General features: G+C 38.5%; 6 protein-coding genes across 6 annotated transcripts in view; 1 reads left to right on the forward strand and 5 right to left on the reverse strand.

Annotated features, from left to right (window-relative positions):
- Nucleotides 1–8,869: 8,869 nt before the first annotated feature.
- LOC137708955 (probable disease resistance protein At5g63020) lies at nt 8,870–11,602 on the forward strand. Its single transcript, XM_068448112.1, has one exon. It carries the CDS (start codon nt 8,891–8,893, stop codon nt 11,600–11,602), a length of 2,712 nt encoding a protein of 903 aa, XP_068304213.1. The 5' UTR covers nt 8,870–8,890.
- An 814-nt stretch (nt 11,603–12,416) lies between these two features.
- Nucleotides 12,417–14,464, reverse strand: LOC137749261 (zinc finger CCCH domain-containing protein 39-like). The gene is made up of 2 exons (XM_068489364.1): nt 13,627–14,464; nt 12,417–12,961 (listed from the first exon to the last, which is right to left on the reverse strand). Exons 1-2 carry the CDS (start codon nt 14,174–14,176, stop codon nt 12,699–12,701), a joined length of 813 nt encoding a protein of 270 aa, XP_068345465.1. The 5' UTR covers nt 14,177–14,464; the 3' UTR covers nt 12,417–12,698.
- Nucleotides 14,465–15,278: 814 nt separating this feature from the next.
- Nucleotides 15,279–19,897, reverse strand: LOC137708509 (uncharacterized). Its single transcript, XM_068447605.1, has 9 exons — nt 19,723–19,897; nt 18,970–19,158; nt 18,008–18,087; nt 16,948–17,007; nt 16,525–16,758; nt 16,393–16,455; nt 16,147–16,215; nt 15,994–16,039; nt 15,279–15,900 (listed from the first exon to the last, which is right to left on the reverse strand). Exons 1-9 carry the CDS (start codon nt 19,730–19,732, stop codon nt 15,830–15,832), a joined length of 822 nt encoding a protein of 273 aa, XP_068303706.1. The 5' UTR covers nt 19,733–19,897; the 3' UTR covers nt 15,279–15,829.
- A 4,003-nt stretch (nt 19,898–23,900) lies between these two features.
- Nucleotides 23,901–26,237, reverse strand: LOC137708809 (transcription initiation factor TFIID subunit 15-like). Its single transcript, XM_068447961.1, has 4 exons — nt 26,185–26,237; nt 25,193–25,625; nt 24,289–24,394; nt 23,901–24,190 (listed from the first exon to the last, which is right to left on the reverse strand). Exons 2-3 carry the CDS (start codon nt 25,615–25,617, stop codon nt 24,319–24,321), a joined length of 501 nt encoding a protein of 166 aa, XP_068304062.1. The 5' UTR covers nt 25,618–25,625; nt 26,185–26,237; the 3' UTR covers nt 23,901–24,190; nt 24,289–24,318.
- Nucleotides 26,238–35,639: 9,402 nt separating this feature from the next.
- LOC137708329 (uncharacterized) lies at nt 35,640–43,388 on the reverse strand. The gene is made up of 10 exons (XM_068447385.1): nt 43,155–43,388; nt 41,023–41,149; nt 40,170–40,256; nt 39,173–39,258; nt 38,886–39,101; nt 38,039–38,217; nt 36,784–36,942; nt 36,629–36,709; nt 36,485–36,539; nt 35,640–36,148 (listed from the first exon to the last, which is right to left on the reverse strand). The coding sequence occupies exons 1-10, from the start codon at nt 43,263–43,265 to the stop codon at nt 35,942–35,944; spliced, it is 1,308 nt and encodes a 435-aa protein (XP_068303486.1). The 5' UTR covers nt 43,266–43,388; the 3' UTR covers nt 35,640–35,941.
- A 27,239-nt stretch (nt 43,389–70,627) lies between these two features.
- LOC137749266 (late embryogenesis abundant protein 7-like) overlaps nt 70,628–71,782 on the reverse strand; it is a 1,317-nt gene continuing 162 nt past the window's right edge. The window contains exons 2-3 of the mRNA XM_068489367.1: nt 71,412–71,594; nt 70,628–70,994 (exon numbers count right to left, since the gene is read on the reverse strand). Of these exons, the coding sequence (XP_068345468.1) occupies nt 70,866–70,994; nt 71,412–71,594 (312 nt within the window). The 3' untranslated portion in view covers nt 70,628–70,865. The remainder of the gene's footprint in view (nt 70,995–71,411; nt 71,595–71,782) is intronic.

Consider the following 71,782-nt stretch of genomic DNA (forward strand, 5'->3'; position numbering starts at 1 on the left):
AGTGTTGAGGAAGGAAGGAAAGAGAAAGCCTCAGTCAATTTCTTTCGGTTCTATTTTCTCAGAATCATGTTTATCTTTTGTTTTAATTTAAGGATTGTGTAACTAAATTTTTAGTAGTTAGGGGCTGTTTTGAAGCCCCGAATATGATTGCAAGTTTGGTATGACATTTTGTTTGAATTACTTTTATGAATGGATGAAAGTTGGTTAACTACTTGTCTCATTGATGTGTTTTCTACGGATTAACATGTGAATCAATTTCTAGGATAAGTAAGACAATGCTAGTACTTACGATGCCTTGTGATGACTCAAACTCTCTTCGTTCTTAATGATTTCTACTTGTTAAATCTATGAACACGCCATTCTAGATTGCATGCTAGGGACTAAGTTAAGTTGAAAATGCCATTCTCTTAACATACCACATAAGAAAGAATAATAGGTTGAGTTCTAACATTGAGCCAACTTAAGCATCTTCATCCGGAAATAGAAGGAATTTGAATGAAACATAACATGTTTGCATGATTATTTGGTGGTGGATAGCAATTCCCCTAACTCGTTTTTCTTAATTTGTAAACTACTTAAAATCTTTTTTTGTCCTGTTTTTGTTTGATTGAATTTAAATAGCAAATCAACTCCAAAAATCCCAAAAATTTGTGTGAATGTAGCTCTGTGTGTCTAGTATTTTCATATAAAATTTCGTACACTTTAGATAAGTGTAAGTCGGTCTAACAATTATTTTTCGGTGGCTGGTCAGTAGGGACAACATCCCAGTTTTTGTGACATTTTAAGTAGTTAGATAAAACAATCTTCTGTGGGAAAGACCCTTATTTTCATATGCTACAATTGACAAATCTTAGTGTTAATAAGGAAAATCAATAGGACATTTGTGTGCTACTTTATGGTGTGCTTTTAATCCTATCAGTTGCGTGTAGGCGCGGTGCTGCATCTTTACCAATAGATCAACAGCAAAGGAGATGCCTTGTCTAATACAATGAGTTAAGTACAATGAAGTGCAAAGTTGAAATTAGATATGGAATTTCGGATTCCATAACCTCTTCAAGGGTCTCATTTACGTTTGGACGATCATGGGTATACTCAAAGGTGACACCTTTAGGGTGTAGTTCGACTGTAGACCAAAATACTGTCAGAACAATGCTTCAACTTCAGGTCAAGGCATAAACGAGTTTTCTTAAGATCCTTTATCTCAAATTCCATCTTCAGGTGCGAGGCAGTTTTCTCAACCTTTTCTGGAGTCTTAGTGAGATTCATGTCAACTACATAAACTCTAACTCTAGCAATTCGGAATAAGACTTCATAGTTTAACATGCAAGGGCATAATTCATCCCTGACTGATCAAATAATCACTTAGAATGGTATACCACATCCGTCAGATTGTAAGTGAACGCCTCAAACAAGTTAAGAGGGTGTTTTGTGGTTTGGAACTATTTGAACCAGACCATGTAATTCTTCGAGAACTTACATGTAAAGCTCCGTATCTATATCCCCACAGAGAAAACATTAACCACATTTCATCATGCTGCTATCAATCACAGGACGTTTTGAGAGAAACCTTGCGCTATAAGGGTGCATCATATCGTATTGTTTCATTCCTCTCATAACGCTTCATTTCCCACTTGAAACACAACAGGGTTGCCTTGGACAGTGTAGGAACAACAAGTCCAATACACACTTTGGTAAGGAGGATTGTAATTTCGGTTGTCCAATCAGTTCTACATTGTCACTTAATCAATGGAACACGGTTCAATATCGTCATTTTTTATTTATGTCGGTAACTACCATAAAAGTGAAAACTTCATCAATGGTAATCTCATTTCAATTCCATTTAGCTTGTCCAAACTAGTATACTAGACCAAGAACTTTAAGTCTCGGGAGTAATCCGGATTCATGAGATGGAAATGATTTGAGACAGCGATCAAGTATGGATTCATTGTTGTGCCATGTCTTCTTTTTCTATGGAAGTGAATCCTACGAATCGAGTGATCTGTCGTGCTCCAAGCCAAGAAAAATTGATTGGCTATCCGCCAGTGTACCAAACTGTCCAACAAGGGCGTCCAAACCGTTCAACAAGGGCGGCACACCTTCCAGGGATGTTGACTCGATGTCCGTTAAGTATGTTTATCCTTGCAGACATGTTTGCAGCTGATATATGATCTCGTCACTTTAGCTAGATCAAAGGAATACGTCTGAAGCAACATTCTGAAAGCTATAATTCATCGTACTTGCTTATCACACTTGTGCGGTATGAGGATCGAGATGAGACATAGTGGGCAACGTCCACGCAAATTTATGTTGTTATCCAAGAACGTTGACGTTCTTATCTCTCCCTAACGGCGAAAAAACTGTTTTATTAAATTGACAAGTCGCAAATAAGCGGTAAAGAGATCACGTGCAAGGGCTCGAAGAGAGCTAGTGTGATGGAGAATCATAATCGACAAAGATTCACATCTTTCGTTGTGGACCCATATTGGTACGTTGCAGCGATGCAACTTGGCACATGGAATGCACACCCAAATGCGTAAATACAAAAATTGTCAGATTTGTACCCAGGAACCAACTATAACATCATATAGGTTAGGTGGCAATAGGCCTTAAGACGGACCAACATAACTGCGTACAAGATTGCATAGCCCTAGGCAGAAGCTGAACACTTGGTACATTCACCAAAATCCAGGCAATCATTTAATTTGTGTTTTATGATCGCTAGGCGAGGCTATTTGGGGTGAACATAGGAATTCGATGTTCAATTATAAACCCAAAATACATGAATTACTTTATCGAAAACTGTCGATATAAACTCTCCAGCATTATCCAGTTTCTTGAACCTTAAGGGATAATAGGGTGGTGAACCCTTAATTGGCCAGGAGGTTTAGCAGCAATGTCAGTGGACAAACATGTGACCAGTTTGTTGATTCATCAACCACAACCATAAGTATTTATATGGTCTGCATTTTGGTTGGATTAGTCCACATATATTCCCTTGAATCCACTGTGAAAAAGGGTGATTTCGTATCTTTGCGAGAAATGATATAGAAAATCAATTTCCCTAATGAGCAGGCTTGGCAAAGTATGCTTTTAGGCACAAGATCCTTACTTTGGGTAAGGAGATATGTCGTAGCATCATTGTTCGACCTAAGTATCCCAAATGGTCATGCCAAAGCAAGTAAACTGCTCAATCACCCAGCTTCAGGCCAGTTTCAGGCCAGCTACATGTGGCATGTGCCCCAATTGGGAGATAGCCCATTGGCCCCAAATCAAAGCTTCAGGCTCATTTTTGGAGGTGGTGCAAAGATATTTCACTCTATTTTCTTCAGTGGTTTCATTCATGATCATTGTCATCTCAAATATCCTTTAAAAAACTCAACGACAGGGAGAATTTAAGGTCCCTTAAATGGTGATGCAGTACCATTCATACAACGAGGAGTGTGCCAATGCTCTTAATCAGGTTGGATAAACCTGAAGTCGTTATTAGAGATGTGATTTAGGTGTAAAGTTAATGTGTGTAGTATCGTATTCATCTAGACAACTAACTTTCCCACATTCCTACCTAATCATGTGTTTAATTGAATTTGGTCACATGTAGACAAGAAACATGATTCAATTAACTCGTATTCAAGGACTATATCAATAAGATTATCCGTAAGTACAACAAACACCAAACGTGAATCCAAGAACATGGAAAAATGTTCACAAAGTAAACCAAAGTTACTAGGGTGGATTCGGCCAACAAAGCCATCCATGTCAAAATACTGTTTTTCCAACGATGTTTGGTGGAACAAAATTAGTCCCACATTTTGATTATTAGAATGGTACTCCTTAACATTGGTAGGGGCACGAACATGTGCGTAATCAATGATCTATTCCATCAAGACAAAAGTAGATTCTACAGGGTTAAGGTTCAGGAATATTATCCTTTATTCTTAGAGTTTTAGGTCTTAGGTGCCAAGGATCATGCTTCGGGCATGATGCCACACCTTGGAAGGCCTTGAGTCTACCATATGTTGTAATAAGAAACACAAAACACGACACAGTTGTTTGTCGTATGCTTATTCGAGTTGTGGTACTTACAATACGTTTTGCCCTTCAGCTTTTCGACCTTTGGAATGTTATGTCCTGGCCGAAGTTTGATGATCTTTGCCAGTAACAACTGGTCGAAAATTGCATCGGCCTTGGTGATATTAAAGGTGTAAACTTTTGATGTTTTCATTGTCTCTTCAAAGGCTGAACGGGTTTTGGACTCCTTAGAATTAATTTGAGCCAAAGTCTTGCATACGTATGGTTTATCTATCACTATCTCGACCGCGTCCACACTAGCGTATTGGGAATCCTCGCCTTCGGCTGATGCATAGCTGACCATGGGACTCTTATAAATCGTTTCCGAGGATGGGGACTTCAAGATCTTTTCTTCTTGGAGCAACTAATCCTATTGCTCGACGTGCTGGGCCAGTTCGTACATATCTCAGAAGTTTGCCCCTAAGAATTTCTTTTTATATTCCACATCCATGCCGTTCAAAATGATTCTATCGAATTCAACTTCAGGGAGAGGTACTCGGCACCAATTTTTGGCCAACTTAAACCTCGTTAAGTATTTTATTGGTGACTCGTTAGATGTTTGAGCCATCCTAACCAATGATGAAACTGGCATTTCCATCCCCGGCCGGTAGAATTGTTCATGGAATTTTTCGATCAGTTCCTCCCAACTTTGGATGGAATTGGGTGGGAGGTTGATATACCAAGAAAATGTCGATCCTATTAGCGAGAAGTTGAATAGTTGCAGTTTATGAAAGTCGCTATTAACATCTCCGCATTGTGCAATGAACCGAGCCATTTATTCTAACAAAGACAGGGACAATTTGCTAGCAAAAAGACTGAAGTCTGGGATTTTGAAACTTTTAGGATATTCGAACTTCTCTACATAAGCTGGGTATGGATGGATGAACTTTAGGAACTTCGGCCCCTTTTTCAAGGCCGAATCGATCATTCTTTGGACCTTGATCACATCGACAGATGTTGTTTCTTCTCTCTGATTCGACCTGTAGCGTTAATACCGGATTACCCTTAAGTGGAAGTTGTTGGGAACGATCGGTGGGTCCACCGTCATAAACTTTACTAACCAACAGTTCAAGCATTTTGTTGTGTACCTCACCATTACTGCGTATTACTTCAAGTATATTTCTTACTTCTCGACTGAAAATTTGAGATTGTTTTTCGAGTCTTCTCTAAAGAAAAGATCTAGTCGGCGGATCAGAACCTTCACCACCATCCTCATTGCAATCTTCTATTATTCCTTTGACAAAAATTGCTTTTGTCGCTCTAGAGGTGATCTTCGCATCACGAGCACGTCTGCCGAGACTAACTTCATTTTCTCGGCATGTCATACTCGTGGCTTCAGGTGTGATGGCAGCAGAAGGATTCATGATATGGGTTTTGGACCATAGGTGGAAGGTTAGTCGCTGATTTACCCATCCCTCTTTTCTTTTTTACCGACCATGTCTCAATGGTCATGAACTTCGTAGCTTCAGCAATGGGTCCCACTGGGCATGCCAAAATGTTGATCCTAAAATCTACCAAGTCTACGTGGCGCGCATGCTTAATAATTAATAAGCTAACTACGTCCTTCAGCTGTGAGCGGGGCGTGCCAACTCGTCGGCCGAGCTCAGCCAGGGAGTAAAATATGTTGATGTGGCGTTGGGTGCGCTGTTGACTTCGTGATCTTGCGACTGCGGCTGAGGAAGGAGCACGTCTCGGCCTTCGGGTTCTAGAGCTTGAAGACAAGGCTACTAGTTCTGCGAAGTTCAATATCAAATTCGACTTTCAATGTGCCGAATGTAGTAACCTGTAACACCTCACTTCGCCGATAAGGCTAATGAGATGACCTCTACCAATAAGGATTTGAAAATCCTTCTCGATTGAGACTTGGATAGATAACCAGTCGGCCTCGACACAATGCTGTTTATCCAAACTGAAAATGCTCCGCAATCGGCTAATTCTACGGAAACAGTGCTCTTTATCCAAACTGAAGATGTCCCCGGTTGCCTTCATAGTGCTGTTTATCCAAATTGAAGATGTGTTGGAGAAAAAAGAAAATAAAAATCTCAAGGTTGTTTGAGAGGTTTCGGGTAGAACGAGAGTTTGCGCAGGGCAGTTTGTGTATTGAATTGAAGGGCTTAGAATGATGCACCTCCTTCTTATTTATAGTAGCCAATCTTGTCATGGCCGAACCAGAATTATACTCGAATTAGGATTTTTTATCCTAATCTAAGCAGGTCTCGACCAATCCTACCTCCATTAGAACTTTGAACCACACTCTTTATCTGGCCACATTCACTTCTCAAGTCTGAACATCCTCATTCCATTAAGACTCTTTATTATACTAGGACTCGACTCATTCGCTTCTACCCAGATCAATCCTTCTTGCAATAGGACTCGGCCGACCTGACTGGGCGGCTTATGACCACTGGACGGCCCATAGTATTTTTTGGAAGAGCTTTAGACCGAATATAAACCTAAGCTCGGCCTAATAATATTATTTTGGGCCCAAACAAAAGTTTACAAACCATTTAATTCCAGACAAAATACTAACGGGAGAAGGACCCCAAACATCAGAGTGTCTAAGATCAAAAGGGAATAATCTTTTATTCGTACTAGGAGGAAATGAAGTGCGATGACTCTTCGCGAGAATACATACTTCACAATGTAAGTCTGATTCTTTTATTTCATGAAATAAACTAGCCAAACAAAGCATGTCCTAACTGATGATGCAATAACCTAACTTCTTGCAAATTATTGGTATGTTCGTACCTAAACGGTTTTGGCCTGAAGCTATCACCTATGCCTATATATGATTAGCCGTATGCCATCCCGAGTTGTGGAATTTCATACACCTCTCCAAGTGTTGACAGAATTTGCTCCTATAGTATCAACCAATACTCTTACCCCTCATGTATTTGGGTGTGTAGCCTATGTTCATATTCACAAGATTCATCGTAATAAGTTGGATCCAGGTGCTCACCGGTGTGTTTTTCTGGGATTTGCTCCTTAACATAAAGGGTATAAGTGCTACCACCCTGAAACTCACCATATGTATATGACCATGGATGTTACTTTTTCTGAATCCGAGTTATTTTATGCTTCAATTCCATCACCTTCCGATCACCAAGGGGAGAATACTAGTGGTGATCTTGGATGATTTGAAGTGCACACAAAAAGTGCACTTCAAATCATCCTTGTTTTCCCGAGTGAATGGCCAAGAATTGGCTGATGGTGATGGATTAAAGGGTCGGCTACCTGAAGGTGACCGTGGCACCATAGCCATGGGAGGGGCTCCTTCTTGGTTCCCAACGCCACTACTTCTCATCATGGTTGCATGGTGTTGTGCTTCCCACCTAACAACTGAGAACGCCTCCTCCACAGATGCTAGAGGTTGAATTCTCAAAATATCACTACGCACTTTGTCAAAAATATCATCAACGCCACTACTTCTCATCTGACACCAAATTGAATTTACGGCTTAATTCCCATGTATTCCATATTCTGAATATAAATGTATAATAAAATCCTTATTCCCCAAGGAACAATAAAGGACACAAACAAACCTTTCGTAATAAAGGACTCTAATAATTACACAATATTTACATTCCTTTCTTATTTACATTCCCTTTTTCTACATATTGATTCAGGCCAATAATATTGCTGCGAGCAAAGATTGTACCTACAAACAAGATTAACCAAAGTACAGGTTTCAGACTCAAAAAAGTGGAGACGACACGCATACTTTTTTGTGAGTAAATGTTAAGAGAAATTCATTATAAAGAAACTGAAAGCCACTAATTTTCTTGCACAATTTAGGGGTTGAAAAGTTTGTTGGCCTAGCGCTAGTTAGGAAATTACATGGCAATGCTCACGGAAGCAAATTTCAACAGAGGAGAATTTTATAAGGGCACTTCACCAAGAAACATAGAAGAAACTAAAGAACCAATATTTCCACAAATATGTTGAAAGAAAAGAGGGTTCACGTGTCAAGATAACAGTTAGGAAACAAAAAGTAGAGAGATTTCGTGGAAATATAGGGATATATGATACCATCCAGATCCATAATAATCCGACCCAGAAATACATATTTTAAAGTCTACGAATGAAACTTGTCTTTTCTTCTGATATACGACCATAGCAGGATTTCCCAAAATCAGTGATGAAGATTATATGCATTGCATGCAACTGATGGGTTATTATGCACATTTGTATCATCTAAAAAAGTACCAACAACATGCAACTGTTCGAGAAATCTAACATGCAAAAAAATTGGTTTCGTGCATCATTTGTATTATCTATCTAATAGAGATGTAAATCATATGTTTGGTGGGTATTACTTACAAGTGAAGAGAAATATCATTATACCGTAATATTAAATGGATGAACTTTTTTTTATTTTTGCAAGTGAAGAAAACAATGGGCAATATTAGGTTTATTGAAAATTTCACCAAATTGTGTTGCTCACTTTACAAATACAATTTTCATATATCTTGATGCGAAAAGAAAAAAACGAAAACATCTAATTCCTTTAATTTCAAATAACCTGAAACTTCTCTCGATAAAACATTAAATCTCAAACGAAACCCTATTTGCAAATTTACTTGTTGATACCAGAACTCAATTCACAACATGAATCCCAAAAAGTCTATCTGGAAGTCAAGTGTGAATTGTTGGGTCTTCTGATTAAAGTGACATTAAAGTTTCTGGTCAGCCCGACTAACACAACGTACACGTACAGGCATTGAAATAATTCATTCCACATATCATCTTGTTTATAAAACACTTACCTAATTCCTCTCCCAAACAGAAGTTATCCTTTCATTTTTCAGTATTCCTGCAAGCCATGGGGAACATGTTCTCAGTCTCCATACCTTGCGATCACACGGCTAACTTATGCTGCTGGGGTTTCCTCAGTCAACAAGCAAACTACATCAGCAAGCTCGGAGAAAACCTTGAAGCTCTGGATCAATCTTTGCAAGAACTGACCGCTTTAAAGAATGATCTCGTGAGAAGGGTTGAGGTTTCCGAGCTTCAGACATCCATGATGCGCTTGGACCAGGTACAACTGTGGATTAAAAAGGCGGAAACTATTGAGACACGAGTCAGAGAAGTTAAAAATTGTGCAGATCGAGAAATTCAGAAATCGTGTAGCGGAGTTTACTGCTCCAAGAACTACTTTCCCAGCTACAAGTACGGAAAAAAAGTGTTTAAAATGTTGGTGGAAGTGGATGCCTTGAAAAGCAAGGGAAGCTTTGAAGAGGTGGTAACCGAAAGCTTACCGGTAGTCTATGAAATGCCTACTGAACCAACAGTGGGGATGGAGTCGACGTTTGAACAGGTCTGGAGACATGTTGAAGATGAACAGGTGGGAACAATCGGGTTATATGGAATGGGAGGGGTGGGCAAGACCACCCTCCTTACCAAAATCCATAACGAATTCGCCTTTAGTACTTCTTACCATTTTGATCTTGTGCTTTGGATCGTGGTCTCAAAAGACCACAAACTTGAAATCCTCCAAGATAAGATTGGTGAGAAGCTTGGGATTGTTAATGACAGATGGAAGCACAAAGAGCCGCATGAAAAAGCTCAACACATCTTCAAGTTCTTGAGTGAGAAGAAATTTGTGCTATTGTTGGATGATATATGGGAGCCGATTGAAATGATAAAAGTTCGTATTCCTAATCCAGCGATTCCTGATCCAGCTGACAATAAGAAGTCCAAGATAATATTCACGACTCGCTTGGAGCATATATGTAGTTGTATGGATGCCCAAATAAAGATTAAAGTCAGGTGTCTAATGCCGAACCAAGCATGGACCTTGTTTCAGGAGAAGGTGGGCAAAGAAACTCTTCAAAGTCATCCAGATATCCCCGCACTTGCGCAAATCGTGGCAAATGAGTGTGACGGTTTGCCACTTGCATCGATTACAGTTGGTCAAGCCATGACGTGCAAGAAAACACCCCACGAATGGAATCATGCAATTCGGGTTCTAAAGGAATCTGCCGCAGAGTTTTCCAGTATGGGAGACAAGGTATTTCCACTTTTAAAATTTAGTTACGATAATCTACCCAGTGAGACAATCAAAGCATGCTTCTTATATTGTGCTCTATTTCCGGAAGATTTCCGGATGAGTAAAGATGATTTATTATATTTTTGGATGTGTGAGGAGATGTTTGAAGAGTATGTTAACGTAGATGTAGCGAAAAATGAGACTTACCATATCATAGGAACGCTACTTTCTGCATGTTTGTTGGAAGAAGAAGGAAATTCTGTAAAAATGCATGACGTAATTCGTGACATGGCATTGTGGTTAGCTTGTGGTTGCGGGAAAGAAAACGAGAGTATCCTCATGCATACAGGTCTCCAGGGAACACCACATGTGAAGAAATGGAAGAACGCTAAAAGGGTGTCATTGGTTGGTAGTCATTTTAAAAGGCTAGTTGAAACACCAAAATCTCCAAATCTGTTGACCTTATTTCTTAGAGGTGGAAAGGGTCCTTTGAATATGATTGCTGATGGCTTTTTTGATCATATGCCTACTCTGCGAGTTTTGGATTTGTCTGAAAATCTGAACATAACCAAATTGCCATCTGGCGTTTCCAACCTGATTTCGTTACAACACCTAAATTTGTCAAGAACTGGTGTAAGAGAGTTGCCAATTGAATTAAGGGCTTGTGTGAGGCTAAAATATTTGGATTTGGAGCATACGGATCAGCTTGATTTTGTACCACAAAATATAATGTCAAGTTTTCCAATGCTAAAAGTTTTGAGGATGCTAGCATGTAGTTCGTCAGATATAATTCTTGTTGACGGTGAAGGAGCCCTGATGGAGGAAATGCAGGGTTTGGAATACCTTGAAGTTTTGACTTTGAGCGTACGGAGTAGCTCTTTTTTGCAAAAATTGATCATATACCACAAATTGGTGACCCGCATTCGGACTCTGCAGCTCTCGGATGGCAAGAACGAAGCAAGCTTTCTAGACATATCGTCTTTGGTGGATATGAAACATCTTGATACCCTTTATATTCGGGATACTCCTAATTGGAAACAATTGGAAGTTCATTGGGCAGGACGAGCACCTAACGATCCCTGGGATTTAATGATGATAAAACAAAATTGCTTCCTTTGCCTTCAGTTCATAGAAGTATCACGATGCCCAAATCTCACGGACATAACTTGGCTCCTTTTTGCTCCAAATCTCAGCCATTTACGTGTAGATGCCTGCAATGATATTGAGAAAATAATCGATTTGGAAAGACTGGGTGGAGTTGGAAATGTGGTACAAGAACTGAACCCTTTTGGAAAACTTACCAGTCTGATTTTGAGTATGCTTCCACGGCTGAGTAGCATACAGGATAGTCCCCTACCCTTTCCATACCTGAAAGAAATCAAGGTAGTTGCATGTCCAGTGCTGAGAAAACTTCCACTCAACTCCACAAGTGCTCAGAGTGGGAGCAATATTGTAATCAGAGGACATCAGGCATGGTGGTCTTTCTTAGAGTGGGAGGACGAAGATGCTCGAAATGTCTTTCTTCCCTGCTTCAGACGCGGTTAATTAAGCTCAAAATATTGTGCTGTTGTTTGGATGTTCAAAACCTCGAAATTCCATGTTCTGTGATTCTTTTAGTTCACTTTACGCTCCTATATATTTTGAGCTTTGTGTATATTGTTATTGTAGAACCTCACATTTGGCTCTAAGAAAATCATGTATCCTACTACTTTTATACAATTCACAGCAGACTCTCCGGTCACCATTGTCGGCCAAGTGATGTAGAATGCTTCAGTCCTCTTTAAGTGGCAGCTTCTTCAGCGCTGGACATTCTTCTCCCAAGATTTCGGCATCTTGTACAAACTGAAGGCCAAGGAAGCACGCGTGATTCGTCATCATTGACATCCGAGGATCTTTACGTGCTCGTTCTGCACAATAAATTTCAAATTCGTCCAAATTAGGATATTCCACAATATGAAGGATATGAACATGTTTCATATTCTTCAGAGATGATATATCCACAACATTTGATTGATTCTTTCCGTGCTAGAGGTGGAGAGTTCGAGTGCAGGTAATCAAAAGCATAAAGACAGAAATTCGCCGGGAGCTTTACCAGCGACAGTTCCAAAGAGACGAACATGGAATACCTGTTACAAATAGCATGGCTACTGGCCTACCGATGAATATTCTGATGTTCATCAAATCTAAAAATAAGTCTGTATTTCTTTTACTGTTTCTGCGTGCAAAGATTAAGACCTCTTGTGAGAACCAAGAACACAAATAGCCAAAGGAGAATTTTCTGAGGTTATCTGCACTTGAAAATAAGATTTGACATAGTTCACACTAGCCAAACTAATTTTTGCTAGTTACATTCATGTGAGTGCCATACCGTATCTTGTAAACTGAAAATATGTCTTTACAATAACAATGTGCATAAAATTCGGAAGATAACGGCTAAAATCCCTACACAACAGAGATACGGAAAATCAAGATACTTAAAATCTGGCGTTGTAGGCTGTTGGGTATGAAACATCTCCTCTTTACTAGACTACGGGTCGCAATCGAAGTCAATCCCACACTCATTTAACAAAAGGAAGGTGTTAGAGGAAATTACAAGAAGCTTCTTGTATCTATAGATAACTAATCTATTCCCTTACACATGTCATACTAAACTGGAGTAGCACTCCACTTTGTTTGATGAGCCATGTAGAAGAGGCATATCTTCAATCCAATCAGCATAGATGCGACTCAATTTCTCAAGTTCATTCCACTCTAAGTTGCACTGCGTACTCTGACCTTGTTTGTAAGCAGTCGCAATCCCCATCCTACGATTTGATGCATTGTTGCCCCTCATATAAGTCGTTAAACTGTTAGCCTGCACACTTCCACATTCTGGTGTAGTATAGCCACAAAGCTTCCTTAGTTCTGCAAAATTAACAACAATGCATCTCAAAATTTGTTCTTTTAAAATCATTGCACATCCGTCAATAGTGAGCAATTCTTGAATCATGATCGGTTCTACAGGGTCATCAACTCCTCTCATTTATCCTTGGAGATGGCTACTGAAGATTTGTACCACACTTTGAATCAATCAAATTGGAAAAGGTCTGGACTTTTTTGCTTTCTTTCATACTTGGAGAAGCCTGGCCCCTTTCAAAATAGTAACTGAGGAAATTGCAATCAGTGATTCAGCATTATGCAATCTAAATACCTAGTTCAGTAGATGAACGTCCCGGGTGCCTCTTCTAACGTTCAAGTCCTCCACCAGTCCAACCTATTGGCATGATTCAATACCTTCCTAACAGAAAAAGCTCTAAAGGTCGAGTGTGGTTTCTGAATTTTCTGATACTGAACCAATTGGGTTTTACTTATGACAACTTTTACGAGTCTAGAGCACATGAGAAATCAACCGATACTCTAACAAAGAGTAGACCATCTAAACATTCATACGATCAACACACACGTACACGCAAAAGGAAAAATTAGCAAAGCTATGCAATGCAGGTATCCTATCGAAAATTGTAATCTACATTGAACCCGACAAAATCATCATTTGAACATATTAAACTAAGTATTGTCAAAATCCATACCCATAGACTTCTTGCAGTCAAATTGAGCAGAACCACCAGCAGTTGAAATGCTTTTGAACGAACTATCTCTGATATTTTCAGGACTGACATGACGAAAGCGGCATTTGTCTCCGTAACTGCATGTTCCCCATCTAAAGAACGACCTGCATATTCTCACTCCATTAGAACTTCCATGATCACCATTCCAAGTCCTCCTGACCAAGTTTCCCTTCTCAGTTTCCATTCCTTGCGCATCACGCAAAGTCCTGCGGAGATCACTGGTGCCATGAGCAAAGGAACATCTCTGCCCAGAAAAGCAACAGCCCATTTGGAATTTACGGCACAGTTGGGTCTTGTAATAGCTAGGCAACATTTTGTTCTGTCCTGAGGCCGCATTCGAGTTCGATACAGCTTCCGAAGTTCTGGGTTTCTTGAAAGCTTGGGAGTTGATGTCAGATTGAGCTTTGATTTCTTTCTCCTCAGTAGGAATTTGATGTTTCATCTGACGCCCGCTGTCACCGGATTCAAGATATTGAGCAAAAAATTGGGGAGTAGGTAATGGAGTACTCATGTTGGTATGCAACTTGACCAAGTTGCACTCCAACTGTTTGATGAAACGCCAAAGAACTCAGAAGAAAATTATGATGGGGAAATGGTTGGAGCTGAAATTTACGAAAAACCCAGATGCTGTATCAGAAGAAATTTGTGAGTGTCGGTGAAGAAATGAGACGCATTGTGATTGAACATTGAAAAAAAAATTGCAATGAATGCATCAGAATCCAGACGAACAAGAAAACCCAGATGTAAATTTGAGAATTTAGTGAGATGGGGAGGTGCCAGATTGAATATTTTAAGTAAAATCTCGGATTATGATTCGAGTGAGGAACATTTCGCGCATCAGCTCGGCTAGTTTCTACACTCTGAAGAGTAGGTGGGTGGTTGGTTACAGTTTTTACGTTACTATGGTGACCATTAGAGAGAGATTTTTTAACTCCAAGTGAGTACCATTAATTAAGCCTTCTATAATTTACTTGTTGTAATGAATGAGAATATTTTTAATTCCCACTAATTTCAGTGTTTTATATTTGGTGCTTGAAATGATTAGAATGTTGGAGACGTAAAAATTAGAATAGTGGTTTTATTATTGTTTCGTAAAGAGCTTTAAATAGTTAAAATCGTTAAGTGAATGATATTTTAACCAAATTTAGTAAAATGAGGACTGGCTATAACATTTATATGCATTTAATATAATTATTATTTTGACAGTTTGATCCAATAAGATAATATGATCAGAAATAATTGATAAAATTGTTTAACGACTAAGATTGTTGTGATAACTTAATATTTTTTGTGTTTCATTTCATGACTTAAATGATTTGAAAAATGTGTTTGAGCACGTTCCCATTTTTCGAATTACTAACATAACATACAAGGTGTGCAAATCTCGAGATGGTGGGCACCAGTACGATGCTAGTTAAAGACACTATGACCCTCAAGTTAGTAATATTAAGGAGATAGAGCGATGTATAAGGCTATCATGCGTAGCTTAGGCTTTCTTACTAATCGTTTTTTTTTTTATATATTTGGATAGAGAAATGATCAAGTATCGTTATGTCATCATTATGTTGTCGATATATGATAAATATGTCGTCGTTATTAAAACTTTATTATTTCTAAAACCAAATGTAGATTATTCCAGCTAATTGCCAAAAAAATTTGTTGCAATTTTGCTTCCTTCAAGTGTGCATCGCAAAACTCAACCTAGTAGTCCACCCATACTAAGCCTAGTAGTACTAAGTCGCATATATTACTCTACTAAAAGACTCTAAGCCAAAATCTAGTAGAAGAAAAGAAATGAACTTCACAATAAGTCTTTGATAACGTTACAATTTAGAGAAATATGAACTCAAAACGTTAGAAAAATATCCTCTCGCCTTTGAGAAAATTCTGGCAGAGAGGGCACTTGATCGGTCAAGGTGGAATAAATGGTAGGTAAAGCTGCACCACGTCACCAATACCTAAGCCCTTACTTGGGACCTACGGCACGAATCAGTTGCACGTTAAAAATACTAAGCCGATTGTTTCATGTAGAGCTTGGGTAAATATGTTACGAAAGGCTAACTCTGTAACAACCATTCTCTCAAAGAAAATCAGAATTTTACCAACAAAGAAAAAGAGAACAAATTTACTCTATCTTTCAGTACATTGGTAATCAACCAATCGTCTACTGAAGTTTCTTAATCCCAGGAAACGAGGGGAGAACCGCAACGAGAGCATCACCATATCCAACGGGATCTGTTAAGAAAAAGAGACGATTACATGATAACGTGATACCAGTAGCATCAACAGAACCCGGCATGAAAAGAACTTAAGTGTATACAAACTTACCACCATCTTCTCGTAGTATCCTGATGACCTCCCCAGCTACATCAGACTTCAAAAGAAAAAACAAATAACTCAAAACTATGTTAGGAGATAAAGGACAACAGCTGGGAGGGGAAGAGAAGATCGAACACCCTTCGTCTCTCATCTGACACATACCTCAATTGGGAGCTCCCCGCCAAGCTGTTCTATGTAGCAAATCACTTGTCCCTCCTTCACTATTTGCTTCTGTTGTGTAAAAATGAAAGATAAGTCACTTAAAAGACTACGCATTTTGTCAATGATATGATAAAGTGAGCATATCGGTTGTAGCCAAGTATTGCCATTACTGCCTTTAAGAAAGCAGGAAATCAAAATTCCACCACTATTTCCATCAAAATTAACAAATCATTGTGAAAAGATTACCTCTTTACACGATGGCGGAGCACGCTTGCCCTTTATGGTTCGAGATCTCCTAAACAACCCCACCTGCACCATTGGTTATTTTAGTATCCAGATTTAATAAAATGATAAAGTGCGTGTAGTTTGGCTTCTTACTCGTGGAGAATGAATTAACACCAAGCCATCATCTGCAGCTCTATCTAGCAATGTCTGGATACTCCTTGAAGACGATTCCTGTCTAGTGATAGCTACAGATTGTGTAGGAACAGCACCATTCCAATCAAGTGCTTTAGCATTTTCACTCGCACTAACAGGAGCAGGACTTGGGGGAGGTGGTGTCCTAATTTTTTCAGTCAACTTCCTCACCACATTTAACCGAAATCCACCGATCTGATTATGTGGTTAGAATGTGTGAATTAATAATAAACTGGATGGAAGATCAACAGCAACATCCCATACTAATAGGAAGCATAAAGAAAAAGGAGAGTGGTTCGGAATGGAAAACTTATTCTTAAGTTGCAAGATTATCTCCAATTCATATAAATTATGAAGTTGGAATAGAGAAAAGGTCTTGCTTACTTTTAATTTGACCTCTGCAACTGTAGTTGTATCACATATTGCTGTGAGCAAAGATTGTACCTACAAACAAGATTAACCAAAGTACAGGTTTAAAACGCAAAAAAGTGGTGACGACGTGCATGCTTTTTTGTGAGTAAATGTTAAGAGAAAATTCTGTAATTTCATTATAAAGAAAATGAAAGCCACAAATTTTCTTCCATGATTTAGGAGATGAAAAGTTTGTTGGCCTAGTGATAGTTAGAAAATTGTATGGTGGCTCACGAAAGTAAAATTTCAACAGAAGAGAGTTTTATGACGAAACTTCACAAGAAACATAGTAGAAACTAGAGAATCAATATTTCCACAAATATGAAGTTGAAAGAAAAGAGGGTTCACGTGTTAAGATAGTCGTTAGGAACCAAAAAGTAGAGAGGTTTCGTGAAAATATAGGAACGACGTACTTTTAAAGTCTACGAATGAAACTTGTCTTTTCTTTCTCATATTTAAGTACTAGAAAGCATTATTTTCCGATATACCAATAACCTATTTTCTCCCCTTTTTCCCAAAATCAGTGATGAAGATTAAATGCATGCAACTGGTGGGTTATAGTACCAATAACCTATTTTCTCCCCTTTTTTCAACACAAACTAAAAAAGTAAACTTGTCCATCAAAATGCAACTGTTGGAGAAATCTAACATGCAAAAAACCTTCAGAGGCTGTATGAGATACAAAGTAAATTTGAAGTGTAGGGATGTGATCTTCACATAGGTGATTATAATAATTTCAGGACAACCTAGAAACAGAGAACTCGGAGGTTAACGCGGTGGATCAAAAGGTTCAAGTTTAAAACCGAGATGATACCCAGAGAAGAAGGATTTTACATTTTCTCTTCCTGTTTGTCTTACCATTTGAGACATGGAAAGAATAACAATGAAATAATAGTTCTTGGATCATTATTCCTCCCAAGATAAAAATCTAAGAAACAACCATGCCTACATTCAAAACTGCACTATCTATAAAGATCTGTCGGTGGGAGATATGGGGCATAGAATAAGTGTCGCAAATTATTTGTGAACTGACCTCATCAAAATTTTGAATGAGCTGGTTTGTCGGACCAGAATCTCCTCTCTCTTCAGAAACCTCTTCTAAACTTTTAGCAGCTATTACACCATCAACAAATGCATGGTGTTATGAATAGATTGTACGTCACAGGAACAGATATTATCATGTCGATACAATAGAGTGTAAATTTTCTTTGAGTTTCTACAGGCTCATACTTCAAAAATGTCATATTCAGTTAGATATTCATTCCATAAACTTATCTGTACTAAGAAAATGGCATACTCAGTTACTATGCTAATGGACAGAATCTAAAGTTTCACAGCTCAAGATCAGAGGGAAAAAATAAAGAATGATAGGGAAATTATGACGGAGCAAAAAATAGAAAGAAAAGATTAAAAAGTCTAACATTTACAAATCAGTCAAACTTACAATATTTGTCGAATGATACACAATACTAAACAAAAACTGCATAAGTTTTGGCCGTGCAAATCCCAAGATAATGTCTACCCAAAGTTTTGGTCATAGATTACTGGATATATAAAAATGACCAATATGACTTAATCACATCAACATTGAATTGAAGAACGTAATAGGAATACAAGATCGTAAAATCCCATACCGTACCTATACAACGTAACTTAAGAACAATGGATTATATATCTTTAAAAACTGTTTGGTAAAGTGGATAGAATTGCACTTGTAAATCTATCCAGACTCTCAAATACTCAATTTCCATGTCATTTTCACTTCAGTATGAGCTACCAACACAAATTTTATTAAGCTTAAAAGAAACAGGGATTCTCATGTAATGGCATGTATATATTTATGCACATGCATCGGTTATTGAGAAGTAATTTGTGATTGAATAAACATCAAATAAACTTGATGTTTCAAGTACTGCTGCTAAGCAAATTCCAGATTTGAAGTATAATTACTGGGGGACGAAAAGAAAACAATTTACATCAACAAAATGAACTTACACAGGATTTCTAACGATGGAACGCTGCGCGCATGTAATACTTTCTCTGACTGTCTTGATATCGATAAACATGAGTATAATTGTGGTTTTCTCCCTGTCCAAGTTATTATGCCATATGACTGTAAGACCCCAACTCGTGCCCTACTGAAGTTCAAGTTTGTAATTTTAGCATTCAATGTCCCTAGGCTACCTGCCACACAAATGATATCACAATTTACTAAAACTATACCCCAACAAGAAGAAAATCCTTCACCTTTATTTCATTTTCATTCGGAATGTAAACAAATCATGCAAGGAACACACAAGCTTGATATGAGGAATGACAAAATCCACCACAAATGAAGTATCCAATAAAGACCCTCAAATTAAATTTGAAACAGAATCTGTTCATACACTACACTTGAAACATATATGACTCAAGTAAGCAGCTCTTCACCTTTTCTATCGTCCTATATCATTTACCAATCACCACAAGAAACCAGACCCAATTGAATTCGGAATTAGATTCACAGGAAAAGTGATTACAATGCATCAAACGAGCACTAATCACTGTTGCATTAACATGGTTAACCATTTCCATGGATATAACCAGAAAAATCCCAATCCCCCCAATTTCTAACAGCATCCATAGATTATATCACCAAAACCCCACATCCCCAAAAGCAAAAACAACCAATATAAACATTGAAATCATAAATTTTTCAAGGGTTCTGTGTGTGTGGAAGAGAGAGAAAGGGAAGAGACAGAGACTCACTGGAAGCCATGAAGATGGAGGAGCCTGAAGAGGGGGCGGTGCAGAAAATGGTTGGCAGGTTTCAGAAACTTCACAGAAAAAAAAACCCAAATGAAATGTCGGTGAAAACTCAGCAGAAATCAGAGAGAAGGATGCAGAAAGAGAGAGTTCAGACTTTGAGATGAGAGCGAGACACAGTGACACACGGCCGTTAAGTTCCAAGAAATGACAAATGAATAGGAGGGACCAGTTGAGCCACTACCAAACATACAGCTGGAAACTTGGACTAGTAGTAGCTGGGTCCAACCGGCCCAAGCCCAAACCTTGTTTTTCCTCAACACATTTTGCCTTTCTATTTCTTAATTTTTATCTCTAGTTTTCAAATATGGATGTGTTTTTCAACAAAAAATAATAATAATAATGTATGGATATGTTTGGTGTGCCAACAAAATGATTTTTTTTTAGTGTTGGTGATTTTTAGTTTAAATTGGACTCTTTATTCTTCTTTAATTTTATTTTGATGGACCTGTTTACGAGATGTGATTTGTGTAAGAATTTAAGGTTTAATTGTTAGAGATAATTTTCTGACATTTTGATTTATGTTTCTTGATAATCATTTGATTGATTCAATCAAAACGTCCGAATTAAATGGAGTGTGCATAAATTGATTTATCATATGTTTTTTTATTTTCAAATATGTTACAAGTTTTGGAAGCCTTAACAAACTTTCAACTACTTCTAATTGGAAAGGTCTTTTACCAATCCAAGGGGCATGACTACTCTCTCTTTAATTTGCTTAGTTCTTTTTAAGATATAAAGAAATAAAAAAAATATTTTATGGACTAGATCAAATAATTTTGTTCAATATTAATAGGTATGGATTCCTCTTCATTTGTCATTTGTAAGTGGCTCAAATTTAACTCACATGAATGTCAAGTTCAATAGCTAATTATTATGATTGGGTCATTGTATGGATTAAATGATATCCAACCCCGCTTCTCTTTAAATTAGAATATCGTTCTATATGAAATACAAAACTTTAAAAGAAATGTAGTGTGAAATTTTTACAAAGTGTCTTTTTTACTAAAGACTTCTAAACATAGTGAGGATTTGAGATCAGAGTTGGGTACTGTAAATCATTGATCATCCAATGTGGGCCACTAAATTTACAACACCTGTCAAATGAAACTTTCATCCCAAACTCCTATGATTTTGCTAACCAAACACACCAATTCTTTTCTTTACTAGTATCCAAAGATCCATTTTCTCTCTCATTAAGAACACATATGTCATACTTTACCTGCAGTCCTTCTCCTTCCTTTCGAAGTCATGGTAGCTCCATCATTTCCCCATCATCCCCAAATCCATGACAATTCTATAACCTCCCCTTACTCCCCAAAGCCATCACAACTTCACTGCCTCCAAATGCAAAAAAGACCAAAGTGCATTTGGCGGGAAAAATAGTTGAGTAATACTTGGGTATTAATTTATGCTACTCAATTTGTTGGCCATCCTAAGTCGCCCACTAAGTTGATAACACTTGTCAAATGAAACTCTCATCCCAAACTCATGTGATGTTGCTAACTAAACACACAAATTCTTCTCTTTACTATTATCCAAACATCCATCTTCTCTCAAATGCAGAAGAGAGTAATTAAACCATTATATAATCTCTTTTATAGTTTTATTCCTTTTGAAGTCTATGCGAATACTTCTTCTTTTTAATTTAGTTTGCTTCAAACCCTCCCAGATTGACGCCTCAGGAAGAAAGGGATGAAGGTTGTTGGTGAAAGTTACCAATGTCTCATGTCTATTTGTGTTCTTGGTGAGTAAAAAGGTGCATGTTTGGATGTTGATTGAACATCAGAATTGGTGGGTTTGGTTAACAAGATACTAGGAGCTTAGGTGAGAGTTTCATATGACATGCATTATAAATTTAGCGGGCTACATATACAGGATGGCTAGTGTTGGGGGACTTTTAGGTCGAGGTGGACTTGGGCTCTGAGAACGTCCTTTTGTTTCCCTTGATGCGGATTCGTACCAAGTCCCGGAACATCTCGAAAAAGTTAGCTTGTCTTAGTAAATACCCCAGTAACATCAATGGCTCGAAGATAGAATGATTGGTCAAGATAATGACTTGCTCAAGTGAAATTTCGTGTGCAAGCTAGAAGATTATCAGTTTAACATGAGAGAGAAGAGATTTGCACGGTTGCATGGCAATCTTGGCTGGATAAGCTGGGCTTTCCTAGGGTGATAGTAAGACTTCTAATGGCTGAGATGATTAATGAAAGGCTGTGGGAATTACTAAGGTTGCATGGATGGTGATGCTTGAGGCTTGAAGTATGCTTCTGGACTAAATGGAACTCCCTGGGCTTATTTCCTGGGTGGTTCTCTCTCCCTCTATTCTCTTTATTTCTCTCTATGTTACCTCCAATCCTTTGTTCCCCCTTCTCTAATGGCTTCTCCCTCCTTATGTAAGTGAATGGCTCTTCTTCAGGCTTTAAATGAATCTCCCTTTATGGTTTGGTCTTCCTCTTCCTTTCTCCCTAGTCCTCCTATTATTCCCTTTTTGGTGTAAGGTAGCTGCACTGTTAAGACCTACAGTCTGCTTTTTCCCGAGGCGCGGCTTTCCCAAGGCGGCATTTTGCAAGCGCTACTTCTGGTAGCGTGCCTCATGGTTTTCACGCATTGGTTGTCTATGCAAGCTGGGATGAGAAAGTCAGCCTTAAAAGCTTGACTTGCTGGGCTTAGCATGCATTTAATGCATGAATCTAGTTTAGTACTAACTAATAGGGTTGGCTTGCTAGGGAAATGGGTAAATTGGGCTAATTCTCTATCAATGTTGCCTGCATGAAATGCAAATGGTATGGGTTGGGATCCCTGGGCCCCCAAGCAGCCCAAAGTCTTCCATGACCCCGATTCCACGTAGGCCCAATAACCTTCCATAAACATCCACACCATAATCCACCTGACAAGCCCTGAATATGTGACTTAGGCTTAGCATGAATAGTGACTAGCATGAGGAAGCATGGCGTGATGAATAGGCATGAGCATGGCATGAATATCTGGCTTAATCACCGTGACATGCCATGTTTGTAAATATATTCCTCATCAATCCTATGCCTTGGCATGTGTTTGGGCTTGAATGTAGACTTTGTATGACAATTGGACCTTGAGACTTGGTTGGATTGGTGTGTGACATTTTTTGTGCCCCAACCACCAACAAACTAAGTACTCAACAATCAAGTAATACAACGATTTGGGCCGCCAAATGCTCTTAGGTCTCTTCTACATTTGAAGAGATTATAGAATGCTTTAGCTACTCTCTACTGCATGCAATTAACTACAAGTTAGTAAACAGTCAGCAACAAATTAAAACTTAGCTAGATTGAGACTTGACTAGCTAAAGTAGTAAACAATTTGAAGTAACATAAAGCTCAACCTAAAGGGAAGACAAGAATCTTGCTGCTTTAAGCATTGATAGTGTCCGGAGCATGAATGTATATATTAATCCACTTTTGAATCCACCATATACATATACTTTTAAAAGATACACATGCATCAGGTCAATGATGGGAATCCAATGTGACCATTTAAGCAAAAGAGTAAGCAGAAATTAAATTAAATAGTTATTCACATTATCCAAACTTTAAATTCGTATGCAGTTTATCTACGACCCCCTTGCTAATTGTTACTCTAATCATGGTTTTCATTCATTAATATTTGCTCTAAGTTACGCACAACCTACATTTTGTTAAAACTCTTGAATTCAAATCTCATGAATTACAATTTCGTACTTAATAAAACATTTACATCCCGTTTTAACTTCCTAATAAGAATATGCACAGTTAACAAATACTAAAATAATATATTATTTTTGGCTTCAGTGTATGTAACTTGACATTGCACCTTTTAGTTTCAGTTCAAGGCAATATCCGTTCCTTCTATCGTACTTATCAGTTATCAATACATGGTTACTTTAATTCTTTGGGATATCATGAACGTTTAGTGGAATTCATCACTGTTGCCTCAAGTTCCTTAATTTTGTATATATGTGACCATTTTTTCTTTTTGCTTCGTTATCTAATTTGAAAATCAAGAGTTCCTAAAGTACTTCATGAAAGGCTGAAAGCAGCCTTATTGATATATCGCAGTATTGATTGGAGAGAAAGCATCCTAAATGAAGTTTGTGCGCATCGTTTCTAGTTAAGAAAAAGAACAAGGAATCATATCATTCATCCATTCATTCATTCATTTCAAAAACAAGGAACAGTACAGTAGTTAAAATAAACATTTAAAACAAATGACAGCACTAGATAAATCAAAGAGAAGCACCAAAATTACATTGATATAATTTTTGTGGGAAACCCTAGATAACAGAATGCTAGGCATATATGTAAAACCCTAGAACTAGCTAGAACCTCAGAAACAATGACAGAAAAACTTGTGACAATCATATATCATCTCCCTTGCTCATTAGAAACTATGCCTGCAAAAACACATAATTAACATCATGAATTAATTAAGTTATAAATGATAATTACTGTTAATTGTGAAGTATCAATGAGAGCGTAAATTAAACCTTACCCAAAATTGCATAAGACGTGTGTAGCTAGGCTAGTACGAGTCTCTTGGGGCATTGCATCTAAAGCATTCCATTCTGCTAGCAAAGTTGTGCTCGTTGCACCCCAACCTGTGTCCAAATAAATAAATAAATAAAATCAGCAGTTAATTAAATATTTAAATTTTAGTAAACCCCAAATACATATACTGATTAATAACTACATGTGGATCGCGAAAATTGAACTCATTTCTTAATTTACTATTGTCCAATTTCAGTTTTGAACTACCGCGGACTTATTTTATAATTTTTAATTGAGCAACAGACCCATCGCATTAGAAAACAATATTACAATTTTATGTTGTATTAAAAAAAAGACGAGGGTTTGAAATTAAGAGAGAACGTATCCACTTACAACAAAACTTAAACTCTTAACTTCGGGTGTGTGTGAAGCCTTAATGAACGCTTAGTTGTTAAATTAGGCAAGGAGGGAGAGATTCCTAATGTATTTAACTTTAAAAAGCAGTCAAGGAAAGAGGAATATTTTCACCAAGTGCTTTTCTGGTCAGATTTGCAGAATTAGGTAGGGACAATGCTTGTGTTATTCGAGAGAGAAATTTACTAATCTTTATTTACATATTTTTATCGTCCCACCATCATCTAAAGATCATTCATGTAAAAAAGTCATTTAATTTGAAAATCATTTAGTTATCTATACGTATCAAGACAGTAAACCATTTTGACAACAAATAATTTTACTTTGTTTTATGGATATGATCACCTAAACTACCTGAATATTTATATATATCTTGACAATGAACCGTGCCCAAAACAAAAGAAAAAAATCGACCTAACAAGGACCCATTTTTGTTATTGAATATAACAAATAAACGAACGGAATTATATTATACTATTAACCAATTGTATCACCTGGTACAAATCCAATCTCCAGATTTCCATCCAGGTCGACCACCACCTGCTCCGCCTACTCCGCCTCCTCCGCCTCCTCCACCACCACCGCCAAGTCCTAACCCGAAACCCCGGGAGCGTGGCAGGTCAGAGTCAAAGCCACCGCCGCCGCTAATGCCAGAATCATCCTTGAAAGCCCCACATTTGAAGCAGCTGGAACGGCTTGCAAAATTGTGGGCTCCACAGTTGCCCGCAGCGCAGTACCAGTCACCAGGCCGAACATCTGAGCCGGTAGTCATGAACCCAAACGAGGATCCTCCTCCTCTTTCCCCGAAGCCCCCGAAGTCTACGCCGGACTTGGCATCTCCACAACGTTGGCATGAGTCACGCCTCTGGAAGTTGAGGTGCTGGCATGACCTGCAGTTCCAGTCTCCTGGTCGGCTCATCTTTTGGTCTGCATTAATTTAAACAAAATGTGTTAGTGCGTGGATGACCTGCAGTTCCGACATATTTATAAAATATGATCTAAAAAATGTTCTCCCTAGGTTATATGAAACTAATTTCAGACAAGCCATTAGGTTAGCCCAATGATAAGAGTGGATAGGGTGAAAGAGTATCAAAAGTAAACTAGTCATACTAAACTGCATGCTCTAAACTTCCCGTAATTATTGAAAATGTATAAATTAAGGAAAATGATTTATGCATTCTTTTTTTTGTCTTTCTGCACATTCCTGTTTGTTTTTATATTTTGATTCAATTCAAATATCAGAAATAAACAAGAGCGTGCATGAAAAGGATAATGTGGAAATCACTTCCTAAATGAAAACTGAAAAATCGAAAGCCAAGAAAAATGATTCAGAAGTTATAGAGAGCTTGTGTTGGGGTTTTGTACCCTAAGCTAGATAGGTGAAAAGGAACTAGAAAGCTAGCATTCATATGAAGGTGCCATGAAGGGAAATGCATACGTAAAAGATAAAGAAGAAAGAGAGGAGAAAAACTAGAAGAGAAGTAACCTCAAGAAAAATACAATGTTATTCACTATCGGATATTTTGGAGGCAAAGTATGGAATGGTGAAGTAATGAGCCATGCAGGGAGTGTGCTTATATACAAGTTTAGGCCACAGAAAAAGGGAATAAATAGAGGGCCGTGTACCACTTTTTCGTATTTTTCAATTAGCAACCTTGATAAATGGAATCAGAGAAATATCTAAAGGAAGGAAAAGAGAATGAAAACTCGATATTCCATGATTCCAAAGAGAGGATATTTTGAATTTTGAATACTTTGGTTACTGGCTTTCCTTTTAGGGTTTTTTAACGTGAGAAATAATGCATGTATGTACACACTATCAAGTATCAATTATCAAACGGAAATACTTTTCGTGAGAAATTCTGTCAAAGTAAGCTTGTGACATGCACAACGCGGGCGGATGCATATTGGGACTTAGGTGGTCTCACGATCATTTGGAGTCTAAAAATATACATGTAAAGGTCTTACAATGACCTTTAGAATGTTTTGTGCCCACAAAGTTTTTGTCAAAATGCCTCTCGCATGTTGCATTGACAACACTCTTCAATTTCTTTCAATAGCACTCATCAGATTGCTTCGGCATATTGTCAATTTGTGTTGACATGTGAGCAGCTTGGTTCTGTTGATGACAACAAACTTTTTAAGTGTTAAATGATGCCTCAGGGAATAAACTGATTTTTTTTTTTTTTTTTTTTTTTTTGCGCGCTTGATGTTTCGTTTCTATTTAAAAACTTTGATTTTAATCTTATAATTCACCACGGGACATGCATGTATGTAAAAGAAGCACTTGCGCAGTTCTCTAATTTACCCTTAAGCTCACGTGCTTAAATTCAGTGAAAATTCTCACGAAGTTTGTTTGAAAGACCAATGCTCCACAATCAGTCAAATTCAGGCACCAATGTTAATGGAGTTTTAACAATAAAGATGTAGAAAAAGGTATGTAGGCTAAAAAATATATTTGTTATTGATACGTGAATGTGGAAAAATGGAAAAGAATGCAAATGGAAGAGAATGCTTATGGAAGAGAATGCTTAATTTTTTCATTATTTCTCTACAAGATTACAAGGATATATATACATGATACAAATGTGTAGGTAGGACAAGGTAGCCGTCCTAGTGTGTAGGTAGGACAAGGTAGGACGGCTGTAGAGGACAAGGTAGCCGTCCTAGTGTGTAGGTAGGACAAGGTAGGACGGCTGTAGGACGGCTTGACAGTTGTAGGACGGCTTGACGGCTGTAGGACGGCTAGTGTGTAGGTAGGACAAGGTAGGACGGCTGTAGGACGGCTTATTCTTCCAATAATAATATTATATACAATTACACAAGGACTCCAACCATATTCCTTATTTGTCTAACACTCCCCCTCAAGTTGGAGAGTGGATGTCAAGAACTCCCAACTTGCGTAACATACCCGAAAACTTTTCTTTCCCAAGAGGTTTGGTAAACAAGTCTGCCAACTGTTGTGCCGTACCCATATGCTTGGTCTCTATTGTGCCATCTACAATCTTATCTTGTATAAAGTGACAATCCATCTCAATGTGACGAGTTCGTTCATGAAAAACAGGATTGGCAGCTATATGTAACGCTGCTTGATTATCACAAAATAAAATGGAAGGACCATCCAAAGGAATGTTCAAATCCTTCAACAAAAAACGAAGCCAAACTATCTCGCAACAAGCACCTCCCATGGCCCTATATTCCGCCTCTGCTGAAGAGAGCGAAACGGTTTTCTGTCGTTTCGTCCGCCAAGAAATCAAAGAACCGCCCAAGAATACACAATACCCAGTAGTCGAACAGCGAGTGATAGGGCAACCTGCCCAATCAGAATCACAAAACGCAGTTAACTTGGTCTGGTTGTCAGAACGAAATAATAAACCTTGACCTGGAGTAGCCTTCAAATAACGAACAATACGAAGCGCAACATCCATATGAGATATCCTTGGCTCGTGCATAAAACGGCTTAGAACATGCATAGAATAGGTGATATCCGGCCGAGTGATAGTGAGATATATTAACCGACCTACTCATCGTCGATACTTTTCAGGATCCTTGAGAAGTTCTCCTTTATCAGATAATTTTGTGTCATCCATAGGAAAAGCAATGGGTCGTGCTCCCAAAAAACCATAGTCCTTGAGAATCTCTAATGCATACTTGCGTTGAGAAATATAAATCCCTTGTTTGGAACGAGAAACCCCAATACCCAAAAAATATTTTAAATCACCAAGGTCTTTTATCCGAAAATGATCACGGAGAAAAGACTTCAGAGAATTAATGGCACTAGCATCATTGCATGTAATCACAATATCATCCACATAAATGAGCAAAGCTGTGAAAGAAATACCAGACTTTTTAGTGAACAATGAATAGTCAGCTTTGGATTGTTGAAAACCGGCAGAAATGATGGCACTAGTGAATTTGGCAAACCATTGGCGAGAAGCCTGCTTAAGACCATAAAGTGACTTGTGAAGGCGACACACAAGATTCTCCCCCTGTCACCGAAGACCAGGAGGAGGAGACATATAGATTTCTTCATGTAAGTCACCATGTAAGAAAGCATTATTAACATCAAGCTGATGAAGAGACCAAGACTGACTAGCAGAAAGAGCAAGAAGACAACGCACCGTAATCATTTTAGCAGTAGGAGAAAAAGTGTCATGATAATCAATACCTTCAGCCTGAGTGAAGCCTTTAGCAACCAAACGAGCTTTGTAGCGGTCAATAGAGCCGTCGGAATTGTGCTTGAGTTTGTACACCCACTTACAACCAATGGGAATTTTGCCAGGGGGCAAGGAAGTTAAAGTCCAAGTACCATTAGCATGTAAAGCTTGAAGCTCCTCGGTCATAGCACGTTGCCAATTGGGGTCAGTGGCAGCCTCGGCAAAGGAGGAAGGCTCCACAGTCCGACTGACAGAGTTAATGTAAGAAAAATGCCTAGGAGAGTAACGGTGATAAGAGAGAAAATTACAAAGTGGATATCGCGTACCTTGTGTAGAACCGGGTTGCGAAGTCGAAGATGGGTGGGATGGCAGAATCACCTGCGAGCAAACATAGTCTTTTAAATAGGATGGAGGTTTATGGGCACGGGAAGAGGTGCGGGGAAGGGGAGGATTGGTAGGTAGTGGGGGGGGGGGGGTAGGGATGTCCGTGGGTAAAAGGGTGAAAGGTAAGGAAGTAGCGCGGGGGGGGGGAATGAGGGGATGCCGAGAGGGCAGGGGCATGGGGAGGAATGGGTAATGGGGCAGCAAGGGAATTTGTGGGAGGCGTGGAAGGGGAGGAAGGTGGAGGAGGGTGAGGCGTCGGGGCAGGAAGGGGTGGGTTATATGTAAAGTCCAGAGAGGGTGGGATGGGTAGGGTAGGCGAAGAGGATGGGATAGGAGGGTGAGAAACGGCATAAGGGAAAGTAGTTTCGTGAAAGATGATGTCTCGACTAGTGAAAATGCGATGATTGTCGAGATCGTAAAGGGTATAGGCCTTTTGTCCATGAGGATAACTGAGAAAAATGCAACGATGAGCCCGAGGGGAAAATTTGGTGGTGGGAGTGACAGAGGTGGCATATGCCAGACAACCAAAGACGCGGAAGTGGTCATAAGATGGGGTTTTTGAAAAGAGAACCTCAAATGGGGATTTTTGATGGAGAAGACGGGTAGGGAGACGATTGATGAGATAAGTAGTGGTAAGAACACATTCCCCCCAAAACTTGATAGGAAGATGGGATTGAAAACGAAGGGCGCGAGCGGTTTCAAGAAGATGACGATGTTTTCTTTCAACAACGCCATTTTGTTGGGGGGTATAAACACAAGAAGTTTGTAAAAGCACCCCATGATCAGAGAAAAAACTACGAAGAGATAAAAATTCACCACCATTGTCAGTACGAATGCATTGGATGGTAGTGCAGAATTGGGTAGTGACATAAGCAAAAAAATCCTTAATTAATTGTTGAGTGTCGGATTTATGTTTCATGAGGAAGACCCACGTAAAGCGAGAAAAATCATCCACAATACTTAAGAAATAATGAGCACCAGAAAGAGAAGATTGACGATTCGGACCCCAAATATCACAATGAATTAAAGCAAAAGGGAAAGTTGATGAAATTGAACTCAAAAGAAAAGGTTGACGAGTTTGTTTTGCCAACGGACAAACATCACAAATATGACTAGAATCAAAAGTACAATTAAGAGAGCTAGATGATAAAGCTTGCAAACGAGTGGAGGAAGGGTGACCTAGACGCCTATGCCAGAGGGAGGAGGGGATGGTAATGATGTTGCAGAGAGGTTGACGGGTGGGGAGAGAAGAGGTAAGGGCCACAAGGTAATACAGATCGCCACGTCCCTTACCCACACCAATCATCGCCTTCGAAACCAAGTCCTGCAAAACACACCAAGAAGGAAAGAAGGTTATGGAGCACGATAATCCATTTGTAAGTTTACCAACCGATAAAAGGTCTACGCGGAAATTAGGGACACATAAAACATCATTCAAAGTAACTGAGGAATTTAAAGGAAGAGTGCCGGTAAAAGTAATGGGAGCGGAAGCACCACTAGGCAAAGAAACAGGCGGCAAATGTGAAGGAGAACGATTAACCAAACATGAAGTGGAAGAAGTAATATGATCCGTAGCACCACTGTCAAGAATCCATTGACCATGACGAGAGGTGACAGGTAACAAACCTTGGGCAAAATCAGTAGTGAGCACGGCATTGGCCTGAGGAGGGGTGGTGGTGTCACGTAGAGTAGCTAGAACACGGGAGTGCTGCTCGGCAGAGAGGTCAGGCATGGCAAGCTGCAAGTCATGCAAAGTGGGCTGGGTCCCGTGCACTTAGTGGGTCGCTGGAGTAGAAGAGGAGGCGGGGGCCTGGGTGCCTTGCACGTGATGGGCCTGGGTGAAATTATGGGGCCGGGAAGCAGAAAACCGTGGCTGCCGGGGAGGACTAGAAGGTGCATGGCTGCGGGAAGAACTGGAAGCAGTGGCACGGCGCGGTGGTCGCCACGGTTGGCCATGGAGGGGATGGCCAACGGGATAGCCATGAAGTTTATGGCAGGTGTCTCGGGTATGATAATCAAAATTGCAGTAGGTGCAGTGGAGGGGAGGACGAGCAGAGGAGGGACGGGACGGGCCACGAACAGCCATGGGAACGGCAGAGAAAGCTGCCGAAAAATAAATTAGGGCTAGGGTTATAAACCTGCTCTGTATACCATGTAGAAAAAGGTATGTAGGCTAAAAAATATATTTGTTATTGATACGTGAATGTGGAAAAATGGAAGAGAATGCAAATGGAAGAGAATGCTTATGGAAGATAATGCAAATGGAAGAGAATGCTTATGGAAGAGAATGCTTAATTTTTTTATTATTTCTCTACAAGATTACAAGGATATATATACATGATACAAATGTGTAGGTAGGACAAGGTAGCCGTCCTAGTGTGTAGGTAGGACAAGGTAGGACGGCTTGACGGGTGTAGTACGGCTAGTGTGTAGGTAGGACAAGGTAGGACGGCTGTAGGACGGCTTGACGGCTGTAGGACGGCTTATTCTTCCAATAATAATATTATATACAATTACACAAGGACTCCAACCATATTCCTTATTTGTCTAACAAAAGATAGGTAGTATAAAAATGATATGAACTTGCTATACGAGTTTATTTTAACTCGTTATAAAGACTTGGTAAAGTGATATCTATATATGAAAATTAGGATTAATAATATAACTGAAAGGTTGGTGGTAATTCAATTGGAAGTTATGAGAACATGCAATGTCATGAGCTGCTCCAAATCTATGTGTGAATTTGAATACTTATTGTGAAAGAATCTTAGGGCTCATCATTTGAAAGTACCTTTAAAATTATTGAAACGCTTTTGGTAAAAAATGTTTTTGAGTTTCAAAAACACTTGAAGTGCATTTAGGAAAAACACCAGTTACGTGCTTCTTGCAGGAAGCACTTCAATTGCTTTTTCATGATTCACTTGTATTTTATTAAAGATTGATTCTAAAAAAACTTTCATCAAAAGCATTTTCAGTCACTTTAAAATACACTTCCAAATACACCCTTAATTGTTACTTCCAGTTTACTAAGATACGACATATATATCAACACATGCAATGATCATCTCCTCACATAGGTATACCAGCTTGAAAAACAAGCGTATGTTAATGAAAAATGAAGCCAGCAAATTAAAAGTCACAAGTTTTCACACAACCGATGATAGTTAGCTAGGTAGCCCGCCATCTAAAACATGTGTTGAACTAATTAGGTTGACTGAAGGGGACAATTTGACTCAGGCTTATAGGCATGGCATGTTAGCTCCAACAATTCAAGATCCACAAAAAGAAAACACAGATTCTGTAGTCAATTTAGCACAACAAATCAACCAATCAAGCAACCAATGAACCTAGAAAATCCCTTTGACCATGGCATTAATTGGGACCCTTTAGTTCATTAACATGGGAGCTCCAATTGAATGTCATAACAAGTTTCGTTTTTTTTTTTTTTTTGTTTTAAAAATTTATGATTATCAACATTTGCATTTGATATCAGACGTGGAGAATAAAGAGACATGTTTTTTATGTTTACTCAATCTTTAATATCAAATTTAAAAGTGAGTGATCAAGTTATTTAGCGAACAAGAGAACATTTCCGTACATATGAGCAGCTAAAAAAAAAGTTGACAGTCACAGATGGCTGAATGTAAATGGATATTGTGGGATCGTAATTAGCATCTCCTACCCTGGTGTAGATATTCCCTAAACATAAAGGTCTTAGCAGGGCCACTTCTTATCTTTACTGTGTCCAACAAGGCCCAAGGGGTCTAGTCTCTTTCAATTTTACTTTAAGAATCAGCAGATTGACAGTCAATTTACTGGAAAAATTGCTCTTGCTTTACAAATTTGAATATTCCTTTATTCCTATATTAAGTTTCATAATTACTCACAGACAAATCAAGTGGAGTTAAACAATGCATAACTTTCTTTCGACCCAAAAAAAAAAAAAATACGAATACCTAACTTTCCAAATGTGGCAAGAAATCAACACCCATTGTAACATCAAAAAGAGCAAACAAACTACTGATGTATGTAAGGCATGTTTACTTAGTAGAAGTGGGATAAAAAAAAGTCAAAAAACTTAGAATTAGGTGAAGAAAAAAAAGGAATCAGAATTAGTTGATATGATTCATGATTTTTAGATATTTGATAAAAGATTTCAAGGGGAAACTTCAATTTTTTTTTTTTCGATTTCATATATGTTAGTAAACGCATGAAAAAGTTAAAAGGTAAGGTGATTCTCGCATGCATATTTTAGACAAGGCATGGAACTTAGAGTCAAGAGTTTTGTATATCTTATGAGTAAACATGCTTTAATTGGAAATTTTACGACAATAGAAGTTCTCGTATATGGCATGAATCCTCCTAGTGAATCCTAAGTAGTCGTCCATGTATGCATATATATATATATATATATATCAATATAATTATAAACTGTTAATGAATATGATTAATTCTCGAGGTAGTTTCATACACATATCAATAACAATTTCACCTTGGCCTCTAATACATATATTTTTTTCCCTTGATTATATGGATGGGAATAGTATCTTGAAGAGTGAAACTGAAAAGGGGAAAAATGATAAAACCAAAAACAGAAAAAGAAGCAAATGGTGAGTTTCAATAAAGGAAGTTGAAGCTGATGATGGAATAACAAGTCTTCGAGGTGTTCATTAATTTTGACCATCTTTTTTTTTTTCTTTTTCTTTTTTCTTTGCTGCGGCTGCTAATCCAATATGCATGCCTCTCGCTCTCTCTCTCTCTCTCTCTAAAAAGAACATGCACATAGGGAGAGATCTGGCCTCCATTCTCTTGGAGAAGGGTAAAGGGGAAGGGAGGCAAACTGTAAAGAAGAGCAAAGAGAAGTGGGCAGCTGATGCTCGATTCGATTCTCTCCTCGGGAATCGCTTCCATGCATGAATGACTACGACTAACTTATTCATATTATTCCTCAGCCTCAGAGTGTATTTGTTGAATTCTTCCTCAAAAAATCCTAAAAGGAGATGTTAATAACTCCTACCTTACTTTTTCTTTTTGCTGCAATTCTTACTTAGCACTAACTTTTTTTTAAATTATATAGCAAATGTTCAAGATATGTTTACCAAAAGAAAATGCTCAACGAACAACCAAACCTTCTTTAAAATCCTTTGTATTAACATTGAAAATTGAATAGTCAGTCAAATGTATCGGGCTAATCCAAGGTTTTGAGAACAGCTAAAGTTGTTATTTGTTAGACCTAAAATGAAATTAAGCCTTAAAATCCAATACCTATTAATCACATGAGAAAAGCTATAGAAACTTGTCTAAAAGTATGACTCTTCATGAACTCTCCACTGCCACATGTTTTTGGCACAATTCTCGTGCCAATATATAAAATATTGTGTCAAAAGTATGAGGTAGCGGAAAGTTTATAGAGAGTCCATGGATAGTCTCACTTTAATAGCCTCCTTAGCATTTCTCTAATTGCATATTCAACTTAGATGTAAGCTAAAAAATACAAAGAGAAGAGGAAATTACAACACCCCAATGAAACAAATACAAAGCTAACCAAATCGTACATCATCATCGTTTTCACTATTCAGTTGAGGGAATAATATTTACTACAGCATTGGCATAAGAAATCTGGAAATCCCACTTCTTTTGCAATTTTAAGTAGGAACGCCAATATCCCCATAGACATGAAAAAGTGTGGGAATCCGCACCTTTTAAATCTGATGGATCAGATATAGTAATTGCATCTCCCGCCTTATAACTAGCTAATAACTCCATCTGAGGACAACATAAACCTGAATAAGAAATTTTATTGCTAATTTACATAAAATTGTCATTTTTAGGTGTTTCTACGCCTTATTTAATTATAAATTATAGTTTTGAAGTCATTATTATCTTATACTAATATATAAAACAATACAAACAAGTATTCGAAAGGAAATTCACAATTTAGAAAAAGGAAAACAAGGACCTTATAAAGCAAAACCCAAGTCCTACGCTAGGACAAAATTCTTCAGTCCGAACACACACATATTGGGCACCAGACACAAAGGGGTATGACCGGTAGGGGATGAGACTAAATTAATGGGAAGTAGGGCATTTTATGTGCGCGATCGGACAAGTATATATACGAACACCAGACACAAGGGGTGGAACCGAGGAAAGGGGGTAGGTGAAACCAAACACACGAGTGGATGGTTTTGTATGCCATCAGATGGGCATGTGATTAAATCATCCGCATACAAGAATTTCTCCTACTCCAGGTTTCCCTTTTGAGGGAGGCTCTTATTGTTTTACTTTGTTGTGATAAAAGGATGAAATAGAAAAAGAAACTTCGTGCCATGGAGGAATTGGAAAAGGAGTGATAAGAATGTAACTCTAATCGCCATGCAATACAATCACTCTAAACAAATTTGTTTAAATCCCAAAAACCCAAAAAAGACAATTGATTTCCATTGAAAATTTTCATTACATCTGCATACATACATGTAGAATTTGCACGATAATTGTCCCCTATTTACTCAAAAGTGCAACATTTGTTTCAAAAAAAAATTGTTTGCGCCTACACCAGCAGCAATTTCCAACACATTTCATTGCATACAAGGCGCAATCTGTTTTAGCATAACTATATTTTGCAAAACCACACTCTGCATATCAAGCTAATCCAAACGCTACACGGTATGCATTCGGCAGAAGATTTTCTCTGAGATTGCATTATGAACCTTTTCGGCTCCGACTGCCAGAACCAGCCAGACTCCTTGCACTGACAGATTCAGTTGGATTAAACAAGTCCCTGTGCCCCAACGGAGCACTTCCACGGAGTACAGGCGATGAAACTGTACGAGGAGATCCTGAGTTTGACTCACTTGTTCTATGCATCTCGGTTTCCAAATTCTTCACTTCATCGGTGAGCACTGCTAACTGTTTCAGCAAAGGCGATTCATTTATAAATATAGTTTACACGAGAAAGACAACTGTCATAATGTCACAAACTACAGACCAAAAAAGTTGAAATTTGAGCATGGCCAAGGACCATAGAGATGGCACCATTAGGTAAGTCATCATGTATGTCCAGTGTTAAAGGAAATGCACTTTGAGTCGTAAATGAGTTTGTAACACGAAATAGAAGTTTCAGGTTTAAATTAAGCTCAAGATGGAATTTCAAATCAATCAAACTCCGTTGAAACTCCATCAAACTTGAATACTTTTGAGATTAACAAAACATCCTTACTATCTACAAATTGCATGGTATTATACCCGAGTTTCATTCTCTCTTAACCGACATTGCAGTGCACTTATGGCAGGACTCAAACTGCATAGGATTAAAAAAAAAGTAAGTACAAAAAAAGATAAAAGACCAGGCATAAACAGCTAATACAGAGATGAGAGTATAATTCTGACCAATATTCGATTAATTTGCACATGGAAGACTGGTACATTGATGTATGGTGTATGAAAGTAAGTGGATGCACTTTCCCATCCCTATGCAAAACCAAAGCCCATTAGAATCAACAATGGGTTGATTAATATAAAGTGAAGGAATATCAATCTATCACCTCATATTTTGCAAGATTGCTTGGTTATAAGCCGCTTGCTCCTCTTCATACAGTACTCGTTGCAATTCTGTGAATGACATTAAAGGTGAATCGAGCTTAACAAGAGACGAGGTCGGTAAAACATGAAGAGGAACTTCTTTCCTGACATACTCGGCACCACTGCAAGCAAAAACATGAAGAAGGAAAAAAGAAAATAAGGATTAGAAATTCAAAATTCTCTTTTATAACAGCATAATGGAATTAGACATTGTTCGTTAATTGGCTAAGTGTCGGCGTAACCAGGAGCATGTTGAGGTTCATATATAATTGTGGATGGTCTTGTTCTTTCTTTTCTTTGACATCAGGGGCTCAGAAATATGGATCTTAAAATCAAAGAATATAGCCAACTAAATGACTCCTCCAAGATACACCAATATCAATTAATCAAACTATTCACATTTAGGATAACAACAAGCCCATCGGCTCCCAATAAACATGAAGAAGATTATGGTGCTTTAATGAATCACGATCTATGCATTTTATAAAAGCAACATAAATACACCCAAAATTTGTACACCATCATTTATCATATCCAAACTGAAATCTCAACTTCAAATTGATGCAAGAAAACTAGTCATTCATTCTTCATGCGTGAGTGAAGAGAGATGTAAGCTGAATACATAGAAAACAATTCATCAAGTAAACAATCGGAAGAGATAGGGAAGAATCAGGATAAAGAGGAACAACACTATTCTTGCAGGGACACAAAATAAATTAAAACACTGGACCATCCTCCAGTCAATTGGTTTTTAATAAGACAATGGATTTATAGCAAGAAGTCAGAGACTTGAGAACCGCTAAATTCTGGAAATTTACTCGGTTCTTTTCAACGAATTTTAGGCAGCTATAGTAATGCTGCTAAGTCTGCTGCCAGACAAAATATCTACTCTTGGAACCTATTCTACAATTAGCAAAGCTAAATACTCTTGTTAAAACATTGATAACATGCTAGGGAATTATACTAAAATTATGAATCTTTATATTGTGTAATGAGGACAGACTTAATCTTACTCCATTTGAATTTGTTTGGGAAGTTTTATGGCAAAAGATCTGAATTTCTGTCACGGTATAACATTTAAGGGAGCGAATGCATGAGTAGAAATTTGCCCACAGGTTGAACCAAAGGCAAATCACAAGCACTCCCAGCACCAATCACACAGTTTTACGCAATGACAATAATAAGGATAACAGGTATCAAGTAGAAACCCTTGCATACCTCATATCCAAGTTAGAACGGTGCATTGCTTCTTGCATACTCTCTGACATATCCATGGGATCTATATCGCCAATGATGTTGCTTGATGTGTCAGTCTGGTAGTTTCCTCCAACTCTTCCTGGATGACTTGCATCTGCATTAGCAAAGAGAAGCCCTAGGTCTGAGGACCTTCCCCCACCCTAAAAAAATCAAATAATTTAGGGATAGTACAAAATGGACCGGCATGAAAACGGGATCTCTAGACAAGCAAGTATGCAACAAGAACTATCACAAGTAGAATAGAGGAGGCTCATTTGAATGGAGCTCCTATCACATTCTCTGACTTAAGGCACCAACAAAAGCAATCAGGGAAAAAAGCTAAACTCAATACTTATTTTCTTTCTTCATGGCCCTATAATACACTGGGTCACATGCCTTCCACAATTCATATATGAGATGGCCACTGAGTTTGTTGGAAAGAATAGCTGGAAATATGAATTAATTTAACTGTTACAGGCCAAAATGCACTCCTTCTATTAACAATAACCTATTAATCAAATTGAACGGAATTTTGACACTTAGTCTCATTGTTCATATTTCTAGTGCCACGGTAATATGAATAATGACCACAAAGATGCACAGGCTATCAGGTATCTGCAAAAAACCTAAGTTTTAAATTTAATGTGAAAGGACAGAAACTAGTTTCATCATTCATGACACTTCAAGACATCAATACAGTACATACTTAAAGAACTATAACCATGCATTTATTCAGTGAAACAAGTGGTGAGACTGCAGCTATCATCCATCATCAACTAATATGTTTTTTTCCTTCCTTTTCTCATTTTTAATAAAATAGATATAACACCTTTATAGTTCCAGAAGTTCTTGAATCAGCTGTGTCTTGTTCAGGACTCCCTGCTCTAGTTAAGGTGGATCTCGCTGGTACATTTTCTGAGGTACTTAAAGACGATTCAACTTCTATAACCGGACTTTTATGTATAGGAGATAAAGATATGGGTCTTGACATGTGATGCTGCTTCCCATCTGAGGACTGAAAAGCAATGACTTGGATTCGCCCAACCTGAAAATACCGAGTATGACTAAAGAATCTAGAAGTTGATACCATTTACAAATACCATTTATAATGCGAACCTTGTTTATATCTTCACTAAAACAGGAAAATATGAGCCCAATAAACCCAGAATCTAGAAGTTGATACATTGCCTGCGTCCGCACGTCTGCAAAAAGTTGAACACAGCTGTAATATCGGTCTCCAGCAATTGACTATGATAGCATGTCTAACAAATAATCACATCTGATCCAAATGTCAGAAAGAGTGCAACACTATTCAAGAGATTAATGTTGAGTAACAGCATGACATATACAGACACACACACATATATATATGGGTGTCACGTCATGAGCCACAGATTAAACCATATTTTGACATATCTAATGGTGGCCATATGGCAAAAAGAAGGACGCAATCCTTTATTGATTTATTAGAAAAATTAGCTTGCTGCATTATGGACAAGGTTAGCCTTTTAATCTCTCTACTTATCTGTAAAGTTTCCTCTATCAACTCATATCTCTCCCTTGGACCATTATCATTCTCTCTGCATCTTCTTCCACCTTGAAACACAACAGAAAAGCAACTGCACTGATGGTAGACTATAACCATCCCAGCAATCACAATATCACATCAAGGCCTAAAAAAATTACAAAGAATAATTTCAAACTGTTGGTTTACAGTTATTCAAAAAGTAAACTCTGATGCGACACTGTGATCCAATATCACAGTATGGCTTCTAACTTCATGTTCCATCTATCTGTGCCAGTATTCTTGGTTAAAACAGGCAAAATTTCCCTGATCCAAAACCAACCCATGATTTCCAGCCACCTCAAAGTATTGAATAGAACCTACATATCTGGCAGAGGTTGTGTAGATTCATCATATTTCATACCACTCCCAGAAAGGTGATTGGTTATCCACGAACATAGTGAGGTTTCTACTATTCAGTAGCTTTTGATACTTTCCCGAGTTGTCTTATAAGTTATAACTAAGCTCTACTATTGTTAGCCCAACCTCATGAACGAATATTGTAATGAAAACACTGACACAAAGCATGAGTATTTAGATAACACTCACCAACATGAGATGGGAGAACTGTAATATGAGGATGTGAATGGTACCACCCAATCACTCTAGTTGTTCTTCCAGTTGACAGTGTCATTCTGTGGTATAGAGTTAAGTACACAAAATCATGAATAACCCTTAAAAGTAAAGATAATAAAAAGAAGTAATAAAAAGAAGTGCTACATGCAAATACCATGAACACTACAAGCATGAGTAGCCATAATGCTAAAGGATGTAAATGTTGAACCAACTGCACATATCTCTAAGAGCTCATGCATCTTACAGTTTTTTCTAATTGCCTGATTTAGATTGTTGAGCCCCCATTTTTTTGTGGATAAAAAATTATATCACCATTTAAAGAAAAACAGTGAAAACTACGATACAAAAAACCCTAATACATGAAATAAGTACAGCACAAATCTAACGCGACAGTTTATGGTGACTGACCACACCATGTAGTTTAAGGAAGCTAGGGTTACTTGTCAAGGAGTCCTAGTAATAAATGTTAAGCATGTCTTTGAATATCTTCCTTCTTCAGCTTATCATTAATTTAGGGGACTGGACTGAAGTTCATTGAGGATAAGTTCACCAAACAAGAAAATTATGCTCATTGTAAAACGACTATAGTGCTCCCCTTAAACCAGAGCACTTTTATACTTGGAGATCACCAACTGTAATGTTTAATCATGAGGGAAACGGCAGCTGTTTTTTCTCTTTGTGGTCGTAATGATAACTAATTTAGAGATCTGAAGGATCTTTTTGTTGTTTTCATGCGGTAAGTATGCAAATATCAAAAGGTATGAAAACAACAAAAGATACGAATATAAAAAAACAAGGAAAAAACACTTTAAACACATAAAGGATATTTCGGCCTGGGCTGATGCAGCAGCCAACTGCTCAGGATTAGTCTCCACACGATCCTTCCTCCGATCAGATCGTGTCTGAGGCGATGCTCCCCAAATTAGTGCTGTCACGCTGCCATTTACAGAGTTCTGAAATTTCCACCATCATGGGGAGAGAAACGTTATAACCATAAGACAATAGATAAAGCTATGATATAAAGGGAAAACAAGACAAAGAGGACAAATACATACATGAAATTTGTTCTATATATCACAACTACATTGACGTGTCCATCTATGTATCACCTTCAGAATTGGATTCACCAGAAAAAAAAATGATAAGAACTTCTCATTTGGAGTAGACTATAAAACATGCAATTACTTTTCAGGGTATTCGAGACAGAGTAAAATAAATTTCAAGTCACACAGATCATTAGGCCAAATACTGGGAGCATTCCACTTAAATTGGCACACCTGAAGGACCCAAAAAACCAACATAACAGATGAAACCAGAAACTGCCTAAGCTTCATATCTAGAATCCAAGTTTGGAACATAAGATACAAGCCTTGAGTCTGACCAGAGTGAAAGGCATTGCAAAAGAATTTCAATGGAAGGGATCTTCGAGCGCACAGCATCAAAGATCTTGTGGACTGCAGAAACATATTGACAGAACCATTGAATCAGAACTCTATGTCAATCAAATATTAGCAATCGGCAACCAGATACAGTGGTGGCGGTGAAATCTGTACTGGATGACTGACTCAACTAACCTAAACAAAAGAGGCTTACTAGTTGAAATGCCCCCTGAAACTGCCATTGAGTCTCAGTTTACCCCCTGAAATTGGTTTTGTCTCACTTTACCCTCTGAAATTGACATTTTCAACTCCTTTGTCTCACTTTACCCACTTCTGTTAATGGACTTAAATTTAAGGGTATTTTAGACATTTCAGTTTTTACACATTTATTTACCTCTAGCCTACACACTAAACAAGTCTCAATTTTATTTTTGACAACTCTAATTCAAACACATAAATTTTGGGCATTTTTAAAAATAAATTATTCAATCAATAGAAAAATTCCGAGCAACAAAAAATCATTGTATCAACCAAAATAAGGGTTACATTTGTTCATAGTGTCATTTCAGTTGCAAGACATCCATGTATTGGCTCGAAACTTTACAATTGAAAAATATTCATTACAACAAAATCATTATACCATTAAGCTATCCTATCCAAAATACTTCCCAAACCAAAAAAATCATTTAAAGCAAATGTGCACAGTTTGAACAAGCTCATGCCTAGTGGAATCAGTGCTCAACAATGTGAATTTTTTTTTTTTTTCAAACTATGCACATTTGCTTTAAATGATTTTTTTGGTTTGGGAAGTATTTTGGACAGAAATAGATGAGTTAACCTGCTGATTTGGTAGAAAATCAGACTGAAGCTTCCTTTATTTTCTCTATGAATGTTCTAATGTTAGTCCTATGGCCTGAAGAAGCTTTCCCATTTAATTTTATAATGCATCTAAGATTTCAAAATTTATCTGGACTTAGCAAGCTGGTAGCTGAAAGGGAATAAACGAACAACCAAATGAATAGCAGTCACTCAAAGCAAACATAACAACTCCGAGAAACCATAGTAGTTTAAAACCCATATGAAGTAACTATCTCAAACAAATTGCATTCAGCACAAATTCTGTACTCAGTTCCCAATAAACTCATTGAATTACAATCGACTGGGTGAAATCCCCGAAAACTCATCTAGTTAAAAGAAACAGAAAGCAATGAGTACTATGATTTGATATAACCCAAATCAGCAATCGAAATGGACCCAGAATTCCATAAACTCAAAAGAACTAATCTTTCTAAACAACATTGTAACCAATTCCTAGTACCCCAATTTCACACTCCAAAAAAAATCAATAAATTACTAATATTTGAAGAAACCCCATTTCAGAAAATAACCCAAAACCCACAAATTTGCAAACAATTCCAGCTCTAAATTCATTCCAAGCGGCAAACCCATGAAGCAATTTCAACTTTCAACACCCAAAGAAATGAAAAATTCAGCAAACAATAAGAAAACCTAACATACGGATAACAGAAATGGAAGAAGCTGAATAAATTGGAAGATGGCAAATGGCAGAGAGTGTAACCTCAATGTCACCAAGCAGGAGGCCCATGATCTCCTCCGTCTCGGTGGACAATGCGTGAGTGAGGCACGTCAGCCACACGTCCTCCGACATTTTCACAGACGCCAAAGACATTCTCTCTCTCACTAAAAGTTCTACTTGCAGGCTCGGAAGAGGAAGAAGAAGAAGAGCGAGAAGGCTGCAAAAAGGCAAAGGGAATTGGCGACTTGTACCCTTTTGTCTGCTCTCCTCCCTCCTTTTAAAGGGCTTTCTTACTAAAACAGTAGAAGATCTCTGGCTTTTTCTTAGGCGCTGGTCATGTACGATAAGTTGTAGACGGTTTATCATGGTACTCATTCAATCATTTGAGGGAAATATTTTTGAGAAATTTTATTTAAATTCATATAACTTATTTATACATTCAACTTACCTTCTACACTTATATTATTTTTAATTAAACTATTTATATTTCTTTAAACCTAAATTTACTACTTAAACATTCCTCGCAAACCCAATTTAATATGCAAATTTATCTTCACACCCATTATTTTTACATTAGAAGCTACCTGGATCAGTCTCATGAAGATCTATGTTAATTAAATCTATTAATATAATTAAACACAGTGCCATGAGACTATGAGAGTCAAACTAAATTAACTAAATCCTAGCTAGTTTAACAAATGCACGCATATTTTGCACATTGGCTTGTAGTACTAGGAATAATACTGAATTATCAGACCAACATGCTTGATTCCCCTTGAGCCACCCTTTTGTCAGAGAAACCCCACTCTTACAATAAGTAGGGTTTTGATCTCATATATAAGAGGTAGCAGTACTAGTGAAAGCATATGCCAACTCTCTTCTCATTCTCCTCCACCTTTTCTTGTTGTTGACCTTGATAAGTTCTTGCTTGTTGTTTTGGCAGCAGTAGTAGTAGAAGTAGGTTTTCTACAGGTGACGAGTACTCTTGGAGATATGGTAGTGGTGGGGTTAGTAGGTGGTGGTGGTAGTCATGATGACAATAAAAAAAGTTGGAGGATCCAAAACTTTAAAATCATCATTCATACGTAAAAGAAAATAATTTTTATTTCTATGAATGCGTCTTAGGATTTTTGCCACAATAGAACATCAAAGAAAGATTAGTGATGGTTAGTGTTTGATCATTGGGGATGGGTTTATTGATAAATTTTATTTTTATAATTAATTTCATCTTGTACATGATCGTAATTATGCAATAGGATAATAAAGACATTTCATATTTAAAATTTAAGTTGGGTGTAAAGAGAGGTTAAATGGGTTCAAATAAAATTTCTCAATATTTTTTCATTGGATGTTGATGTTTACTACTTATTTATTATTATTAGATAAATTTAAATTTTGAAATTTGTGTACTGGATAAAATAAATTTTAAAATTTAAATTCATCTAATTTTAATAAATAAAGTGGTGAATATTACCACCACTTAAGGGTGGAGAGCAAAAATGCACTATTCCTCCGAATCAAAGATTATGGGGTCAGCTGCCCTTAACTTTGGTATTCCTTCGTCACGCACCTATAGGTTGTCATGTGTCATTTCATTTTTTTTCTTCTTCTGAACAAACGATATTATCTATACTAAGGGGAGGAGGTGTGCCTAACCTCACAATGGGCTAGCAATAATGTGGTTAATGTGGTTCAAATTCACCTAGCCTCACAATGTTGCTGATATGTTCTGGATGTTTCCTGATAGTACTTTTACCACCTACAAAAGTAGGGATAAAAACACATGAAATACTTGTAAGAATACAAGGATGTTGTAGTATAGATGCTCATATAAGGTTGTTCTCCTCAAGGACTATTTTAATAATTCATGTAGAAACAATTCCTAATTAAATACTTAAAATTAAAAATTGAGAAAAGAGATTTTGAAATTGGGTCATATTAAAAACGAATTTTAATTAAAAAATAATATGACAAAAGAAGAGTTTTAAATATCAACTTATAAAAGACTAGGGTTCCACCATCACCTAGCAATCCTATAAATTTGTACCAATTACTAATGATCTACACATGCCACTTTGAAGGTTAGATTTTCCTAATTTATATTCTACTTGGAACCTCCAACATAGAACGTATATCTAACATACAACCCGTCCGGATGTTTAGATCAAATCTAAACATGAGAGACTCATTATGCTTTATAAAAACCCTTTGAAAAACCATGCAATCCTTAAGACGTGACGTTCATCTTAAATGAAATTACAATTATTAATCACAAGAAGCCAGCATCAATTTCAGGGAAACTTCCGACCAAAATTGCATCAAATTACTTCTCTAAAGGTCCTAATTGACACACCCCGTCCCGAAGGAGGGCATGCTGGCCGTCACGTGAGAGTGACGTAACCATTTGCACAGTTCGGAAGCTTTAAAATATACAACTTCTAAAATGAAACACCAGAAGGTGAGTCCTTATTTGGTCCATTCTGTCAGAACACCGTTGAATTTCCTCGTAGTCACCACACCTTTGCAATTCTTGAACCTGGAGGGGCGCAAAACAAAATTGAGTGGGTCAGCAAAACGAACGTATTCAAAACCTTCTTTTCTCTTTTGAATATACTAACCCCTCGCCGTAAAACAAGTATAGTTTCCCAGAAGTAAAGTATATAATCGTATGCGTAATATATCGCAAATTATGCTAGACAATATGAATGTATGTCATGCCAAGTATCATAACAGAATGCTCATCATCTCTATGTGAATATGATGGAATAAAATATAATCAATTCAACATTCGGCTATAAACATAGCTTATACTTTTTCATTCTAATCAACTCAGCCCTCGGCTGCATATATAACTCATAATTAACTCATCATAATCAACTCAGTCATCGACTGCATATATAGCCCATAATCAACTCATCATAATCAACTCAGTCATCGACTGCATATATAGCTCATAATCATTTCATCACAATCAACTCAGTCATCGACTGCATATATAGCTCATAATCAACTCATCACATCATGTATATCTTGCACACATTCAGTACCACCTTGCGTGGTCTGCAACTCATCACTGTATATAACATAATATGCTCTAGTGCTACAATCACGTGAAGCTGTGCGATAAATCGCGGGTCACCTACAAGTCGAACCCACATAAGTGGTCTATACGACAGGCTGTGCACCTAACTTGGATCCAAGGCGAGCATGCGGTGCGGGAGGTGAACATACACGTGAAGGCTATGCCTCTATCTCTAGGCGGGAGCACTAATATACGTGTGCAAGTAAATGAGCTTTCAATCACATCTCTATCATATCATTCTTCATATCTCATGATCGTTATCAGCATAATATCTCAATCGTATCTCAATTATATCTCAATCATATCACAAACATATCTCGATCATGTCACAATCGCATCTCAATTATATCTCAATCATATTTCAATCATATTTCATTTGTATTTCCGTAGTATTTCAATCGTATTTCATTCGTATATCAAATGTATTTCGTACGTATATCAAATGTATATCAAATGTATTTCATACGTATATCAAATGTATTTCGTACGTATATCAAATGTATTTCAAAGGTATTTCATACGTATATCAAATGTATTTCAAATGTATTTCATACGTATATCAAAGGTATTTCATACGTATATCAAATGTATTTCAAATGTATATCAAATGTATTTCAAAGGTATTTCATACGTATATCAAAGGTAGCTTACCTGGGCCTCCTCAGCACCATGCAACAGTATGCATAATTATGGTAATGCACATATTAAAATATGATGCATATATGATAAGTTACTTAAATCGTATTTCTTTTAAAATACGTTTTCTGGGAAAATACGTCAAGTATACGTATATATATACTGAAAAATAACTGCCCACTCACTGATCACATCGACGTCTCATAGGTCCCTGAACCTCCCCTAGCTTGGTTACATTCTTCCTCTGTATAATTTTCACCTATACAAAAAGTAACCAAATTGACGTTATTTAACGCACATACACCAAACATTCATCCATAACTTTCTCATACGTTGCTCAATTTGGGTGTATGAATATACCACGGTGATCTACACGACGTCACGAACGCGTGACAATTTTCAGAACTCAATTTGGAGCTCTCACGCGCCCCCACGCGCCCTGTTCACGCGCTGCCCACGCGCGCGTCTTCTTCCTCGCGTCGCCGGACTGGTTTCGCCGGAGATGGTGTTTTGCCGGAATTTCTGGGTAAATTTCAAAGTGTCATAACTTCTTCATTTCTTAACCATTTTCGACGTACTATATATCAAAATGAAGGTATTGACGAGACGAACACATCCATACCTTCCTCGACCCCTAACTCGCCGTGGATTCGCCGAAAAACCCCTCGAAAGCTCCGGCCAACTTTGACCACGATGATCCCGACGTCCAAACTTCTCCAACGAAGTACTCCGAGGCTCCTTGGGACCTCACTAACACATCTACAAGCTTCAAAAGTCCAAAAACTAACTAGATTAATCTTGCATGAACAGTACTCGAATCGGCCAAAGTCGAAACGACGTGAAAACGAATGATTTCTTACCTGAAAATGGTATGGTTGCACTCGTACGAGCTTCACGAGTTCGATGGTGTCCTTAGTTCCTTCGATCCATCAAGGTTTGGGTGATTTGGGTGTCGTCCGTACGTTTTCAGAAGGAAGAAGAAGAAAAGGGAGCTCGGGAGAGAAAGAGAGAGAAGTGACAGAAAAGAGACAGAGAGAGAGGAAAAGAGGGAGGGAATCCCGGGAGAGAAAGAGAGTGTATGAGTGTGTGTGGTCCTACAACACCACACAACACAAAACTACACGTAAAGTAACGAACTAGGGGTAAAATTGTAATTTCAAATGTACGTTTCGATATTTTCGGGACGGGATGTCACACTAATGGTGATTAGGCATTAAGACAATTAAACAGTTTTAATCACGGTGATCAATAATTCAAAGTATGCATGCAATCAATCATAAGCAATTAAATAAAAATTACATATTCATGGTAAGGCTCAAGGCTTCATCATAGCAAAAGGAATTAGTTACTGTTGACCCTAAAAATTACAAAGCCTACGTGGCTTCAGTTGATACAGGGTGTGCCAACTCGTCGGCCGAACTTGGTCGAGGAGTACAATTTGTTGATGTTACGTTAAGCGTGTTGCTGACTTCTTGATCTTGTGATTACAGCCGAGGAATGAACAAGTCTTGGCCTTCGGGTTCTCAAGCCTGAAGACAAGGTTGATAATTCTGCGAAGTTCACGAATTGTCAGCGCCGGATTTGGTCACAGTGATTATATTTGTAAGAGTATAAGCACGTCAAATCGACACCAAACTATATGAACATAAGTACTCAAATGGGATGTCTGTTTTGATGGTAAATGTGGTTCGGCCGTCAGAATGCCAAACTCTGAAACTCACTTGTGAGTATCTAATCATAAAATCACTCGGCATTCAGTGTGCCAAATGTTGTAACTTGTAACACCTTATTTCGCCTAGAAGGCTAATAAGATGACATCTGCCAATAAGGATTCGGAAACCCTTCTCGACCGAGACTTGGATAGGTAACCAGTCGGCCTCAACGCAGTGCTGTTTATCCAAACTAAAGGTGCTCCTCGGTCGGCTGATTCTACGACAGCAGTGCTGTTTATTCAAACTGAAGGTGTTCGCCAATTGCCTTCACAGTGTTGTTTATCCAAACTGAAAGTGTGTTGGCGAAAAAAGAAAATAAAAAAATCTCAAGATGTTTGAGAGGTTTACGTAGGGCAGCTGTGTATTGAATTGGAGAGAGCCTGAATAATGCACTTTGCTCTTTATTTATAGCAACAAATCCTCCTTAAGATCGAGTTGAAACCATATTCAAACTAGGACTTCTTATTTTGATCCAACCTTATCTCGACCAATCCTACTCCTATTAGGACTTTGAGCTAACCCCCTTTTTCAGGCCGTATTCATTTTCGGTCAAGAATCCTCATTGTATTAGGACCCCTTATTGTACTAGGACTTTGACCCATCCACTTCTATCCAAATCACTCTGTCTTGCAATAAGACTTCGACCACCCGAACTGAGTGGCTTAAGACCACCAAACAGCCCATAGTATATTTGAAAAAGCTTTGGGCCGAACACAAACTTACGCTTGGCCCAATAATATTATTTTAGGCCTAAACATTACCCCATCGCTTCTGAAGTCTTCGGCCTAGAATTCCTTGGCCGATTTTTGGCCTTGAAGAAGTGAAATTAAACCCTACAAGATAACTACATGATAATGAAAAGCCTCTCACATCACATCCATCTAGCGCATTTATGAAGCACAATCGCACGATCCGAATCCCCCTGTACGCCTTGTCGTGTGTCAATCATTTGGCTAACCTAGTAGCCTTTAATCATGACCCTCGAGAACACGTGCCAACTGAAACGTCTCTTCTGTATTAATGCATTAAATCCGCTGCAACACTCAATCGTGCATCCTCAAACCACGAAAACCTTAATCTTATCCCGTAGATTCCCTAGATATCATAATGATTAATGATTTCCCGATTGATTTCGTCCTAAAATTTGAAAATCAAACGCTTTTGAAAACCAAACATTTGACCTTCCTCTCGAAATACTTATAAATACCTGAATCCATTCCATTTGCATTTTACACCTTCAGAAACCTTGAAAATCTTCTCACCATTTTTGCCTTCAAAATCCCAGAAAATCTTAGGCTTTTAAACCAGTAATTCTTCCTTCAAACCCAAACACTTCCAATCTTCATCAATAACATCTTTCATCTCACAACTTTCTAACGAGTGCAACAAATGCAAAGACTTCATAAACTGAAGTGCCATCAAAACTCTACGCTTCGAGAGTAATCTAAGCACCACTCATCAAATCCTGGGGCCACTCTTCAAGGATGCAATACCATCGTCTATCACCACGTTCGTCAAGGCTTACTGTCTGACACCTTTGTTACAAGGATTTGATTGGTCAAAATTGGACCCAACAAAGCCCCAAGAAGCCTGGCCTACGACCAACGCCAACTGGGCAGCCTGGGTCGTCCAGATGGAAAACTTCTTCGGTCAAGAATGGAAGGCTCTTGGTATCTATGATGTCATTAGACTCTTGACCATGGAGCTAGCCATGGACAAGGAACTTCTTATAGCAACACTAAGTCTTTAGTGCTCGGCCACCAATACTAGGGGTGGTTCGGTATGGGATACCATACCGAAACTAGTATCCCGAATCCCAAACCAAAATTTTTTAGGACGGGAATTTGAAGACCAATCCCAAACCAAATTTTCGGGAATCCCAAATTTCGGGAATCCCGAAATATTTTCGGGATTTTGGGACAAATCGGGAATCCCAAATTGAAATATGAAATTATGAATTGTTCTTCAAATATATAATTCAAGAACACATTCATGAACTAGGAATTTCATTTCATTCACACTACCATTTAATTGAACACTGGCATGCCTGATTGTTTTTATCATAGTCAAAATTCAAATTAATTAAACTCTTTTTGCAATCTGTTGAGAGACAAAAGAATCAAGTCTTCTGAAATCATCAGCCATGGCAGCAGCAATAATAAAATCCACATGAATATCAAACAGAACATGAAAAATATGCAAGGTGTAGGGCATTCCAAGTTGCAGAGCATGAATTAGAAACTACTAGCATCAATTATAAAAGAATAATATATATATATATATGTATAAATATATATATATATAATAATTAACATTATATATTTTCGGTTCGGTATGGGATTCCCGAAATATTGAGAAGCCAATCCCGAATCCCATACCGAAATTTTGGGATTGGTTCGGGATAGCATCCCGAAAATTTCGGGAATTTCGGTTTGGGAAATTTTTGGTTTGGGATCGGGATTTTTTCGGTTCGGTTCGGGATTTTTGGGAATTTTTTCCACCCCTAACCAATACCATGATCCTACCCTTTGGCCCTCTCGGCTCCACCATCCTTGACGTCTCAGCTATTCTTGGGACTTCTCCTTCTGGCATCCCAATAGATGCCGCCCTTTTGGGATGCCTGTCGAATCTCGACCTCAAGGCGCTTTTCGACGAACGAGTCATCGAGACACTAAGTCAAGATGGTCAAAGCCTTCGAAATAAGAGGTTCAAAAGTTACACAATAACTTCTTTAACTACAACACCCTCATCTTCCATTTCGCTGGCCAAGGGGAGGCGAGTCTACGGAAGATGGAGCACGAAGCCTCCTATTTTACTGGTACAACAAATTTATTTGTTGTACCAAGTCAAACAAATGCCTGGTCGAAAATATGTCGGTGGCTGAAGCCCTAGCTAGTGGTCATACCCTGATTCTCATCTCAGCCATTCTCGCCAATCTTCTTCGCTGCCTGGTCGAGGCGACCATTAACAAAATTAACCTAAACCAGAACAGTCATCTCTAGGTCTTCCAACTATGGCTACAAGTCTATTTCACCACACTTCGGCCAGAGATCCCCAACTTCCAATCCATTACATCGCTCGGCCTTCAGTTGGCATCCCCGCTAGCGCTTCTTCACCAGGCCGAAGAAGTCTTCAAATATTTCTTCGACCTAGATGTCCTCTCTGATGATGAATTTTTAGTGTGTCATCGCCAAGAGTACCCCTTTTCCATCAGGCTTCCAACATCAGCATGGAGTGAAAGTGAAGATGTTGATCTTCGTCAAAATTGGGGGTCGATCGTGTTAACACGCGACCTTCCCCTCGATTGCGACTCTCGCCGAGCCAGTTGGGAAGTCTACCACCCCCACTTTACTGCCCGACAGCTTAGCTACCTCCAAGGTTGTCCGGTGCCTCTACTTATTTCATGCTCCCTCATAAGCCGAGGATGTCTTTTTGGCTCTTCAAAGAGGCAATGTAAAGATACTAAAAAAGAGTTTCAGGAACGATGTAAAACATTTCGTCTCCGACCAACTATTCCCGAATTTCTCAGCAATGACACATTCGGTGACTGATGAGAAGAGTATTCTCAAGCCTTTTTTGGGGCTTCAGTCGAAGACGTAGTCAACAAAATTTTCAGCGATCGACCCAAAAAAACTTATGCCCCTCACCACAGGATCAAAACATTGGCGTTCCTCCTCAAGAAGTCACTTTGGCTTTTGTAAGGCTCAATCCCTTTCTGTCGTTAGTTTCACTATAACAAATCTGAACCAAGAAAATATTATATGTCAGGTGCCTGACTATTCATTTCACCGACAATTCTACGCACCAAAGGGTGTTATCTATATCTCCTAGCCACCTCAGTGGCCGTCAAACATGGATAACTTCCATCAGCTGTGTGAATTGAGGAGTGGTCTTAAACACTGGGCTCAGCCATTGAGCTCTCTGGGTTCGAGCAATGAACTAGGGGACATGGCTGAGGTCTCATCTCGGCAAGTTTAAAACAAATTCCCTCTGCTATGTTTCTTATAATTTTCCTTCTGCTTAAAATCTTTTCCTGTGCAGCCTTCGTGGGAGGTCGAGCTTGATGCTTTTCTTCTAAGCACCTTTGGAGCAGCTGGTTCTTCTGCCGCATCGGTCGAGCCTGCGGAGACCATGGCCGAATCCCGTGCTTTTGCCAAGCTGCAAGAAATTCTATCCCTCTCTGCCTCTCAGGTCCTCCAGTGTAAAGGCCTCGAATCTGTAGGGGAATGCCTGAACGACCTTGTAGACGGCGGCTTCTTAAGCACTGAAAATGTTGTCTATTTGTCTGATCTTCTAAAGCAGACCCGGCATCATTTTACCATTTTTGAATAAGCTCTCCCAGCCAAGGACGACCTAAAGATGGCAAAGATTGCTCATGAGGCCAACCGATCAGAGGTTAGGCTATAAAAGCAAAGAAGGTGCAATTGACTGGTTTTAACCGCCAAATTTCTGAGCTTCAACGTCAAATTGTCGAGCTTCAACAACAAAGGTCGGTTATTGCTTTAGACATCAAGAGGGATTTCGAGAAGAATAAGGCTCGACTGACAAATTTCGCGGCTGGCATAAAGCAGATCCAGCAGCTTCAACTTAACAAGAAACAAGGCAGGCCGATATCATACTGAGCGAAGTAAGGTGGCTGGAGTTGAAAGCCACTCTTGAAACCTTTCTCCCCTTGACCCCCTAGAATTTTAGGAACCCTTTATAAATGTACTTGTACGTCCTTTTATAAATTTAATGAAATTGTCTTTATTCTCGCATCTCCCAATTGACTGGGCAGTATTTCTTTAAAAATTTCCCGTTGATTGGCAACTTGTGAACTAATCCAGTCCGATCCTTGAGATGGTATGCCCTTTGCAGAAAATTTTGTGAATGACGAACGGTCCTTCCCAATTCGATGGCCATTTTCCGAATCTAGGATCTTTAATTCCAACTGGTAGCACGGTTTGCCATACTAACTCTTCTTCGCTGAACGTTTTTTGTCTGACACGCCAATTATAAGCTCGCTCGGTAATCTTTTTCTGTGCCATTAATAAGTTATAAGCGTCAAGCTGAATTTCTTCTAAGTCTTCCAACTCTTGTCGCATAGCTTGACTGTATTCAACACTGAACAAACTACTTTGTTCAATCACTCGCAATGAATTTATACTCAGCTCGACCGGTAACATAGCGTTGTGTCCATAGGTTAAAGCGTATGGAGTTGTTCCGGTGGTTAATCAGGGTGAAGTTTGATAGGCACATAATGTTTCATTTAGCTTCAAATGCCACATACCAGGTCTCTTTCTTACCATTTTTTCAAGAATGCCGATCAAAACCTTATTACTTGCTTCGGCCTGCCCATTCGCCTGTGGATAATATGACGTAGATTGCTCGAGTAGAATATTTAGATTTGCCGTATACTCTTTAAACCTATCGGCTGTAAAAATTATACCATTGTAAGTTATGATTGTTTCTAGCACGCCGAATCTAGTTAAATGTTTTCCTCTACAAAATTGCAAACTTCTTTGGTCGTCAACTCGGCATATAATTTTGCTTCAACCCATTTAGTGAAGTAGTCGGTTACCATTAGTATCCACGCATGTTTTGCTACTCCGGAAGACAGCATGATTTTGCCAATTACATCCATTGCCCATCCTCTGAACGGCCATGGTTTGGTAATATAGTGGAGTAATTCGGCTGGGATAGGTTCGTGAATTTGACATTGTATGAATCCTCATGCGTATTCAATAAAATCCTTCAATATACTCAGCCAGAAGTAGCCGTGTTGGCGAAGCAACCAATGCATTTTATGTCCGGATTGGTGAGCTCCACAAATCCCTTCGTGTACCTCAGCAATTGCTTGGGCAGCCTCCTGTAGGCCGAGGCATAATAACAACATCCTCACCCTTTCGATATAACTCATTCTGGTATGACACGTAGTTTGTGGCATTGACTCTTGTCCTGCGATCGTATTTGTCGCTGGGGTTATCAAGATATCGTATAATCGTCTTTCTCTAATCATCTAGCAATGTCTCGACAACATATACTTCTACGGGATCTCCTCGTTCTAGCAATGATGGTAAAGACATCACTCGTGTGCGTATTATGTGATTGCGCTGGATAACTTGCTGATTAACCAAGGCTGGGTAAGATCTTCATCCTATCGATGTTGCCCGGCCTAACTCGCCCTCCAGGAGTTGTGCTCCAAAGGCTATTTGAGCGAGTTTGTCCGCGTCAGTGTTTCGAAAATGTGAAATGTGCTCAAATGTAATTCCTTTAAAGAACTCAGCCAAATAGGTGGCAACCATGTGATAGGGCGCCAAAGTACAACTCATGCAACGAAAAATGTCGTTTAGTTGGTTAATCACCAGTTCAGAATCACCAAGGACGAGGGCACGGGCTGCTCTTAAGTCGTAAAAGACGTGAAGGCCGATGATAAGAGCTTTATATTCAACCTAATTATTCGTACAGTTGAAGTCTAACTTGAGAGAGACATGCCAACGGTAATGGTCGGGAGATTGAATGACGATGCCAACACCAGCCAAGGCTGAGGTGCTAGAACCATCAAAGTGCATCATCCAATAGTTGTCTCGTGTTTCGACTAATCCGATGTCGACTTCGCTACCCCCAAAACCATAAAGAGAAGGGTGTTAGGCCAAAAAATCGGCTAAAGTTTAACTTTTAACGGTTTTTTGGGGCATGTATTGCAAACTGAACTCTAACAATGCCATTGTCCATTTCCTAATTCGGCCTTTATCTATAGGCTGAGTAAGCATGTAACGAATAACATCCGTCTGGGTAATGACATGTGTAGATGATGGGAGCATGTAATGTCGGAGTTTTGACACGGCGAAAAACAAAGCCAAGCAAAGTTTCTCGACGGGTGAATAATTGATCTCAGGCGAATTCAAATTTTGGTTGAAATAAAAGATAACTTATTCACACCTAGCTTCGTTATCTTGCGCGATGAGGCAATCAATGGACTCGTCGACTGCCAAAATGTACAGTTTGAGAGGCATCCCGTATCGAGGTGGTACGAGTACTGGTGGCGTTGTAAAAGAGACCTTAAGTTGCATGAAAACCGCCTGATGTTCTTTTTGCCACTCAAATCTATCTGAGTCCTTAAGTTTTAAAAGTGTAGAGAACGCTTTCATTTTACCTGCCAAATTAGCTATGAAACGGCGGGGAAAATTTATCTTCCCGAGTAACGACTGGAGTTGCCTCTTGGTCGTCAGGGATGGGGCGTTAATGATTGCGCAAGGTTTATTTTCGTCTACTTCGATGCAATAATGGTGCATAAGAAAACTCAAGAAGTTACCGACCGATACACCGAATATGTACTTGGCCGGGTTCATTTTGAGATTATGCTGGCACATATGAATGGACATTTGCTGAAGATCATACAAATGCGTTCGGCAACTCTTTGATTTCACTATCACATCGTCGATATATACTTCTATAACTGTACTGATTAAATCATGAAAAATGGTATTCATAGTTTGTTGGTATATGGCACCGGCATTCTTGAGGCCGAATGGCATGACGACCTATTCGTATGTGCCGAGTGCCCTCAAGCAACAGAAAGCGGTTTTGTGAACATCAACTTCGGTTATAAAGATCTGGTTGTAGCCAGCCTGGCTGTCCATATAGGACAATATTTCATGATTGGCTGCAACATCAATTAACAAATCTGAGATCGGCGTCGGGTATTCATCCTTATAAGTGGCCAGATTCAAATTACGGAAATCGATACAGATAGGTAGGGCGCCATTTTTCTTTAGCACCGAGATGATATTGGTGAGCCCCTCGATGTATCGAGCAATTCGAATAAACCCGGCTTTTAAAAGTCAAACTAGCTCGTCTTTTATGCCGAGTTGTACTTCGGTCAAGAATCTGCGAGGAGGCTGTCGGAAATCCTTACAACCAGCTTTGATGCGTAATTCGTGTTTAACGAGATTTCGATCGAGGCCAGGCATTTCATGATAACTCCAAGCAAAACAATCTTTAAACTCGTTTAGCAATTTAGAAAGTTCAATCTTCATGGAGTGAGGTAACAACATACTAATAAATAGCGGTCGAGGGTCCTCGATTGTTCCAACATTTATTTCTTCTAACGGATCCTTGACTTGGGGTCGATTGTCTTCGAGGTCGGCCAGCGCGGCCTGAACTTTGTCTAACGATAATACTGGGCCGTTATCTCCCTCGACCAAAAATTCGATTAGGTTTATGCCGGAATGTGGATGCTTGGAAATAACATACCAATGAGCCAACAGACGTTCCATGGTGGATAAAACCGCTGTCCGACATCTTTCTTGTCGGGCGTTAGTCATCGGCGTTAGTAAATAAGTCTGCCAAGCCAAGTCTCGCCGAATCCTGGTGTACAGTCTAGGCGCCTATCTAATAGCTTTCTGGACTAAGATCCGAGTTAGTCGTTCATCCTTATTAAAACCCTGCAGGGTAATATAACCAACGTGATCGTCATAATAGCGGGTCTGGATCATGTTGGTTTCGAACGGCTAATTATCGGCTGGGTAAACCACAACCGATTTGCCGTCCCAAAAGATAAAAACCTGGTAGAGCGACGAAGGAATACAGCTCGTTTAATGGATCCAGTCACGGCCAAGCAATGCGTTATATTCAGTCTTTGGTCAATTATAAAGAATGCAGTCATGTGGTTGCAACCTACAACGCTTACTTCTAACGGGAGCACCCCTTTGGTTTGGGACTTGTCACCGAAAAAACAGCTCATTGTTATTCCTGACGGTATGAGTTCGTCATTGGAGCGGCGTAATGCCTTCATAATGGATATAGGCATGATGTTGATTGTGGCTCTACAATCGACAAACACCTTAGAAATTGGGTATCCTTCAATATGCGCCGTAACATACAACAACTTTAGATGTTTGAGATTAACAGAAGATGAGCGAGGAAACAATTCGGCCAGGGCTGCTTTAAGTTTGTCATCTTTACTCGCTTGCCCATCTTCCTTGGTGGCGATGAAATCAACTTGTGTTGCTTCCTCGGCAACCATGTCCCCATCCAAGAAATTTGGCTGGTGTGTGGTTGGTCAGAATTCAATGGGCAAATCATGGACCATGCTAATTTCCATGTTTTCAAGGACTGAGGGACCCATCAGGTCCTGGTCATCTTCCTCCAGGTGATCGAGGACAATATCATGTTTTTTAGCATTCTTGTCATGGCTATCTTCTGCCTCATCAAATGCTTGCTATTGTGGAATGGTACCTAGACTTGGTTCATTATGGCCGTCGTCTTCAAGTTGTTCGATGCTAAGGTTTGATTTTGTCCTTGTAATGTTTTACGGGCTCGTTCTTCATAGGTGATTCTAGCGTTCCTTGTGTTTAGATATGCATCTAAATGCGCCACAAGATCCTTCTCATCGGCCGTAAGGTCGAAGAGAGATACGACCGAGAAAACTTCGAAATGATATCGCAAATGCTGAAGATCTTTAAGGGAGAAAGGAAGTTCGGCGATATCTATATCTGTGTATGGGTCGACCTCAAAGCTGAGGACTATAGCCTCACGTATATGCTGGAACCTAGTTTTTATTACCAGGTCAGTAGTTTTCTGGATAATCTGTTCAGCATCGGGACAAGTTAGTGCCAGGTCAAGGGCTTCTTGACATGTCTTGGGCAGGCCGTACAAGTCATTGGTAGAATGTTTCTTGTGAAATTCTCGCATGTACTCCAAGTATTCACCGAGGAATAAAGGGTGTAGATTCTGCCAAACTTTTATTAATGGCTCTTGCGGGGGTAAGGGGGGAAGCTTGTTTTTGGCTTTTTGCCTGAAATGCTTGAGATGAGCTTTCATCTCCTCAAGCTGAAGAATGAGTTTGATGCGTTTTTCAAACTCTTCAATGATGGTTTCAAAGTGGCGAGCAATTGACTTTTTCTCTTGAAGTAATTCGGCCATGATGGTCAGGGTTGGTCAGTTATCGCCGATTCCTATTGTCTCTTTTTGGCTGTCATCTAGTAGTCAAATTGGCTTGTGCTTCCTGTTGCCGGGCCATGCGGTCTATCCGCTGGCGGTGACGTTTTTGAGATTTGGATAATGCCGTCAGTAGGAGAATTGTAACTATACCAACGTTGTTCGCGTGACTTAGGTAGCTTGAAAGTTTTTCGACTCACCGATGAACTTGAACTACTGGAGTTACATGAGTAGTAATCGTCATTATAAAATGGTGCGTCAAAGTCACGACGTCGTCTGATTGAGGTTAGACCATTTGGTCGTACCTGATGACCGAGTCTCTCGAACACTTTCTGGCGTTGGTCGGTGTCAAGTTCATTTAGAGGTGTCATTACGGCCGTGGACAGTTGCCGTGAAGTTAGAGCCTGAAGTGTTTTCTCTTTAGGTTCGGTTAGGACAACGCGTGTTTTACAATGGCCGCATAAAACCATTGGTCCATTAGCTTTTTTGGAACTAGAGCCCGACATAGATTCAATTATGGCCGGTCCCGAAAACTCCGTGGGTGGTTCATTTGAAAATAAATCAATCTTGAGTCGCGGCTGAGAGTTCTGCTTAAAGACATGTTGTGCTGGGATAAACTCGGCCTTCCCTTTCCTCTTGTTTTTAGGCATATGAGCATCCACCATGCCAATTGTTGTCAAAGGAAAGGGATTAACGTCGAAAGCCATCTGTTCTCAAGAAATTTTAGCTTGCCTTTATCAATCTAGCTTTGAATGGCATCACGGAACACGACGAAATTGTTGGTGGTATGCTTGTTCGAGTTATGATACTTGCAATATGTTTTGCCTTTCAACTTTTCGGCCTTAGGAATGTTATGTCCTGGCCGAAGTTTTATGATCTTTGCTAACAACAACTGGTCGAAGATTGCATCAGCTTTGGTGATATCGAAAATGTAGACTTTCAATGTTTTAATCGTTTCTTCCTTCAGAGGCCGAACATGTTTTGGCATCCTTGGAATTAGTTTGAACCAATGCCTTGCAAACGTATAATTTGTCTATTACTATCTCAGCCGCGTCCACACTGGCATATTGGGAATCCTTGCTTTCGGCCAATGCTTAACTAACCGTGGGATTCTTGTATATCGTTCCCCAGGATGGGGACTTTGAGATCTTTTCTTCTCAAAGCAAATAATCATACTGCACAACGAGCTGGCCCAGTTCGTACATATCTCGAATATTTGCCCCCATGAATTTCTTTTTGTATTCCACGTCTAGGCTGTTTAGAGCGATTTTAACGAATTCAACTTCAGGGAGAGATACTCAGCACCAATTTCTGGCCAACTTGAACCTTGTTAAGTATTCCATTGACGACTCGTCTGATGCTTGAGCCATCATAGCCAATGATGAAATTAACATTTCCATCCCAGGTCGGTAGAATTGTTCATGAAATTTTTTGACCAGTTCCTCCCAACTCTGGACAAAGTTAGGTGAGAGGTTGATGTAACAAGAAAATGCCGATCCTGTTAGTGAAAAGTTAAATAGTCATAGTTTATGGAAGTTACTATTAACGTATCCACACTACACAGTGAACCGAGCTACATGTTCTAACGAAGATAAGGACGATTCTCCCGTGAAAAGGCTGAAATCTGGGATCTTGAAGCCTTTAGGATATTCAAACTTCTCCACATGAGTCAGGTATGGATGGATGAAATTTGGGAACTTCGACCCCTTTTTAAGGCCGAATCGATCATCCTTTGGACCTCGGTCATATTGATGAGTATTGTTTCCACTCCCTGGTTAGGTCCGTCTGATCTACTACTTGATCTTTCTCTTTTTCCAAGTCAATTGGTTAGAGCTGAGAGGATCCTGTCTCTGCTTAAAGTGGAACATTCTTAAATGGAAGTTGTCAAGGTTGGCCAACGTGGCCATCTTCGAAGGCTTTACTGACTAATAGTTCAAGCAATCTAGTATATGTATCATCATTACTTTGTTTTAGTTCAAGAAAATTGTTCATTTTCTGGCCAATCGACTGTTCGACTTGTCGAGATTGCTCATCAAATCGTCTTCGAAGAAACGACCTAGTCGGGGGGTCAGAACCTTCCTCACCACCTTCATCGCAGTCTTCCACTATTCTTTCGATGAAAATGCCTTGTTGGGAATTTCTGCATTGCGAGGCTGGCTACCGAGATAAACTTCCTTTTCTCGATGTGCCGCACTTGTAGCCTCAGGTGGCACAGTAATGAAGGGATTTTGTACCTACGACAAATCTTGTCCAGGGCCTTGAACTGGCAGGTCGGTCATTGACTTTCCCATGACTGTTTTCTATTTTATTGACCGTGTCTCAATGGTCATGAACTCTGAAGGTTTAGCATTGGGTCCCACCGAGAGTGGGAAAATGTTGACCCTAAAAATTACAAAGCCTATGTGGCGCACAGGCCGAGTTATTAATGAGCTAACTACGTTCTTCAGTTGATGCAGAGCAGGTCAACTCGTTGACCGAGCTTGGCTGAGGAGTACAATTTGTGGATGTTACATTGAGCGCATTGCTGACTTATTGATCTTATGATTGCGACCGAGGAAGGAACAATTCTCGGCCTTCGGGTTCTTGAGCTTAAAGACAAGGCTGCTAATTCTGCGAAGTTCACGAATCGTCATCATCGGATTTGGTCACAGTGATTATATTTGTAAGAGTATAAGCATGTCGAATCAACACCAGACTATATGGACACAAGTACTTAAAGGAGATGAATGTCTTGATGGTAAATGTGGTTCGGCCGTCAGAATGCCGAACTCTGAAACTCACTTGTGAGTATTCAATCATAAAATCACTCGGCGTTCAATGTGACTAATGTCGTAACTTGTAACACCTTATTTCGTCGATAAGGCTAATAAAATGACCTCTGCCAATAAAGATTTGGAAACCCTTCTCGACCGAGACTTAGTTAGGTACCAGTAGGCCTTGACGCAGTGCTGTTTATCCAAACTGAAGGTGTTCACCGGTTGCCTTCACAGTGTTGTTTATCCAAATTGAAGATGTGTTGGCGGAAAAAGAAAATAAAAAATCTCAAGATGTTTGATAGGCTTGCGCAGGGCAATTGTGTGTTAAATTGGAGAGGGCCTGAATGATGCACTCTGCTCTCTATTTATAGCAATGAATCCTCCTTAAGATCGAGTTGAAACCATATTCGGATTAGGACTTCTTATTCTGATTCAACCTTATCTCGACCAATCCTACTCCTATTAGGACTTTGAACTCACCCCCCCTTTTCAGGTTGTATTCATTTCCGATCGAGAATCCTCATTGTATTAGGACCCCTTATTGTACTAGGACTTCGACCCATCCGCTCTTATCCAAATCACTTCGTCTTGCAATAGGACTTCGACCACCCTAACTGAGCAGCTTAAGACCACCAGACAGCCCAAAGTGCATTTGAAAAAGCTTTGGGCAGAACACAAACCTATGCTCAGCCCAATAATATTATTTTGGGCCTAAACAGTTATGCATATTCATAATTGAAATCATAAAAAATATTATTAATAATAAAAGGAATGAAAACACCTTAAAGTAGAAAATCTCCAAGAACCCTAGCAATCACTCTCTGTTTCCAAAGTTGCATAAAAGAAAGCATCCCTAAAAACTAAGAACGGCAAAGCAATATAACCTACTATGCCATCACACAATCCCTAAAAACCAAGTCTCTTATTCCAACTAGGAAACTAAATAATAATAAAATAACTTAGAAAATAAAGACCTAATTAAGCTAGGAGAATCTGCCAAGTACTTGTCCAGCCACATTTTAGTCTCAGATATCCTCTAAATCCAGCCCATGATAGCTTGGTCTGAAGATCGGGACATTCTGAACACATCTCCAGAAGGCTATGAACCCATCTGAGGTCATCTTGGGCTCCACAAATGCAATTCAAGCCCAAAACGTCACTATTCCAGCACCTTGCACTGCTCCTTTATTTTATCGTCAGAAAATAACCGCTTGGTGGAAAAATCTGATATTTTGATATGATCAAGCTAAGTGACTCACGAACGTCCTTCAATTGAAATTCCTTCAAAATTCTTCCATTTGGTCCTGTTTTGCTCTAGAGGAAGTCGAAAGTCCTATATTGAAAATATACACCAAAGTATCAAAATTCTTTCAAAATATTAACCAAAATATACTAAGAATAGGGTTAAATAGGGTTAAATATATAATATGAAATCTACTCATCATTTCCCTCGAATTCTCCCATAACCTTTGTCTTCTTCATCTCCATAAATTTCTCAAACACCTCCCAATTTTGACCATCATCCATGGTTACCAACAACAAATATCCCTACCTAACAATCTGATTTTATTTTTGAAGAAAAGCATACAGGAAATTATGCTCGACTTGAGTGAGTCTTGACTACCTTGGCATCAATTATCAATTTGTGTCAGGAGTTTGTCCAAAATACTATGATAAAATTATGCCCGACTTAAAAGATTTATGGGAAATAAACAAAAATGACCAATTTTCTTAATAATGGGACATAAATAGGATTTTTCGAATATGCACAGAGCATGCACATGCCATGCACAATAATCAAACAGAAATAGGATTTTCCCTACACTTTGAAATAACAAAATTGCCCTTGTATATAAATGGTTTATTTCCTCCCACCCAAAGGTCACTTGCACATTTCTCCGAAAATCTTTCTTGCCCAATTCTTTAGCTCGAAGAACCCTAACCCACCATCTACTTCATCCTAGAGCTCTCTCTCTAACCCACCCATATTCTTCATCCAAGCTCTCTCTCTCTCTCTCTCTCTCTCTCTCTCTCACACAACTTAAGTAATCAACCTTAAAACTCCCAAATCCACAAATTTGAGCTTGCAAAATTCGTTCGAATTCGATTTGAAGCCTCCATTCAATAGCGAGTACCTAGAATTCAAGCAAAAGCCTCAATTTCTGAAGAAAACGGATCCGAAACTCGCCACCCCAACCTGGATCCAGTTCGTGAGCTTAAACCAACCTGTCGCGAAGCAGGCTATAGTTCAGAAAGTGCTTTCGAATGAAGAGGAGAAGAAGCACTACAGGGGAGCCTAACAAAGGTCGTTGGATTTGAGAAGGGTGATGGAATTGGCAACGTGCTGGTTGGTTTCTTAATTTCGATTTTTACCTTTTCATTTGTAGGTTTTGTGAACTGGGTTTGCTTAATTTTGTTTTTTGATTGATGGATTTTAGAGGTGAAGTGATTGGTTTGGTGTTTCTTGGAGGAGCAAATCCTTCAATTTTGGTTTTTTATTTTTTTATCATTTCTCTTATTTAAATGTGGGTTTTTATTTCTTTTGTCTTCTGTCTCCCTCTGCTCCCTCTCTTGATTCAAAACAAGTAGTAAACTACGGTTTGGCTTTGGCTGCAATTAAATGAAAAAATGTATTAAAGGTCAGTTGGCTTTTGGAGAAGAGATAAATTTGAGGGAAAAGAGAGAAATCGGAGTGGAAAGAAGGAAAAGAGAAGGATATGAATGAAATTGTTTCGCGTACTCGTTCGCTCTCTTCGTATTAAGCTCGCTCATACACTGTATGTACACGACATGCATATGGTATGCTCATAGATCTGAGCTCAACCTAAAACCTTAGAGCTCATAACTTTCTCTTTGAAATAAGAAAAATGACGAAATAAAAAAATGACCTAAACTTTATATGAATAATCGAAGATTCATTAATTTGAATGTGGTATCAAAATTGATTGGGTTCAAGTATTTCAGGAATTTGAAATTTGCAGTTTGCATGGGCATGAAAGAACCCAATTGAATCAAAGGAGATTGTTTCACAAACTCGTTCGCTTTCTTCGTATTTACAGGGCTTGCTTTTGAATCAAAGGAAAAAGTAGATTTAACGGTTATTTTTACTCCGATTTTGATGATTTTTTACAGCTACACTCCTTGACCCTATATGAATACAATGACTAAATTTGATCTTCAATTTAAAATGTTTACATTAGTGGATACCACAAAATCTTATGTTATACTTAATGAAAGTATAAATAAACTCTGAGTGTTAGTGAATTTATTGTTTTGATGAGATGCGCATTCTATGAAACTAGTTTCAACGATCCAACCGCCAAACTTGTTTGTATATATTTCGAGATCGCATATACCAAAAATTGCAAAAAACAAACATTCATAGATCAAGTAAAGGGACAAAACTTTTCAACGGTTATAAATGAAAAATCACGATTTAAAGGTTATTTTAACTCCAATTTTGATGTTTTTTTACAGCTACACTCCTTAACCCTATATGAATACAATGACTAAATTCGATCTTCAATTTAAAATATTTACACTAGTGGATACCTCAAAATCTTATATTATACTTAATGAAAGTATAAATAAACTCTTAAGTGTTAGTGAATCTATTGTTTTGATGGGATACGCATTCTACAAAACTAGTTTTAACGATCCAACTATCAAACTTGTTTGTATATACTTCTAGATCATATACACCAAAAATTGCAAAAACAAACATTCAGAGATCAAGGAATGGGACAAAACTTTTTTATGGTTATAAATGAAAAATCACGATTTAATGGTTATTTCAACTCCGATTTTGATGATTTTTTACAACTACACTGTCACATCCCGGCCCGAGGTGGATCACTTCCCAGGCCCGCTCCACCACCGTAGCACGATATTGTCCGCTTTGGGCCCCGACCACGCCCTCACGGTTTTGTTTCTGGGAACTCACACGAGAACTTCCCAATGGGTCACCCATCATGGGATTGCTCTCGCGCGCTACTCACTTAACTTCGGAGTTCCAATGGAACCCGAAGCCAGTGAGCTCCCAAAAGGCCTCGTGCTAGGTAGGAATGGGAATATACATTTAAGGATCACTCCCCTGGGCGATGTGGGATGTCACAATCCACCCCCCTTAGGGGCCCGGCGTCCTCGTCGGCACACCACGGCCAGGGTTAGGCTTTGATACCAAATTGTCACATCCCGGCCCGAGGTGGATCACTTCCCAGGCCCGCTCCACCACCGTAGCACGATATTGTCCGCTTTGGGTCCCGACCATGCCCTCACGGTTTTGTTTCTGGGAACTCACACGAGAACTTCCCGATGGGTCACCCATCATGGGATTGCTCTAGCGCGCTACTCGCTTAACTTCAGAGTTCCAATGGAACCCGAAGCCAGTGAGCTCCCAAAAGGCCTCGTGCTAGGTAGGAATGGGAATATACATTTAAGGATCACTCCCCTGGGCGATGTGGGATGTCACATACACTCCTTGACCCTATATGAATGTAACGAACTAATTTGATCGTCAATTTAAAATATAATTTTCTAACAAAAATCCGATCCAAACTACAATAATATATTTTTCTAACAAAAACCCGATCCGAACTACAATAATAAATTTAAAGCTACTTAATAAATATATATACCATTCAATTTCTTAAGTGTTATACATACAAAATAAAAACCGAAAATAAATTGGCTTAGGCGATGAAATATTTAAATTACGTCACATAAAGATTTAAAAAAATAATTTTTTATTTTATTTTATTTATTTTTGTAAAGATTTTGCGCAAAGAAGTTTTAAAAAATTTAGTCGCACAAAGTCACTTTGCGCGACGATGTGTTTTTCGTCGCACAAAATTTCGTCGCGCAAAGTCACTTTGTGCGACAATGTTGTTTCGTCGCGCAAAGTCACTTTGCGCGATGATGTGTTTTTCATGACTTTGCACAACAAAGTTTAGAGTTTTGTCGCGCAAAGTGACTTTGGGCGATGATGTGTGTTTTGTCGCACAAGGGTTTTTTTTTACTAATGTTTAGTGCAAATTTAATTTTCAACAAAGGTATGGGTTCTAACCACCACAACTCTTCTTTTCTTGATAAGTAGTATAAGATTATGTCCTTGCATGTTGAGATTACTTTCATTTTGTGGTTTTTCTTGGATATCTAACTTGGTACGTTTCTACCAAGTTTTCTAGAATATAACGAGGGAATTCTGGCCAAATGGCAAAGAACCAACCCTCGAGACCATGACCATCTTAAGGGCCTTGATCCTAGTAGTTTAAACCTGGTCTTAGATCGAACGACGAACCAATGACAATGGAGTGACAATGATTTGATGATTCTTGGCCAAAATCTGCAATATTCGGCGATAAATCGGCGCCAAGCCCAATTCGAAATCGATTCAAGCAATTGAACCAAAATATTTCAAAGGTGTATCTCTTATAATCTTTTTCCTTTGATGCCAGGTGACCAAAATCTAGAATTTTTCGACCAACACGATGAATTATTCTTCTGTTGGCAACGACCACAAGTACATGCGCGTAGAGTCGTGCGGCAGTGCATAATGGTGCATGTGAATTTATGGACGATAGAAATGGTAGTTCGAGCCCCATATTCTAATAATCTAGTATTTAATTAGTTTACTAAATAAATTTACTTAGAAGATAATTACCTCAAGAACTAAATAAAGCATGCAGGGTCAGGTAACTATGATAGTTTATTGTACCTGTTTGAGACCAGGACTAGCATCACATGTATGTTCACACTGCATCATTATACACACTTTGGATCCATTGTATGTGGCAACTTATACTAGTTTGCATTATGATCAAGGTTGCTCATTCTCCAATGCCTATAAATAGAGCCAGAGGCCTTTAAGCTAAGGACTTCATCAAATTCAATTTGTATGATTATACAAAACTATGAGTGATTCTTCATTCAACCAATTGCTTTTTAGCACAAACTTAATTGCTCTTTGTCAAATTCAATCCCTAAGATCTAAGACTTTTACAGCTCTGTCATCTTATAGTATGATTCGGTTGATACCTTGATTCCCCCTCGAAGTCATATGTTTTGTACCAAGTCCAATTTGATATTAGTTATCTCCAGTCAACTTACATTTTAAGTCATGTAGTTCGGCTCATTGGCGTAGTTTTTACTTTTGTAAACGTTTGTAATCCTGACTTCATCATGAAATGATTACATTCTATTTAATTTTTAATTTTATTTAGTTTATGTTTCACTTTCATTTACTTTTTTAGGCAACCATATACAAAGTGACACTGAATTTTAAGCCCTTGTTCACTCTAGGCATAAAAAAGAAGTTAACTGAACCAGCGTCTAACTTGGTGAACAATCATTTTGTTAAGTAGTTAGATTGACATGCAAACTTTTACACACATTCAAACACTAACACTGTGTTGGCAACCTCCTACAATGGCATGCCTACTCTCTCTTTCTCTCGAGCCATCTCCTGGCATTGGGACCAAAAACAACACTGAATGGAAGTACGGGTTGAACCCAATCTAGCCCCTATCTAAGATTTGACACTAACATGCACCTTGTGTTATCAATAGAATCAATCAATTTTACAAGGCATTTTATCCAAAATGGTTCCTGAGATTTACATAACTCCTTATTTTGGTCCCTAAGATTTGATATCGATAGAATTGATCCCTGAGTTTGTCCACCATTGATCATTTTGATCATTCCATGAAAAATCTCCATTAGATAGGGATAAAATAACAAAAATACCCTCAATTGTCAAATCATTGTGGCATATTGTTTACTAAATTGAGGTTAGTTTTGTCATTTTAATATTTTTTTTTTTAACATAAGTATTCACTGAAGGATTACAATAATTGATGATAGACAATCTCAGAGACCACTTGTATTGATTTCAAATCTCAGGGACTAAAGTGAGGAGTTATGCAAATCTCAGAGACCATTTTAGCTATAAAAAAAAAAAAAAACCATTTTACAATTTCTTGTACCCAGCCTAACCATATATGTACATAGCACGCGCATAAAATGTACAGACCACATATTGAACACACACGTAAAAATTAGGTATCCTTCCACATTTATTAAGTCATGGGATAGGGGTGTGCTATCCACACACCCCTTTTTTACTTCTCACACACTCCAACCATGAGCTAAAACCTATAATTCCCCCTTCCCCCCACCCCCTCCCAACAAAATCCACTCCAACCCATGACCTAAAATTAACCTAAAACCTAAAACCCAAATGGGGGTCAAATACCGGCCCAAATTTAGGCCATAAAGCAAAGTGGACCCCAGCAAATGAGACTAAAACCGAGGCTGTGAAGCCCACTGCCCATTCCCTACTCGCCTACGCGCTGCATGCGCTAGGCAATTTCTGTTGCCCAACAAACCCACATGGGGTTATTCCCCCGGGTGTCAGACCATTAAGTAACCCAACAACTAGTTTTCTTCTTCCAACGGCTCGATTTAAATGGGTCGTTGGTTAATCCAAAGTCCAGGTTCAATTTTTTTTTTTTTTTAGTTTTACATTTATATATTTATTGAATCCAATGGCTTGGATCGAATATAATCAAATCTAACGGTAAAAACAAAAAAGTTCTAACGGTCCAAATTTAAATCCAATGGTTAAAATAATTTAAAAAAATTATTTAACTTAAAATTCAACCAAAAATTCTATAAATACCTATGTATTTGTTCAAACATCCACACAAAACTCACTTTTCCCCTACAATTCTTCCAATTTTTCTTTCTACCATTTCTTCTCATTTCCAAATTTTTCAAGATGGCAAAAGAGCATGTTAGAGGTTGTAATTGGACTTTTGACGAAGATATTGCTTTATGTTTGGCATGGATTTCTGTTAGTGAAGATGGTGCTGTCGCGGCACAAATCAAAATAGAAAGGTTTTGTGGGGTAAAATCATTGATAAGTTCCATGAAAACTCCAATGCCGGTCGAAGGGAAGTTGGTGGTGTTTATGATCGGTGGAAGATTATCAACTAAGCGTGCACTTTGTGGAAGGGAAGCTTGGAGAGAGCCATGGTTGACATGCCTAGTGGAAGGGGCGCCTTAGAAATTGTGAGTTTCTTTGTTGATATTTTAGTTGTTGTGTACATAATAGTATTTTGCAACTAATTATTTTTATGTATTTGTTGCATAGGGTGACAAAGCAATGGCAATTTACAAGACAAGAACTACACCAAAAAATCAAGCTTTTAAGTTGCATCATGCTTGGAATATCTTCAAGGATTGTCCGAGGTGGGGAACCGATGTGAACCAACAATGTGGAAGATTATTTTATAGTGAAGCCCCACGCCCAAATGAGGTCAATGAAGGTGAGAATTTTGCTGACAATGAAGGTGTCGAAGAAATGACCCAAACTTCTTCTTTTGCAAGGCCCTCGGGTAGAGATAAGCAAAAGGAAGCAAAGAGAAAAGGGAAGTCCCAAGATCCGATACGTGCACAATTTGCTAGCGAAATTACAAGAATGAACGAAAACCATATCTCTCAGCAAGAAGAATCGGCCCAAATGTGTTTGGCCATGAAGTAAGAAGACGATAGGGAGCAAGAAAGGTTCGAAATTAATTTGATGATGGAGGCTAGACAAATACACTCCAGAGAGGAAGAAATACTTACGTGGTAAGCAAAATGACATTTTACGAAGGAATGCCACAAGGAGTATATTTCAAGATGATGATTCATCTCAAGACTATCACCCAAGTCTATCACCAAGTCAAGATGATGGATATCATTATTAAGTTTATGTAGTTTATGAGTATTCGATTATATTAAGTTTATATGGTTGATTAATTGTCTTTTTTTTATATAAAGTTTATGTTGTTTATTAATTGTCATTTGTATTAAGTTTATGTGGTTTATTAAATGTCGTTTGTATTAAGTTTATGTGGTTTATCATGATTTTCATGTATTGATTTAGTGATTTTTCAAAATTTATCGGAATTTAAATATTTTTAGGTTAAAATGTTCATAAAATTCATTTAGGATAGTCTACATAATTTTTTTTTTTAAAAGTTAATTTAAAAAAAATAGCTTTAATTCATGTTTTGATAATCTCGGGCTAAAATTTTAGGCTAAAAGGGTTGGAGTAGAAAAACTATTTCTGGGCTAAAACCAAAAATTTTCTGAGCTAAATATTTTTAGGTTTTAGGTCAGGGTTGGAGATGGTCTAAGTCATATTGTTAACCACAAAACCTACATAAAATGAGCCTCATTTTTTCAGAAATGATGTAAGCAATTAACATATGGCATGTATATATGGTGTGAGTCGTGAATCTCTTAGACAGAATCTTTTTTCGGTCGAACTCTTAGACAGTTTAAAGAGTGAACTTCGAGGTTATGGAGATGATGCAAATTAGAGAGAATAAAAGGTTTTGAGACAAAACACTCTTTTTTTAGTATTAATTCATTTGCACAACACTGTTAATTAACAAGGGCACATAAGGATTTCTTCTTTTATTTACCAAAAAGGAAAAAAACAAGGGAATAAAAATACAATCTTTTGCATCTGACAGAAAACAAAACATATAGCCATTTCCACAGAGATAGGATGGCTAGCTAATCGCCATGACCGCAGGTCATAGGAACTTTAGTTGAAAATGAAGGCAAAGCAAGCGTTGAAGAAAGAGCACTATCTTCAAATCCTAGTGCTTGGGTTGCTTGGGGTATTGTTTTGGTTGTTTGGGTCGTTAGGGTTATTCATTCCCAAAGTGTTCTTGACTGCATCAGCTGCTCCTTGAGCCATGTTTCTCACTTGCTCACTTGTCTGCAATCAAATACATGTAGTGCATGCACTGTAAAATATGTATATAGTACAAGAGAAAGACCATTGCTATTCACGTTCCCATGTCGTTATTCTACACACATTCCATGAATATTTTAAAATAAAAATAAAAATATTTCATTTGGAGTGCAGAAAACCAATAACGGAGTGCGAATAGCATTTGCCTAAGAAAAAAGGTGGAAAGGACTGGCTTTTACTAGATAGATAATAAGAATCTGAGTAATTTTTATTGACTTATGTTTCTAGTTAACATAAATGGGTGATGAATTGATACTAATTTATATTGACTTATGTTTGGTGAAATCTGAGTAATTTTTTACTGGATATCTAATAAGAAATATATTATATATAAAAATTCATATAAATAAGGAGATGGCAGGAAGTGGTTGCATTGCATGCCTGTTGAAGGAGGTGGGTGGCTTGGTCCTTGATGTCAGTAGGAGATTCATCAGATGCCTTGTTCTGGACAGACTGAGATGCATCAGATGCCTTGTTTTGGGCAGATTGAGATAAATTTGATACCTTGTTTTGGGCGGACTGAGCTGCACCCGATGCCTGGTTTAGAAGCTCATCCTTCTTAACCTGTGGCGTGGATCAGAAAAGAAAAATAGATTATTAACTTGATGAATGCAACTTGATTACATTATAACCAAATCAAATGTAACATTAATTACATTATAATCAACAGTTAAACCAGTAGCTGCAAACATGGGCATTGCTAAATTGCCAGATCTAATGTGCTCGTCCCTATACACCCGAGTTTGAATCCC

Source organism: Pyrus communis, chromosome 11 (genome assembly GCF_963583255.1).
Source record: "Pyrus communis chromosome 11, drPyrComm1.1, whole genome shotgun sequence".
In the NCBI taxonomy this organism is placed as follows: Eukaryota; Viridiplantae; Streptophyta; class Magnoliopsida; order Rosales; family Rosaceae; genus Pyrus; species Pyrus communis.

What these genes read in the sequence shown, in the direction of transcription:
- LOC137708955 (XM_068448112.1), top strand. Translation starts at nt 8,891, where the DNA reads ATGGGGAACATGTTCTCAGTCTCCATACCTTGCGATCACACGGCTAAC.
- LOC137749261 (XM_068489364.1), bottom strand. Translation starts at nt 14,176, where the DNA reads ATGAGTACTCCATTACCTACTCCCCAATTTTTTGCTCAATATCTTGAA. An exon ending in TGACTGCAAGAAGTCTATGG is followed by an intron (nt 12,962 to 13,626) that starts GTATGGATTTTG and finishes TTAATTTTGCAG; the next exon opens with AACTAAGGAAGCTTTGTGGC.
- LOC137708509 (XM_068447605.1), bottom strand. An exon ending in TCCATCGTTAGAAATCCTGT is followed by an intron (nt 18,088 to 18,969) that starts GTAAGTTCATTT and finishes ATGGTGTAATAG; the next exon opens with CTGCTAAAAGTTTAGAAGAG. An exon ending in TGTTAATTCATTCTCCACGA is followed by an intron (nt 16,456 to 16,524) that starts GTAAGAAGCCAA and finishes CCAATGGTGCAG; the next exon opens with GTGGGGTTGTTTAGGAGATC.
- LOC137708809 (XM_068447961.1), bottom strand. Translation starts at nt 25,617, where the DNA reads ATGAGCCGACCAGGAGACTGGAACTGCAGGTCATGCCAGCACCTCAAC. An exon ending in GGAGATTGGATTTGTACCAG is followed by an intron (nt 24,395 to 25,192) that starts GTGATACAATTG and finishes ATTTGGACACAG; the next exon opens with GTTGGGGTGCAACGAGCACA.
- LOC137708329 (XM_068447385.1), bottom strand. Translation starts at nt 43,265, where the DNA reads ATGTCTTTGGCGTCTGTGAAAATGTCGGAGGACGTGTGGCTGACGTGC. An exon ending in TCCTGCTTGGTGACATTGAG is followed by an intron (nt 41,150 to 43,154) that starts GTTACACTCTCT and finishes TGGAAATTTCAG; the next exon opens with AACTCTGTAAATGGCAGCGT. An exon ending in TGCAAATTAATCGAATATTG is followed by an intron (nt 36,540 to 36,628) that starts GTCAGAATTATA and finishes AATCCTATGCAG; the next exon opens with TTTGAGTCCTGCCATAAGTG.